The 60,948-nt window shown below is 33.4% G+C and overlaps 4 protein-coding genes across 6 annotated transcripts in view; 2 read left to right on the forward strand and 2 right to left on the reverse strand.

Annotated features, from left to right (window-relative positions):
- LOC143062138 (rabenosyn-5-like) overlaps positions 1 to 1,104 on the forward strand; it is a 215,860-nt gene extending 214,756 nt beyond the window's left edge. For both annotated transcript variants that reach the window (XM_076233949.1, XM_076233944.1), the window contains exon 9: positions 1 to 1,104. This exon is cut by the window's left edge and continues 2,046 nt beyond it. The gene's annotated coding sequence lies outside the window, so the exon portion shown is untranslated.
- Positions 1 to 6,479, reverse strand: part of LOC143062156 (large ribosomal subunit protein eL29-like) — a 35,572-nt gene extending 29,093 nt beyond the window's left edge. The window contains exon 1 of the mRNA XM_076233968.1: positions 6,470 to 6,479. The gene's annotated coding sequence lies outside the window, so the exon portion shown is untranslated. The remainder of the gene's footprint in view (positions 1 to 6,469) is intronic.
- An 8,059-nt stretch (positions 6,480 to 14,538) lies between these two features.
- LOC143062188 (uncharacterized) lies at positions 14,539 to 44,614 on the reverse strand. Of its 2 annotated transcripts, XM_076233981.1 has the most exons (6): positions 44,455 to 44,614; positions 35,636 to 36,177; positions 35,306 to 35,521; positions 27,160 to 27,312; positions 18,201 to 18,449; positions 14,539 to 14,966 (listed from the first exon to the last, which is right to left on the reverse strand). In XM_076233981.1, the coding sequence occupies exons 1-6, from the start codon at positions 44,555 to 44,557 to the stop codon at positions 14,682 to 14,684; spliced, it is 1,548 nt and encodes a 515-aa protein (XP_076090096.1). In that variant the 5' UTR covers positions 44,558 to 44,614; the 3' UTR covers positions 14,539 to 14,681. The 2 variants fall into 2 exon arrangements, with proteins under 2 accessions (XP_076090096.1, XP_076090091.1); XM_076233976.1 differs by having other exon boundaries at positions 35,306 to 36,177.
- A 130-nt stretch (positions 44,615 to 44,744) lies between these two features.
- LOC143062206 (small ribosomal subunit protein mS25-like) lies at positions 44,745 to 52,416 on the forward strand. The gene is made up of 4 exons (XM_076233989.1): positions 44,745 to 44,998; positions 48,067 to 48,173; positions 48,874 to 48,961; positions 52,215 to 52,416. Exons 1-4 carry the CDS (start codon positions 44,856 to 44,858, stop codon positions 52,381 to 52,383), a joined length of 507 nt encoding a protein of 168 aa, XP_076090104.1. The 5' UTR covers positions 44,745 to 44,855; the 3' UTR covers positions 52,384 to 52,416.
- The last annotated feature ends 8,532 nt before the right edge of the window (positions 52,417 to 60,948 follow it).

Here is a 60,948-nt window from a genome sequence, read left to right on the forward strand (position 1 = left end):
CCTCATTTTAGTTATCAAGTATAACAGACTTTATTATATGGCTAGAATTTTTCTTGCAGTAGATTTCAACTGATTGCTCTCAGATTTTTAGCATGTGAACCTATTTGACCACACAATATACATAATTTTAGACTCTTATATTGCCTATAGCCATCAAACGCCTGTGTCTCTTTTTTAAAACAGCTATTTATTGAAAAGGAAAAGAAAAAAATCAGAAAAACCAAAATAAACAAGACTGCCAAAGACAAACTGTTTCATTTTAAACCAAGAACTATGTTTTTTTTTTATATTGTGCTACATCACATTCACACTCTGCCTTAGTTTAAACAGAGAATAATAATTAGTTGAATCAGGCTACACTGCATTTTCACTCTGCCTTAGTTTAAACAGAGAATCATGATTAGTTGAATCAGGCTACACTGCATTTTCACTCTCCCTTAGTTTAAACAGAGAATCATGATTAGTTGAATCAGGCTACACTGCATTTTCACTCTGTCTTAGTTAAAACAGAGAATCATGATTAGTTGAATCCGGCTACCTTGTATTTTCACTCTGCCTTAGTTTAAACAAAGAATCATGATTAGTTGAATCAGGCTACACTGCATTTTCACTCTCCCTTAGTTTAAACAGAGAATCATGATTAGTTGAATCAGGCTACACTGCATTTTCACTCTGTCTTAGTTAAAACAGAGAATCATGATTAGTTGAATCCGGCTACCCTGTATTTTCACTCTGCCTTAGTTTAAACAAAGAATCATGATTAGTTGAATCAGGCTACACTGCATTGTCACTCTGCCTTAATTTAAACAGAGAATCATGATTAGTTGAATCAGGCTACACTGCATTTTCACTCTGCCTTAGTTTAAACAGAGAATCATGATTAGTTGAATCAGGCTACACTGCATTTTCACTTTGCTTCAGTTTTATCAGAGAATCATGATTGGCTGTTGGTAACATATTAAGAATGATTTATTGTAATAATATCTGTGAAAAGGAACCACCAGTTTTATGATTAAATGGCATTAACAATGATTTTTGTAAATGTAATTTTTAAAATTATGCTTACATAATATGTATTATTAAAATATCATATTATTCAAACCATGTGATTTGTTACTTGTTTCAATTATAAAAGTGGCCTTGGTGGCAGAGTGGTTCCGTTTCAATTATAAAAGGGGCTTTGGTGGCAGAGTGGACTTGTTTCAATTATAAAAGGGGCATTGGTGGCAGTGATCTTGTTTCAATCATAAAAGTGGCCTTGGTGGTAGAGTGGCATTGTTTCAATTAAAAAAGTGGGCTTGGTGACAGGGTGGTCTTGTTTCAATTATAAAAGAGGCCTTGGTGGCAGAATGGTCTTCTTTCAATATAAAAGTGGCCTTGCATGCAGAGTGGTCTTGTTTTGAATTATGAAAGAGGCCTTGGTGGCAGAGTGGTCATGTTTCAAGGACATACGCCGCCTTGGTGCAGAGTGGTCTTGTTTTGAATTATAATTGAGGGCATTGATGGCAGGAATAAGGTTACTCAGGATGACACACAATTGTCATGACAATGAACAGCTAAGGTCAAACTTGTATTCTAAGATAAAAACCCTCTGACATCAAAAGGTTTGGTTAAGTAGTTTCTTAAAAAGGATCTACTAGTCTTATGTTTCTCATCTAGTAAAGGGCAATAACTCTGATCAGTCATCAGTCATTAGACAGTTTTTATGTAAATTAACAATAGGTAGATCTCATCATTCCGAATATATTTGCCCTGTTAGATTGTTTATCTAAAGCAGTTTTCATGATAATCGTCCTTAACTAGCATTTTACCCATAGGTTCTATTTTAGCTATGGTGCCATACCAGTTGGCAAGTGGGGTCACCAGACACATTTTTTGAACATTTCAATATCTACTCTTCATTAATTGTCATTGAATTTGTGTTAAATCTTTTGTAAGTAATTCATTTTATCACACTTACCTGATTTTAGTCAAAAACTCATTTCTTTCTGTATATTCATTTATTTTTTTTAAAATTCATCATTGAAATGTTTATAAAAGTTGGCACAAATTATCTCCAAACATAATCAAGCCAAGTATATCTTTTTGAAAAATGACGCTTTTAGCGGCATGTTTCTATACTAGTGAACTGAACTTCCATTACATTTCTCTGCCTACCGCGCTTGGTTCGTATTTACTTTCCATTACATTTCTCCGTCTACCGCTCTTGATTTCGTATTTACTATTTTACATTTAAACTGGAATTTGCTTTTATGATTTCTGTGTAGTAATCAACCGGGAACCAGTTTGCATACCTCCGGTCCTTCTTATTACCAAAAAGATCGAAGTGTAACAACCAATGTTGTTAAGATACTCATAAATCTATTTTTATAACTTTATTGATTATGTGAAGTAAAACTTAAACATTGTTAAAACATTAAAAATCTATAATTAATCGGGGAAAACTTGATAGTCTTTTCTTTTTACAAACCACTGCCTTTATGAAAAGAAGTGGTGGCCGTCGTCGTAATGTAGGAGGTAAAAGAAGGAAAGTTGTGTATCCTTCTAGACATCCTCGTCTGCATATGTCAGTGTACAAGAGTAGAGCTGATTCGGGTAAAAACCGATTCAGTAGGTATACCAATTCTATACCTCGAGGACAGGCCATCTATAGGTTTAGTACTAATACCCATCCTGCTGTTGTTCTGAAAAGGGTTGCTTCAGACAACGCAGTATTGTTGAATCTCAACTGTGAATGGAAGGATTGTTATGATAGTACTAATTCGGGTGCCCTTGATAACCTATCAACCATCTATGATGAGTTTAGGATATCTAGGATAACCTGGGTGTTCAAGCTACAATCAGCCCAGACTGTAGTTGATGCTGCTTCAGATGATATTGTGCGTTTGTACAATGTGTATGATCCTGATTCAAAGGGTGCAGCCTTTGCTGATCAATATGAGATATTGAAGGTAGGAGGCTACAGGGTTAGGAGTATGGTACCCTTCCAGAGTTACTCAGTATCATTATACCCTAATTATCGGACAGATGTGTTGTCTGGGCCTGTAGGAAAACGTGTAACTGCAAGGTCAACATTGTCGGGTAGGTGGTTTGACTCTGATGTAATTGACCAGCTTCAATTTACCAGTAGGAATTGTCAACAAGTAGTGTTGGGCAATTTGCCAGTTTCTGTCAAGAAGGAAACTAACGTTGTTATGCAGAAATTTTTGGAATATGAGTTCAAAGGTCACAGAAATGGTAGTGTTTATGGTCCAGCCCCATAATCCGAAGGATGTCCAGTCACCAATATTAGACATTTGTATTGATTATGTTATGATCTTTGTATTGTTAATAAAATTTAGCATGCGAAAGCACACCTTACCTAGTAGTTGTTATTCTTGTAACAGTAAGCAACCAAAAAAATCAATATAACCACACATAGACATCAATATACACCCATTAGACTCAATCTAAAGTAACAGAGCCCAAAGGGCGGGACCGGGGTACCTTTGCACCTCGGTCTTTAGGGACCCCACGGAGTGGTGGTCCCGTCCTTCGAACGTAAGTGAGGTGGGTCAGGCATGGATGTGCGTGCATGTTTTAGGTTGTCCTATTAAATGGGCATAACTCTTAATATTATGAAAATTTGAATTTCCCGCCAAAATCTGAGCCTCGTTTTCGGTTTGTTCGATTTGTTCAAATTCTCCCAACTAATTCTAAAAATAGATTAGGGAAAAACCCAGATTCTAAAAATAGATTAGGGAAAACCCAGACTCTAAAAATAAAATTCTAAAAATAGACGGACGCGGACGTGATAGAGGACACCCAATGGATTATCCAATGGAAATCGATCACGTGACCGGCACTCGACCAATCAGAATCGAGGATTGTACCCCGCGGCGATGTTCTAGGATTGCCTAACGTCGCCGCTATAAGGCGGGGTACAGGGTACACAGCCTAGCGTCCCAGGCGAGACGCTCGGATTTGATGCATTAGTGTAACGTTTATAAGAAAATATAATGTGTCCGTATTGGTACACTTTCTATTGGTTATAAGACAGATCGAAGAACCGGACATCCGACTCAATCTTTGTTTACAAAGTTACAACAGTAGAGTCTGTAACAGACTGTATCTGTATGACATGTGCATTGAAATGTGCATAAATTGTCGATATCGATGCTGGCTTTAATACAACGGTTTTATTGGCGGGGTGGGATCGTTCGCCCCGATCGGCGCGATCACTGTCTTACGGAATTCTAGTCAAATCGGCACTTGGTTAAATCGGCACCTGATCAATTCGGCACCCGGTATAGTCAAATCGGCATCTTGTCAAATTGGCACCTGGTTAAATCGGCACTTGATATAGTCAATTCGGCACCCATGTTAGATTTATTTAATATATATTTTAACAGTATTTTAAGCAAAAACAGTAAAAACTAGATTTGCCATTGCAAGCAATAGCGGATGGCACCCTTCCCCTATTGCCAGGTGAGCGGCAGCCATTTTGAAAATTCCAAATTCAAAGACTGCATAATTATACAGATTTCCGTTAACATTGTTGTAAAGTTTCCTCAATTTTGTAGCATTTTGAAAATTTTGAAATTTTTGTAGTTTCCATGGCAACGGTGGCCATTTTGGAAATTCCGAAGTCCAATTTCATATCTTTACTTGACATTGGTCATTCATAATGAGTTTCATTAAGTTTGGCGCATTTTGAGATTTTTTGACATTTTTGCTGTTTCCATGGTAACGGTGTCCATTTCGAAAATTCCAACAACAGTTTCAACATCGACTTATGCCATGTTATGTATTCATAAAGTTTCTTTGAACTTTATGTTATATTCCTTCAGAAAAGGCTGGTTTGATGTTTTTTCCCATAGGTTCAATGTTAACCTTTTCTCTAGTTTCCATGGCAATGGTAGAGATTTTGCAGAAGCTAAGTACTGTTGGTACCTCAGGGCACCACTGCCAACATTTAAATAAAGTTTCATTAGGTTGGCTCTTATAACGAAAGATTTAGAATTTTGATTTTTTTTTACATTTTTTTAGTTTCCATGGCAACGTCAGCCATCTTGATGATGCCATACCCCGATTGCACAATTTCATATAGTGGTCCTCATTATGATATAGTTCCATCAATATTGTTCAAGCCAATTCTGAGAAATAGCATGGACAAAAAAGTGTGGAAGAATAAATATAAGAAAAAAAGAAACGAACAATAACAATATGTCACCCCAACACATTTTTAAAGGTTGAATTATTTATATTTATTATTGGATGCCTAATTGACTTTAGATAGGTGCCGATTTGACTAGATGTCGATTTAACCAGGTGCCGATTTGACTTGTACCATATTATTAAGGCCCTAAAGTGAGTTTGAATATTGTACGGTGTTTTACTTGGCGGAATGTCAAAACACTCACAGTAAGAGTTATTCTTTACTTGCTTTTCCACAATAATTGTTTCGTGGTATTCTTTGAATTTCTCGGTAGTTATGGTTCTCTTCGGACATGCTTTTAAGGGGAATTCGTCTGGTTCAATAGCGTGAATCAGCCCCTCAACTTCTTTGTACATAAATACTAACTTTGGCTTGAACGTTTTGTTCGTCCTTGTCTGGAGATCTTGTTGTAGTTCCAGTTTGGCAAGCATTATGGAGACTTATCCATCCTCTTTTTACTTGTAATCTCTGGTGATAAATATTGCCGCTTGACATGTTTATTTTTGTTACCGGGTAGTGGTCGCATACGATGGCTCCATATTAAATTATGAGATCAATTCCTAAAGGTCTAGTTCATTATCCAATCTGACAAAATTCAATAACTGGAATGCCACCCAAGTTGAATATATATGGTGACCCACTATAACAGCATAATTACTTGGGATTGTGTTTAATACCATGATGGTTCAATGGCATAAACTTAAATGGAGACAAAATTTAACATGAAAGATTGTGGATTAGTGTAAAATAAAATAAAAAACTAGCTTACTATAATATATGGTTAAAGAATGAATATCAAATTATATGGGTCATGTGCAGAGTTGTTATAAAATATCAAAAATATGGCAGAGAAGTATTTTCAAGTTTCATATAAAGGGACCTGACTGACATGAAATAAAAAATCAAAGGAGTATCCCTATTTGTCTAATCTTCAATGTGAAATAAAACAAGTACAATGTATAACAATATTGTGTAAATCTAAAGAAATAGAATTTGCTTCAAGTAACAGAAATAACTACATTTGTGTATGTCACTAGTAACTTATTTAATGAGTATGTGGGTAATTAGTCCTATAACATATGACCTCAGGAGCATTATTTACTATTTCTATTTACTGTTCTGATAATATTTTTTTTACTATCAATGTGTCACACTTTGCATTCAAAAATTTAAAAAAAAATGAAAATATCAGTATAAAAACGTTAAAAATTGAATAAGAATGCGAAGTCATACATGTATGTTTATAGGACTAGTGGGGTATAAGAGCTTATTACAACAGGCTCTTCATAATCATTTGGTTTGAAAGGATACTAGTAGTCTGTATTCTTGAATTAGAAAAATGTAATTGGAAGAAAAAAAAATACACATTAATTAGAATACTTTAGATCATCATGATCATTCAGGTAGTCTTTATTTAGTATGTACAAACTGAGACTACTATAACCAGTGTTATAGTAGTCTCAGGTACAAAAGAACAGCAAGTAGTCATTGGATATTGTAGATCATATAAATAGTCTTGACCTATTTATTAGTACAAAAGAACAGCTAGTAATCATTGGATATTGTATATCATTCCAGTATTCTTGACCTATTTATCTATACAAAAAAAAAACAGACAGTAGTCATTGGATACTGTAGATCATTCAGGTAGTCTTGACCTATTTATTTGTACAAAAAAAAAACATGCCAGTAGTCATTGGATACTGTTACAGTAGATCATTTAGGTAGTCTTGACTCTTGACCTATTCATTTGTATTAAAAACAAGAGGCTCTCAAGAGCCTGAATCGCTCACCTTAATTCTTTTGGTTAAATCTCTCATCAATGATTATTTTGGCTTTTCAATTTATTTAAATGTTTTTTGGATCGTCCTATTTTCTTCAAAAGCCAAAAAAAATAATCATTTTCTCCTATGTTCTATTTTAGCCATAGGAGCTATGTTTCTTGACATACAAGGAAATAAAATATAAAATTTATACTAGATACTCTGAAACTCATTTAGCCTAAGTTTGGCTGAAATTGATACAGCAGTTTCAAAGGAGAAGATTTTTTAAAGTAAGTCAACATGATGAACAAATTGTGAAAAAAAGTCTTTAAAGGGCAATAACTCCTTAAGGGTCCAATTGACAATTTTGGTCAAATTGACTTAATTGAAGATCTTACTTTGCTGAACATTATTGCTGTTTACAGTTTATTTCTATCTATAATTATATTCAAGATAATAAACAAAAACAGCAAAATTTCCTTAAAATTATCAATTCAGGGGCAGCAACCCAACAACAGGTTGTCTGATTCATCTGAAAATTTCAGGGCAGATAGATCTTGACCTGATAAACAATATTACCCACGTCAGATTTGCTCTAAATGCTTTGGTTTTTGAGTTATAAGCCAAAAACTGCATTTGACCCCTATGTTCTATTTTTAGCAATGGCGACCATGTTTGTTGATAGATCACAACTTCGGATACAATTTACAAACTAGATACCCTAAGGAACATTCAGTGAAAGTTTGGAAGTATTTGGCCCAGTAGTTTCAGAGGAGAAGATTTTTGTAAAAGATTACTAAGATTTACGAAAAATGGTTAAAAATTGACTATAAAGGGCAATAACTCCTAAAGGGGTCAACTGACCTTTTCCGTCATGTTGACTTATTTGTAAATCTTACTTTGCTGAACATTATTCCTGTTTATCTCTATCTATAATAATATTCAAGATAATAACCAAAAACAGCAAAATTTCCTTAAAATTACCAATTCAGGGGCAGCAACCCAACAACAGGTTGTCTGATTCATCTGAAAATTTCAGGGCAGATAGATCTTGACCTGATAAACAATATTACCCCATGTCAGATTTGCTCTTAATGCTTTGGTTTTTGAGTTATAAGCCAAAAACTGCATTTGACCCCTATGTTCTATTTTTAGCAATGGCGACCATGTTTGTTGATAGATCACAACTTCAAATACAATTTACAAACTAGATACCCTAAGGAACATTCAGTTAAAGTTTGGAAGTATTTGGCCCAGTAGTTTCAGAGGAGAAGATTTTTGTAAAAGATTACTAAGATTTACGAAAAATGGTTAAAAATTGACTATAAAGGGCAATAACTCCTAAAGGGGTCAACTGACCATTTCCGTCATGTTGACTTATTTGTAAATCTTACTTTGCTGAACATTATTCCTGTTTACAGTTTATCTCTATCTATAATAATATTCAAGATAATAACCAAAAACAGCAAAATTTCCTTAAAATTACCAATTCAGGGGCAGCAACCCAACAAAGGGTTGTCTGATTCATCTGAAAATTTCAGGGCAGATAGATCTTGACCTGATAAACAATATTACCCCTGTCAGATTTGCTCTTAATGCTTTGGTTTTTGAGTTATAAGCCAAAAACTGCATTTGACCCCTATGTTCTATTTTTAGCAATGGCGACCATGTTTGTTGATAGATCAAAACTTCGGATACAATTTATAAATTATATACCCTAAGGAACATTCAGTTAAAGTTTGAAAGTATTTGGCCCAGTAGTTTCAGAGGAGAAGATTCTTGAAATAGTTTACGACGACGACAGACGACGACGGACGACGACGGACGCCAAGTGATGGCATAAGCTCACTTGTCCCTTCGGGACAGGTGAGCTAAAAATAAACCAGTCAGTTGTCATCTTCACTTCACACACTCATATACGAATATCAATTATATGCTTGCGAGACATGTTGCAATGTTCAACTTATTACGGTATGTGAAAATCAAGACTTGCATAAAAAATATCCCAATATTAGAGGCAGTGGCGTCATTTTTCCTCAGAGCTTTCAGCTCTTTGATTTAAAAAGAGGGGTCCATGAGCTCAATTTGGAGTTAAATCAGTCTGATTGATAAAAAGCAGTCGAAAAATGCATCATTTTGTGATATGTTTGACGTCGTAAAATATATCATTATTTGTTAGCAATGTCATTACATCAACTGTATTGTGTGCCCTTAATCCCTATTGTTAGCCTTGGTTGGCAAGCCTTCAGATTAACAGGACACATTTTAACAAGAATGCACACGCTGAAATGTCACACCTTCTTTGCTAACCATTGATATGTTGATAGTCTTAAATATAGAGCTTTACTACAACTATCACATAAACTTAACATGATCCAAGAAAATGTGGGCAAGGTCATATAAACCAAAAGAGAAATACATGTACACTTTACAATCATTCAATATACTAAATATAGTTAACCTATTACTTATAGTTTCTAAGAAACAGACTTCACAATGAAAAACTAAACATTGACCAATGAACAATGAAAATTAGGTCAAGGTCATATCAGATGAACCATGTCAGACAGACATGTACAGCTTAAAATCCTTCCATACAATAAATCTCACTGCAGAATATAGTTTAAGAAAAACACAAAAACCTATAACTGAGCAAGGAATTGTGATAATGAGGTCTAGGTCAAATAAATCCTGTGAGACTGACATGTACATCATAAAATATTTGCATACATTAAATATAGTAGACCTATTGCATATAGATAGTATTAGAAAAAAAGACCAAAACACAAAAACTTAACTTTAACCACGTAACCATGAAAATGAGGTCAAGTTCAGATTACACCTGCCTGTTGGACATGTACACCTTACAATCCTTCCATACACCAAATATACTAGGCCTATTGCTTATAGTATCTGAGATATGGTCTTAACCACCAAAACTTAACCTTGTTCACTGATCCATGAAATGAGGTCTGGGTCAAGTGAAAACTGTCTTGACAGGCATGAGGACCTTGCAAGGTACGCACATACCAAATGTAGTTACTATGTAATAAAATTGAGAATGGAAATGGGGAATGTGTCAAAGAGACATCAACCCAACCAAATAAAAAACAACAGCAGAGGGTCACCAACAGGTCTTCAATGTAGCGAGAAATTCCCGCACCCGGAGGCGTCCCTCAGCTGGCCCCTAAACAAATATATACTAGTCCAGTGATAATGAACGCTATACTTATTTCCAAATTGTACACAAGAAACTAAAATTAAAATAATACAAGACTAACAAAGGCCAGAGGCTCCTGACTTGGGACAGGCGCAAAAATGCGGCGGGGTTAAACATGTTTGTGAGATCTCAACCCTCCCCCTATACCTCTAACCAATGTAGAAAAGTAAACGCATAACAATACGAACTTTCATATTCATTTATTTTTATTAGTACCAATTTTCTTGGATTAAGGAAAACTTGCATGTTCATGGATATTTATTTTCTGCATACAATCTGAAAGAGAATTTGTTATTCCTTGATCATTTAATTTCATGGTTCACCTGTAGCCACGAAAGCCACGAAAATTGGTATCCAACGAATAATAATGAATACCCATATCCTATTACTCATAATAAGAGAGAAATTAACAATAAAAAAATCTTAACCTTTTTTTTCAAGTAGTCACTGAACAATGAAAATGAGGTCAAGGACAATGGTCATATGACAGACGGAAACTTTGTAACATAAGGCATCAATATACGAAGTATGAAGCATGCAGGTCTTCCACCTTCTAAAATGTAAAGCTTATACGAAGCTAACTAACTCAGCTGCTGCCGGATCACTATCCCTATGTCAAGCTTTCTGTGACAAAAGTCGACGGCTCGACAAAAACTAGATCACTCAAGGATGATTTGGTTTAACTTGCAAATTTGGCCAAGAAGTTTCAGAGAAACTTTTGTTAAAGTTAACAGGTGATGGAAAAATCTGAAACTGGCCCTCTATTACATAAAAATTAACTATAAGTTCACATCCTTTTAATTAAAAAAAAAGAAAATAACAACAACAAACAATGTCTTTCAAATATTTCATGTATTAAAATGATCATGCATGGAATGAATGAAAATTATAATGGGTAATGTATTAAAATGATCATGCATGGAATGAATGAAAATTATTATTGGTAATGTATTAAAATTCAAGATAATCAAACATTCATAATGCTAGTATTTTCAAGTTACAATGTTTATAATTTTAAACATTGAAAAAAATGCACCAAATTTTAAAAAGAGGGTACATTTTGCCTGTTAGTCAGATCTGAAGTACCTGTTTTGGAACATCCGAAGTTTTGTGAACCAGTTCTTTCTTATATGCTATTAAAGGTATGTTGATTTTTCAGTACAAGACACCATAAAGTGTTGCTTTGACATGCAATGATTGTTACTTTATTTGAACTTAAAACAAAAGAGGTGTATCTGCTTGAAATTGAGGAATTTAACATAGAAAGCAATTGGGCCATGAATTAGTGGTGTACTTCATTTGGATTAAGTCTCTGAGAAACAGATTTAATCAAGAAAACTCAACTTTGATCACTGAACCACGAAACCCTTTTTGACAAATGTGAACCTTACAATAAACATATTAACTTCATAAAGTAGTCCTATTCAACATTATAATGGTGGGAAATTTTTAGTTAATTTAGTGGCAATTTGACCATGGAAATACAGTACAGAACAACAGATCTAGATATAAGCCAGATGTAAACCTCAAACCCTATGTGCCATCTGTCTACCAAATATTGAGTACCCAGAACTTCTACCTGCCTTAATAATGAAGCATTAGGGTTAGGGTAATTTGACCATGGCAGGCATGCAATAAGATAAAGAACAACAGATATAAGCCAGATGTAAACCTCAAACCCTATGGGTCATTTGTCTACCAAATATTGATTACCCAGAACTTCTACCTGCCTTAATAATGAAGTATTAGGGTTAGGGTAATTTGACCATGCAATAAGATAAAGAACAACAGATATAAGCCAGATGTAAACCTCAAACCCTATGGGTCATTTGTCTACCAAATATTGATTACCCAGAACTTCTACCTGCCTTAATAATGAAGTATTAGGGTTAGGGTAATTTGACCATGGCGGGCATGCAATAAGATAAAGAACAACAGATATAAGCCAGATGTAAACCTCAAACCCTATGGGTCATCTGTCTACCAAATATTGATTACCCAGAACTTCTACCTGCCTTAATAATGAAGTATTAGGGTTAGGGTAATTTGACCATGGCGGGCATGCAATAAGATAAAGAACAACAGATATAAGCCAGATGTAAACCTCAAACCCTATGGGTCATTTGTCTACCAAATATTGATTACCCAGAACTTCTACCTGCCTTAATAATGAAGTATTAGGGTTAGGGTAATTTGACCATGGCGGGCATGCAATAAGATAAAGAACAACAGATATAAGCCAGATGTAAACCTCAAACCCTATGTGTCATCTGTCTACCAAATATTGATTACCCAGAACTTCTACCTGCCTTAATAATGAAGAAATATACAAAGAATTAATAGAAACATAAGCACCTCTAAGCAAAGATTATGCAGGCAAGACAAAACTTACGCAGATATAAAGAATAATTTTGATAATTCTTTTAAGTTTCCATGTTATTTTTTTTTTTGGACTAGAATATATCTATCACATAAGAAAAGATTTAAGGAATTATCAAAAATATTAAATAACACAAGAAATCTGCTAATGATCAAAGTTGAAACTTAAAAATTTACAACATAAATTTGAACAATAATTACTAAAACAGTTTAATAGGGTTAGGGTTAGGGTTAGGGTTCTGGAATAGCCCCAATATAAATTTGAACAATAATTACTAAAATAGTTTAATAGGGTTAAGGTTAGTGTTAGGGTTCTGGAATAGCCCCAACATAAATTTGAACAATAATTACTAAAATAGTTTAATAGGAATCAACTTTGCAAAAGACCTTATAAAGCTGAGTAACTAAAGTTTACAACTGAAAGAAAAAACAAAACCTATATTTATTTCATATATGAAAAACATTCTAACACATCTATGTTGTCTCTTATGCAGTTCTTTGTAATATCATAACTTTCCCCTGTTAGCAACCTTGATATTTTATTACGGTAAAACAATAATAATAGAACTATGAAATTATCACCTTGTAAGGGACTTGCCCTTATACAACATTTTTATTTTTTGTTTTAAAAAAATAAGATAATCCTAGAATTAATTTCTTGTATGAATATAGTTACCAGTTATACTGATATAAATTTCAATCTTAAAGCTATAATTTATTTACTTTGTAAGTAATAAATGATAATTTTGATCATATACATTTTCAAAGAAATTTTAAAGTTATTCAATAACCCCCACCACCCATGGAAATTAAAAAATAAATTAGAACAAAACTCCCTTTGTATTTTGGTATTTCAAATACAACCACCCACAGTATTAAAAAAAAACTGTCTTCCCTAGTGGGACATACTATTTACTGGAACAGCCATCAGAAGAGCTTCTTGTTTTAATAATAAACATTTTCTATATAATATTTTTTGTATAACTTACAGGGTTTTGCAAATTCATTAATTCAAATAGTGTTTCAAGGTCTTAAACAAATAAAAAATTCTAAGGATTTCCAAATCTCTACAGTAACCGCAAAATAAGGTCCCATGATGATAAATATGTTTCTGTATGGCATGAAATTTCAGGTTAAAAATAGTATATTAAGTTATACATGGCTTCATAGCATATGACATCACCAAATAAATTCAAGGCAATGTTTGAACACTCTGAATTTATATATATATGAATGTGTGAATCTTTAAAAAAAAACATTCCATTTCTAAACCTAATTGTCACAAAGCTTGGAAAAACTTTCCATAATAACTTCATAAAGTTAGCAGTACACAGTAGCAAGTGCTCAGATATCCAACTGACCTAACCAGAAAAAAACAGGCCTTTGAACAAAAGGGTAATCTGAGATAAATTAAGTCTACATGAAATTTGGAAAGTGTTCTCATAAACTTTTAACTAAATCAGAGAATACATATAAATATTTGGGACAGAATTACAAAACAGTTCATGCTTATAATGTTTTTTATCAGTTAAAAAACTTATGTTCAAATTACTGATTAAACACTCTATTTCTTAGGTCATAGCTATGTGTATCAGATCTAATATTTCAAGACCATTTAATTCAATGATTATAATGATGAACAGTCTCCTTTAGATTTATCTTTGTTACATGTATGTGTGATAATTTCCAAGTGTGCATCTGTCCTATTTAGCTTTCACCTTCAGCCAAAAAAATTACGATATAACATCAGTTCTTTGTTCAAAACGTTTAATAAAATTAGAAATAATATTGTTACACATTTTCATAATCTCTGAATATTTTTTTTTATAAACAATTTTATGCTTAAAATAATTAATTGGTTGGCAGTTATATCTTCTCAAAGAATGCTTTAAAAATCATATTAAAAAAATTAAATCTATATTGTTCCTATTTCTTTCAAGAAGTGCCCTTCCAATTGAATGCATTATTACATGATTATATGATGGAACAGCCCTATAAGACTGCAACATTGAGATTTGTTAAAAATTATGCAATAAAAATTCACACACAAATTTTCATGGCACAAGACACACAACAATTCATTCTTATTACACTCACTGACGCAATTCATTCAGTACATTTCTTATTTAGTGATAACTTGATAAATTTTAGAAGCTTGATGGCTGATGTTTTCATTTCTATGTCGACTCAACAAATAAACTTTGGATTTGAGTTGTCCTGAACTAACACCATACAAAGCTGTGTACATTGTCTCTGGACTTGGTGCTTTGTCGTCTGCTGGAAGTGAAGCAGAAGTTAGTTTTTGTTCTTTGGCTTTTGTCAAAATGTTGGCCAGAAGAGTTGTCCATCTTAACATTAACTCTTCTTCTGTTCCTTGCTTAAGCAGTTCAATCAAACAAACTGGAGCCTGAAATAAGAAGAATTTATCTTTCACATTTGGTATGGGTTGTTGTGCCACAATTATTAATAGTAACATACTTGGCATTCCTTTCATGATATTCCGGCATATATTTACCACAAAACTGGGTAATACTTATTTTCACTTTTGCATACTTGCTTGTTATGCAGAATAATATTTCATAGTTAAAACATAACAAGAACACACCCGTGAAATCGCGGGCATTATAGCTTGTCAGACTTTGTGTCTGGAGAATTTCAGTAAAAGATTTCATATCTCGAAAATTTCAAAACAGGTATCTAAATTCATAGGAAACATTTTCAGCCCTCTCCCTTGTTTCCATAGTCCTTTATTTTTTTCTGTTAAATTCCATTATTTTCGCGTTTCTGTATATTATGAACATATGTATACTATAAATAAAGTGTATTTGCTATTAACTATGAATTTCTTCCCTTAGACGATCACTGCTATATTATTTGGAGAGTCTCTATTAACGCAATAATTATTGTCCTGTCCTCAAGTACTCTTATGAAATTCCTGTGCAAGTTTAAAATCGGAAGTCTTGTCTGACTTACATAATTGCGGACATTGTTTAGCTTTGTTGAAAGTACGTTAACTATTTTAGGCTGAATTTAAAAAAAAAATATACCTGGAGAATTTAAGGAAATGATATCAAAAGTTATATAGGTACATGGAGACAGGACAAGCCCTCTCTTTTTTTCAAAGTCCATTATTATTTTGTTTTCTGTTATTTTCCATTATTTTCGCGTTTCCGTATACTTTGAACATGTATCTATATTATAGATATTAAAGTGTATTTAATTTTCTATTAACTATTAATTCTATAAAGTGTCTTCTCAATGGTGATCACTGCTATATCATTTAGAGAGTCTCTATATATCATAGTAGTATATTAATCATAGTATACATGGGGATAATGCAGATAAACGTGAAAATAATTGTCTTGTCCCCGTCCGAGTACTTATGAAAATTGTGTGTAAGTAAAACCGAGGTATAATAGCAGTGGTTCTTACGATTTAAAAACGACGATATGGACAACGGTCTGATTGGTTTATTTATTTATCATATTTTTTTATCTATCATACAATTGGTTATGAATGTTAAAGCCGGTAGTCATGTCTGGCTTAAAGATCGGACTTTAAGTCGGTTTGATGACGGAAACTCACTGCTATATTTTATAGAGAGTCTCTATATATTATAATAGTATACTAATCATAGTATACATGCAGATTAACGCAAAAATAATTGTCCTTTCCCCGTCCGAGAACTGATGAAAATTATGTGTAACTTACAACTAAAGTATAATAGTAGTGGTTCTTACGATATATACACCACAATATGGACAACGCTCTGATTGGCTTGTTTATTTTTCATTATTGTTATCTATCATACGATTGGTTCTCAATATTAAAACCGGAAGACGTATGTGACATGAAAGTCGGTTTGATGACGGAAGCAATTTTCGGACGACTTAATTTTCGTTTTTCTCCCCAAATAACCCAAACTGAATAGTCATAAGAATAGATGATAAATGCGACTATGCATGGTACCTTTAGGAAACAGAGGCATGATGATTAATTTATTGTGGGAGGAAGAGAAGTGACACACAAAATGAGGTCTTCTAGTTTAATAGTATAGATAACCTTATTCAGAAGTTATTAATGCATTCTATTTAATCAATATTTATGCTTTTATAATGTTAGGATTATCCAAAATCATACTTGTCAACAAGAGTGTCACTTTAGTTTACTTTCATATAAAGGTACACATGTACTGTTTTAGTGTGTATTAAGTCTAACAAACGTTTTTAGAAAGTATAGTCAGTTTCAAATTATATGTTGGCAAACAGCTGATTTTTACAGTTTTCTGGATTTTATTATTCAGGTATTTTGGCACACACTGCAAGTTAATTCACATATAGTGTAATTTATCTATAACATTTAATAATTATTAATGATATTAGCTTTTAATAAAGCTACTTTTATTTAATTAAACAAATCATGTATCTAGTTTTTCCAAAGTTTGGACTATTTGTATAATATCTGCCAACCATTTATAATAACAGTTGGCACTTCATGGATCACTCAAATTGCTATACAGATTACCAGACGTAAAAGCTGTAATCCTAAAGCTAGCAAGTTATAATTTGTATTTGGCTTTTATTCAGCAACTGTGAGTACTCTTAAATGGGTGCTTTGTGTGTATTGTTTTCATGTTAGTTATTTATTTCCCAAAGAACCAAGTTTAGCTTAACACAATTGATTTTTACATCTTATTCTTCTGTTGTGCTGTTACACCACTGTCCTAGGTTATGGGAAAGGCTAATCCCTCACAAAGATTCTTAAACCACCTCATTCTTTATGTAACTGTCCCAAATAAGGAGCCTTTAATTCAGTGGTTTAGCTCACTATAAACCAAGGTTTATTCTACCATTTTCTACTAAAGAAAATGCTTTTACTATTTTTTACTTTGGTGCTAGTGCTGGATTAAAAGACAGATGTACCGTTACAGCTATATTTTTACTTTGGTACTAGTTCTGGATTACAAGACAGATTTATCTTTGCAGCTATTTTTTACTTGGGTACTAGTTCTTGATTACAAGATAGATTTATCTTTGCAGTAGCAGCTTTTTTTTTTACTTAGGTGCTAATTCTGGATTACAAGACAGATTTTTCTGTGCAGCTATTTTTACTTTGATACTAGTTATGGATTACAAGACAGATTTACCTTTGCCGCTCACATATCTGTGACAAGCATGACTAGTTGACTGATTTACCTTTGCAGCTAACACATGTGACTTGCAAAACAAGTTGACATATTTACCTTTGCAGCTAACATATGGGTGACCCATTAACGTTTGCAGCTAACATATGCGTGACTAGCATGACAAGTTGACAGATTTACCTTTGCAGCTATCATATATATGCGTGACTAGCATGACAAGTTGACAGATTTACCTTTGCAGCTATCATATATATGCGTGACTAGCATGACAAGTTGACAGATTTACCTTTGCAGCTATCATATATATGCGTGACTAGCATGACAAGTTGACAGATTTACCTTTGCAGCTATCATATATATGCGTGACTAGCATGACAAGTTGACAGATTTACCTTTGCAGCTATCATATATATGCGTGACTAGCATGACAAGTTGACAGATTTACCTTTGCAGCTATCATATATATGCGTGACTAGCATGACTAGTTGACAGATTTACCTTTGCAGCTAACATATGTGGGACTAGTTCTGGATTACAAGACAGATTTACTAAAACTTTTGCTGCTTGGAGTTTAATGCTGGCAGCTCCAGTGTCCACTAAATCATACAATCTTTGTACGACTCTTGTGTAATGACCATGATGTTGACTGGTGATAGAAAGGTTGGTTAAAGCTTTAAGAGATGATAGACACACACTCTCTCCCGTCTCATCCTCCAATGTTAAATCTACGAGGGTCGATACACAGTCCTAAAATCATCAAATACAGATTAGTCATAACTCATTAACATTGGAAGGTTATCATAACCTTCCACTGTTAAATCTACAAGGCAGGATACACAGTCCTAAAATCATCAGATACAGATTAGTCATAACCTTCCACTGTTAAATCTACAAGGCAGGATACACAGTCCTAAAATCATCAGATACAGATAAGTCTTAACCTTCCACTGTTAAATCTACAAGGCAGGATACACAGTCCTAAAATCATCAGATACAGATTAGTCATAACCTTCCACTGTTAAATCTACAAGGCAGGATACACAGTCCTAAAATCATCAGATACAGATTAGTCATAACCTTCCAATGTTAAATCTACAAGGCAGGATACACAGTCCTAAAATCATCAGATACAGATTAGTCATAACCTTCCACTGTTAAATCTACAAGGCAGGATACACAGTCCTAAAATCATCAGATACAGATTAGTCATAACCTTCCAATGTTAAATCTACAAGGCAGGATACACAGTCCTAAAATCATCAGATACAGATTAGTCATAACCTTCCACTGTTAAATCTACAAGGCAGGATACACAGTCCTAAAATCATCAGATACAGATTAGTCATAACCTTCCACTGTTAAATCTACAAGGCAGGATACACAGTCCTAAAATCATCAGATACAGATTAGTCATAACCTTCCACTGTTAAATCTACAAGGCAGGATACACAGTCCTAAAATCATCAGATACAGATTAGTCATAACCTTCCACTGTTAAATCTACAAGGCAGGATACACAGTCCTAAAATCATCAGATACAGATTAGTCATAACCTTCCACTGTTAAATCTACAAGGCAGGATACACAGTCCTAAAATCATCAGATACAGATTAGTCATAACCTTCCACTGTTAAATCTACAAGGCAGGATACACAGTCCTAAAATCATCAGATACAGATTAGTCATAACCTTCCACTGTTAAATCTACAAGGCAGGATACACAGTCCTAAAATCATCAAATACAGATTAGTCATAACCTTCCACTGTTAAATCTACAAGGCAGGATACACAGTCCTAAAATCATCAGATACAGATTAGTCATAACCTTCCACTGTTAAATCTACAAGGCAGGATACACAGTCCTAAAATCATCAGATACAGATTAGTCATAACCTTCCACTGTTAAATCTACAAGGCAGGATACACAGTCCTAAAATCATCAGATACAGATTAGTCATAACCTTCCACTGTTAAATCTACAAGGCAGGATACACAGTCCTAAAATCATCAGATACAGATTAGTCATAACCTTCCACTGTTAAATCTACGAGGGTCAATACACAGTCCTAAAATCATCAGATACAGATTAGTCATAACCTTCCACTGTTAAATCTACAAGGCAGGATACACAGTCCTAAAATCATCAGATACAGATTAGTCATAACCTTCCACTGTTAAATCTACGAGGGTCAATACACAGTCCTAAAATCATCAGATACAGATTAGTCATAACCTTCCACTGTTAAATCTACAAGGCAGGATACACAGTCCTAAAATCATCAGATACAGATTAGTCATAACCTTCCACTGTTAAATCTACAAGGCAGGATACACAGTCCTAAAATCATCAGATACAGATAAGTCATAACCTTCCACTGTTAAATCTACGAGGGTCAATACACAGTCCTAAAATCATCAGATACAGATTAGTCATAACCTTCCACTGTTAAATCTACAAGGCAGGATACACAGTCCTAAAATCATCAGATACAGATTAGTCATAACCTTCCAATGTTAAATCTACAAGGCAGGATACACAGTCCTAAAATCATCAGATACAGATTAGTCATAACCTTCCACTGTTAAATCTACAAGGCAGGATACACAGTCCTAAAATCATCAGATACAGATTAGTCATTACCTTCCACTGTTAAATCTACAAGGCAGGATACACAGTCCTAAAATCATCAGATACAGATTAGTCATAACCTTCCACTGTTAAATCTACAAGGCAGGATACACAGTCCTAAAATCATCAGATACAGATTAGTCATAACCTTCCAATGTTAAATCTACAAGGCAGGATACACAGTCCTAAAATCATCAGATACAGATTAGTCATAACCTTCCACTGTTAAATCTACAAGGCAGGATACACAGTCCTAAAATCATCAGATACAGATTAGTCATAACCTTCCACTGTTAAATCTACAAGGCAGGATACACAGTCCTAAAATCATCAGATACAGATTAGTCATAACCTTCCACTGTTAAATCTACAAGGCAGGATACACAGTCCTAAAATCATCAGATACAGATTAGTCATAACCTTCCACTGTTAAATCTACAAGGCAGGATACACAGTCCTAAAATCATCAGATACAGATAAGTCATAACCTTCCACTGTTAAATCTATGAGGGTCAATACACAGTCCTAAAATCATCAGATACAGATTAGTCATAACCTTCCACTGTTAAATCTATGAGGGTCAATACACAGTCCTAAAATCATCAGATACAGATTAGTCATAACCTTCCACTGTTAAATCTATGAGGGTCAATACACAGTCCTAAAATCATCAGATACAGATTAGTCATAACCTTCCACTGTTAAATCTATGAGGGTCAATACACAGTCCTAAAATCATCAGATACAGATTAGTCATAACCTTCCACTGTTAAATCTACAAGGCAGGATACACAGTCCTAAAATCATCAAATAAAGATTAGTCATAACCTTCCACTGTTAAATCTACAAGGCAGGATACACAGTCCTAAAATCATCAGATACAGATTAGTCATAACCTTCCACTGTTAAATCTACAAGGCAGGATACACAGTCCTAAAATCATCAGATACAGATTAGTCATAACCTTCCAATGTTAAATCTACAAGGCAGGATACACAGTCCTAAAATCATCAGATACAGATTAGTCATAACCTTCCACTGTTAAATCTACAAGGCAGGATACACAGTCCTAAAATCATCAGATACAGATTAGTCATAACCTTCCAATGTTAAATCTACAAGGCAGGATACACAGTCCTAAAATCATCAGATACAGATTAGTCATAACCTTCCACTGTTAAATCTACAAGGCAGGATACACAGTCCTAAAATCATCAGATACAGATTAGTCATAACCTTCCACTGTTAAATCTACAAGGCAGGATACACAGTCCTAAAATCATCAGATACAGATTAGTCATAACCTTCCACTGTTAAATCTACAAGGCAGGATACACAGTCCTAAAATCATCAGATACAGATTAGTCATAACCTTCCACTGTTAAATCTACAAGGCAGGATACACAGTCCTAAAATCATCAGATACAGATTAGTCATAACCTTCCACTGTTAAATCTACAAGGCAGGATACACAGTCCTAAAATCATCAGATACAGATTAGTCATAACCTTCCACTGTTAAATCTACAAGGCAGGATACACAGTCCTAAAATCATCAGATACAGATTAGTCATAACCTTCCACTGTTAAATCTACAAGGCAGGATACACAGTCCTAAAATCATCAGATACAGATTAGTCATAACCTTCCAATGTTAAATCTACAAGGCAGGATACACAGTCCTAAAATCATCAGATACAGATTAGTCATAACCTTCCACTGTTAAATCTACAAGGCAGGATACACAGTCCTAAAATCATCAGATACAGATTAGTCATAACCTTCCAATGTTAAATCTACAAGGCAGGATACACAGTCCTAAAATCATCAGATACAGATTAGTCATAACCTTCCACTGTTAAATCTACAAGGCAGGATACACAGTCCTAAAATCATCAGATACAGATTAGTCATAACCTTCCACTGTTAAATCTACAAGGCAGGATACACAGTCCTAAAATCATCAGATACAGATTAGTCATAACCTTCCACTGTTAAATCTACAAGGCAGGATACACAGTCCTAAAATCATCAGATACAGATTAGTCATAACCTTCCACTGTTAAATCTACAAGGCAGGATACACAGTCCTAAAATCATCAGATACAGATTAGTCATAACCTTCCACTGTTAAATCTACAAGGCAGGATACACAGTCCTAAAATCATCAGATACAGATTAGTCATAACCTTCCACTGTTAAATCTACAAGGCAGGATACACAGTCCTAAAATCATCAGATACAGATTAGTCATAACCTTCCACTGTTAAATCTACAAGGCAGGATACACAGTCCTAAAATCATCAGATACAGATTAGTCATAACCTTCCACTGTTAAATCTACAAGGCAGGATACACAGTCCTAAAATCATCAAATACAGATTAGTTATAACCTTCCACTGTTAAATCTACAAGGCAGGATACACAGTCCTAAAATCATCAGATACAGATTAGTCATAACCTTCCACTGTTAAATCTACAAGGCAGGATACACAGTCCTAAAATCATCAGATACAGATTAGTCATAACCTTCCAATGTTAAATCTACAAGGCAGGATACACAGTCCTAAAATCATCAGATACAGATTAGTCATAACCTTCCACTGTTAAATCTACAAGGCAGGATACACAGTCCTAAAATCATCAGATACAGATTAGTCATAACCTTCCACTGTTAAATCTACAAGGCAGGATACACAGTCCTAAAATCATCAGATACAGATTAGTCATAACCTTCCACTGTTAAATCTACAAGGCAGGATACACAGTCCTAAAATCATCAGATACAGATAAGTCATAACCTTCCACTGTTAAATCTATGAGGGTCAATACACAGTCCTAAAATCATCAAATACAGATTAGTCATAACCTTCCACTGTTAAATCTACAAGGCAGGATACACAGTCCTAAAATCATCAGATACAGATTAGTCATAACCTTCCACTGTTAAATCTACAAGGCAGGATACACAGTCCTAAAATCATCAGATACAGATTAGTCATAACCTTCCACTGTTAAATCTACAAGGCAGGATACACAGTCCTAAAATCATCAGATACAGATTAGTCATAACCTTCCAATGTTAAATCTACAAGGGTCAATACACAGTCCTAAAATCATCAGATACAGATTAGTCATAACCTTCCACTGTTAAATCTACAAGGCAGGATACACAGTCCTAAAATCATCAGATACAGATTAGTCATAACCTTCCACTGTTAAATCTACGAGGGTCAATACACAGTCCTAAAATCATCAGATACAGATTAGTCATAACCTTCCACTGTTAAATCTACAAGGCAGGATACACAGTCCTAAAATCATCAGATACAGATTAGTCATAACCTTCCACTGTTAAATCTACAAGGCAGGATACACAGTCCTAAAATCATCAAATACAGATTAGTTATAACCTTCCACTGTTAAATCTACAAGGCAGGATACACAGTCCTAAAATCATCAGATACAGATTAGTCATAACCTTCCACTGTTAAATCTACAAGGCAGGATACACAGTCCTAAAATCATCAGATACAGATTAGTCATAACCTTCCAATGTTAAATCTACAAGGCAGGATACACAGTCCTAAAATCATCAGATACAGATTAGTCATAACCTTCCACTGTTAAATCTACAAGGCAGGATACACAGTCCTAAAATCATCAGATACAGATTAGTCATAACCTTCCAATGTTAAATCTACAAGGCAGGATACACAGTCCTAAAATCATCAGATACAGATTAGTCATAACCTTCCACTGTTAAATCTACAAGGCAGGATACACAGTCCTAAAATCATCAGATACAGATTAGTCATAACCTTCCACTGTTAAATCTACAAGGCAGGATACACAGTCCTAAAATCATCAGATACAGATAAGTCATAACCTTCCACTGTTAAATCTACAAGGCAGGATACACAGTCCTAAAATCATCAGATACAGATTAGTCATAACCTTCCACTGTTAAATCTACAAGGCAGGATACACAGTCCTAAAATCATCAGATACAGATTAGTCATAACCTTCCACTGTTAAATCTACAAGGCAGGATACTAAAATCATCAGATACAGATTAGTCATAACCTTCCCTGTTAAATCTACGAGGGTCAATACACAGTCCTAAAAAATGCATATTAAAATGAAAGCCTCGCAATGATTTCTGAATTTACAGTTATTCATATGCCTGAAACGAACGTTTTATATATACAAATGTACTCCTATATATATATAAGTATCTAAAAATGTAACTTTAACACACTAATGAGTGTTATAAAATTAATTGTTATATTCTATATATTATTCACGCAATATTTCGCTAAACAAATTCCAGGCCATGTCCACTTGTATTTTTGTCCATCTGATGAGTTAAGCCTTTTTCAACTGATTTTTATAGTTCGTTCTTATGTTGTACTGTTATACCACTGTCCTAGGTTAGGGGAGGGTTGGGATCCCGCTAACATGTTTAACCCCGCCACATTATTTATGTATGTGCCTGTCCCAAGTCAGGAGCCTGTAATTCAGTGGTTTTCGTTTGTTTATGTGTTACATATTTGTTTTTCTTTCATTTTTTTACATAAATAAGGCCATTAGTTTTCTCGTTTGAATTGTTTTACATTGTCTTATCGGGGCCTTTTATAGCTCACTATGCGGTATGGGCTTTGCTCATTGTTGAAGGCCGTTCGGTGACCTATAGTTGTTAATGTCTGTGTTATTTTGGTCTTTTGTGGATAGTTGTCTCATTAGCAATCATACCATATCTTCTTTTTTATAGCTTCATTGGGTGTGTGCATCTATCTAGGTGAAATCGGATGCATGACAAAAAATATCTTTGTAGCTTGAGCTACACAAAATTAGTGTAAAAGTTTAACATATTAATTTATTGATGGTCTATATAAAACATATTTTAGTTGTTACTCCTATATATATATATATATCATGTACTGTAGTACGCTGCTAGATTAAAACTGACGTGGAAAGGTAACACATGCCCACCGAAAGCTCTTTTTTTGAGAGCCCAGGTGGTCGTGTGGTCTAGCGGGACGGCTGCAGTGCAGGCGATTTGGTGTCACGATATCACAGTAGCATGGGTTCGAATCCCGGCGAGGGAAGAACCAAAAATTTGCGAAAGCAAATTTACAGATCTAACATTGTTGGGTTGATGTTTAGACGAGTTGTATATACATTATGTACACAGCCATGTATCACCATCATTGATGGCGATCCGATGGACACATCTGTTGTAGGGTTGTCACTGACTCAGACGTACTTATGTATATATATATATATATATACTAATATATGAAAACTGTTGTTTCGTATTTGTGTTTGTAACTATGTATACTGTATTGTTTATTCTATTTGTAAAAGAATAATATTATAATGATATTATTTATATTATGCTCCTTGTGAGCCCATTTAAGGGAAATAAAACATATTTTCTTCTTCTTCATATCCTCTTGTAAAGATAATAACTACAACAATATCTAAAATCTGATAATTCCTTTAAACGAGGGGGAATGAATTGGTAAATTTTAATCATATCAACGTTAGAGCATTACAATTTGTATTGCAATCATAGTCCTGTTTTCTCTATTTGACTGATTTATTGGAGAAAAATCATATTTTCAAATTATGAGATAAAATAAATCTTTGGTATTATTGCCAATGAAACAATTCTTCACAAGAGAGCAAATGATCAAATATAAAACAATTAAAACAAGAAAAATAATGGCCTAATCTATGTACAAAATAATGAAGAAAACAAATTTCAGTCAGGGGTACTACTTGTACAAGTCATTTTCATTTACTTGAAGAAGTAAAAAGAAATATACACATAAAAGTAAATAAATAATGTTTGAACAATCTCCCCTTAATTTTCTCAAAAATTTACTTGTATAAGTAAATTTTTCATACAATCCCACAAAAGTCCTCAAGTTTTGAGATGTAAATTCATGCCTTTAATGATTTTTCCCAGGTTTGCTCATTTTTTTTTTTATTAGAGTTCAATGTTTCATCTCATTAATTCAATAAAGAAACTGATTGCGCGCGCAAGGCCTTCAAAAATTGCTCCTTGGGGGCTTGTAAATGAGCAGTGTTCTGAAGATAACAGACAAATGGGATTTTCATTGTCCATGAAATTATACTTAAATGATTAGTAAAGACATTGGCAAAGGGCAGATAATTTAAAGTTCTATTAGAGCAAAGAAATTATAACAATTCAATAAAAGAAGATAAGATGACTTTTTTACTTCTACAAGTAAAAAAATCTGAATGTCTAATCAGGCAATATTTTTTTTTACCAATGCATTGTACAAGTAAACAAAATTCACTTGTATAAGTATCCTACAAATTTACTTATATAAGACTAAAGTATATTAATATTACTTCATCAAGTAATTAAAAAGAACCTGTACAAGTAGTACCCCTGACTGAATGTAGCATGGCAACAAATGGCAACCAAATATTCACTTTTTGTTGAAATCAAATTCTAATTTTTGTCCCTTTGGACCTGAATGTGGATCAATATGAAAAAGGGGCCAAAAGGTATCCATGAAAAACTATTTTTTCCTTATTCCAAAAAATTTGGTAATTTGGTACCTATGAAAATACCTGAATCCCCAGTATGATTAGTATGCAGTACATGTATTTATACCTCTAATTTCTTATGATTTTCCTCTTCATGATAAGTTTGTAATGTACTGAAGTAACCAATTGAGGGTTGTCTGTCCTTACCTCTAATATCTTATGATTTTCTTCCTTAGATAATATTAAAGTTTGTAATGGCATTGGCTACTAAAGTCACCAATTTAGGGTTGGCTGACCTTACCTCTAATTTCTTATGATTTTCTTCGTTAGATGATAAGTTTGTAATGGCATTGGCTACTGAAGTCACCAATTTAGGGTTGGCTGACCTTGACATTTTTTGTTGATAGAGTAAATTACTCAGTCTGGACAAGCATCCATGTTCACGGAACAAATTCTGAAAAATATAAATTATTTATTCACAATAGTTGAAATGAATGTGGCTTGTGATATCACTATGTTAACCATTCAATTAACTATAATTATTTGTTACTTCCTTTAAGTAATTACAGAAAGATACGAGAGAAAATTAATTCAATTCAATGCTATTCAATGCTGTAATTGCTAAGAAAACTCTAAACTTTCTTCAAATCCAGGAGTTAATAAGAAAACTCTAACTTTCTTCAAATCCATGAGTTAATAAGAAAACTCTAAACTTTCTTCAAATCCAGGAGTTAATAAGAAAACTCTAACTTTCTTCAAATCCAGGAGTTAATAAGAAAACTCTTACTAAACTTTCTTCAAATCCAGGAGTTAATAAGAAAACTTTAAACTTTCTTCAAATACAGGAGTTAATAAGAAAACTCTAAACTTTCTTCAAATCCAGGAGTTAATAAGAAAACTTTAAACTTTCTTCAAATCCAGGAGTTAATAAGAAAACTCTAAACTTTCTTCAAATCCAGGAGTTAATAAGGAAACTATAAACTTTCTTCAAATACAGGAGTTAATAAGAAAACTCTAAACTTTCTTCAAATCCAGGAGTTAATAAGAAAACTCTAACTTTCTTCAAATCCAGGAGTTAATAAGAAAACTCTAAACTTTCTTCAAATCCAGGAGTTAATAAGAAAACTCTAAACTTTCTTCAAATCCAGGAGTTAATAAGAAAACTTTAAACTTTCTTCAAATACAGGAGTTAATAAGAAAACTCTAAACTTTCTTCAAATCCAGGAGTTAATAAGAAAACTTTAAACTTTCTTCAAATCCAGGAGTTAATAAGAAAACTCTAAACTTTCTTCAAATCCAGGAGTTAATAAGAAAACTTTAAACTTTCTTCAAATACAGGAGTTAATAAGAAAACTATAAACAAACTTTCTTCAAATCCAAGAGTTAATAAGGAAACTATAAACTTTCTTCTCATCAAGGAGTCAACGAACAGGTGTAAATTGCACAGTGAAATTGTTTTTTAAATAAATGAAAGCTGTCTCACTGTCCAAAACATGAGTTCTAATTGATGCAATTCTCATTCAGTCACATTATTTGCAATAATTAAAACTGAATTTACAGTAGACAGGATGATTCGAAAATAAAAAATTGTGTGAAAAGTTTCGTTTTGATTAGTTAAACAGGACTTGAGTAATGGTTTGAGTAAATGTATAAAACAAGAGTGTACATGCTGAAATGTCTTGCCTTCTTTACTAATCATTTATATTATGATGATAGTCCTAAATATAAAGCTTTATTACAACTGTCAAATAAACTTAATTAACCAAGAAAACTAAACATCGACCAATGAACCATGAAAATGAGGTCAAGGTCAGATGAACCATGCCAAGGCAGGCATGAATAGCTAACAATTCTTTCAATCCATACAAAAAATATAGTTGACCTATTGCTTATAGTTTAGGAAAAACAAACCAAAACACAAAAACTAAACACTGAGCAATGAACCGTGAAAATGAGGTCAAGGTTAAAATCTGTGTGACTGACAAATAGATCATAAAATATTTCCATACACCAAATATAGTAGACCTATTGCATACAGTATAAGAAAACAGACCAAAACACAACAAGAGGCTGTCACAACAACAGCAAACTGGATTTATTAACATTTATTTGTGTCCTGGCAATATCACAAGAACCATAACTCCTGAACGGTGAAAGTGAAAATCGTCAATATCAAATTTGACCTGCATTTTGTCATCAGTATCAACATATTAAAATTTGAAAGAGCTTAGGTTGAATGGTTCATGAGTAAATGCACAGACATGACTGGAAACGCAATTTTTAAATCTTTCAAGAACCATGCCTCCTGAACGGTAAAAGTCAAAATTGTCATTCTTGCACTTGACCTCCATTTTGTCATCAGTAACAACATATTAAAATTTGTGAAGCTTTGATTGAACAGTTCATGTGTAAATGCACAGACATGACTGGAAACGCCATTTTTCAATCTTTCAAGAACCATAACTCCTGAACAGTAAAAGTCAAAATCGTCATTCTTGAACTTGACCTCCATTTTTTCATCAGTAACAACATATTAAAATTTGGGAAGCTTTGGTTGAACAGTTCATGTGTAAATGCACGGACACGACTGGAAACGCCATTTTTCAATCTTTCAAGAACCATAACTCCTGAACGGTATAAGTCAAAATCATCATTCTTGAACTTGACCTTCATTTTGTTGTCAGTAACAACATATTAAAATTTTAAAAGCTTTGGATGAACAGTTCATAAGTGAATGCACGGACAACATTTGTTTGCCGCCCGCCTGACCGCCCGACTGCCTGCCGTACATCCCTAAATCAATAACCAACATTTTTGTCACAAAAATCCGGTTAAAAACTTAACTATAACCACTGAACCATGAAAATGAGGTCAAGGTCAGATGACACCTGCCAGTGAGTTGGACATGTACAACTTACAATCCTTCCATACACCGAATATACTAGACCTATTGCTTAAAGTATCTGAGATATGGACTTGACCACCAAAACTTAACCTTGTTCACTGATCCATGAAATGAGGTCGAGGTCCAGTGAAAACTGTTTGACAGGCATGCGGACCTTGCAAGGTACGCACATACCAAATATAGTTATCATATAACTTATAATTTAAGAGAGAATTTAACATTACAAAAATCTTAACTCTTTTTTCAAGTAGTCACTGAACCATGAAAAAAAGGTCAAGGACATTGGACATGTGACTGAGGGAACATAAGGCATCAATATACAAAGAATTTAGCATCCAAGTCTTCCACTTTCTTAAATATAAAGCTTTTAGGATGTAAGCTAACACTGCTGCCGCCGGATCACTATCCCTATGTCGAGCTTTCTGCAACAAAAGTTGCAGGCTCGACAAAAAATCAATGACAATGCACTCTTTGCTGACAAAAATCAAAATCTCTAACAAAAATTTGTACCATTATAGTTCTAATGAGATTCATTAAACATGTTATATAAATATAGTGCTTTCCCTAAACATATGATAAGGCTTGGTTTTATATATATATATATATATAAAAATAAAATATCACTTTAAATTTTATTTATCAAATTTGAAACTGTTTCAAATGTTTTAATATTTAGCAAATACCGTGCTAAATACATCCCTCATAGATTATCCCTGAGATTGGATACTGACAGTCAACTGACTTACCTTCTTGTAAAACATCAATAACCATTTGTCTATACTACTTTGTTGTATAGATTTTATAAGGTATCTTTACCAGTCATAAAATATTTATAAATCTAGAACCAAAGGATTCTAACAATAAAACTAAGTGAAGAAGGCACATACATCGTGTATCATAAGGTCATTGATTATAATCTTGGTCAGTTATCTTCATTGTTTTCAGTATCATGATCCAGGAAGAAAAATTATAATTTAAATTGAAGTTTAAACAAATCTTCATGCATGTTCATCCTTAGATAGGAAAGTTCATATCTAAGAAAAAAGTATGTAATTAAGAGAAGTATAAGTCAAACAAACATGTCAACAAATTTCATCACAATCTGATATTTACAAAAAAGAAAATAGTATATGAACTATACCAGAGACAGATTTATAAGGTTTTCCAGGGAGCCAATGTCCCCCTTTTTGTGGGTAGTTGGAAAATTTGGTTGATTATTTAAGGAATAACTTATTCATGACTGGAGCAGGCCCCCTCTTGTGCAGTCTGTGGCCCTCCCTCCCCCTCCCCCTTATGAGAATTTCTGGATCCGCAATGGTATACAGTTTACTAAGTAACAAAGGGCCATAACTGTAGTTTGAGTACTTCATCAACACAGAAAATAAATATCAACAATAGGACATACTTTGGTCTTTCATGTTTATCTTGTTTTAAGTCAAGTGATTTCATTAAATCTTTTTATTGTAACAGATATATATCTGGATAGCAATTTATTTTCTCCTAAAAGATCTGCAGGAGACATAATTATCTTGGAGAAGAAATGGTGGAAGCCTGTCAGTAAAATTAAATCTGAACACCTAAGTTTGGACCATAACAATTGGAAATAATTTGGTTTTCTTAATAATGGTAAATACCCCAACCCTAACCCTATCTACAATGTCAGAACTTAAAAGTTTATGATTAGTACCAATTATCAATTATTAACTACATAAATTATATTTACATCATAATAATTAGATATTATCAACAAAAAATTACAACATTCTCATTACTGTTTAGTGATCAAACAATCTTACCGTTTTACAATGTTTTAGTAAACAACTTATTGGTTGATATATAAATGCAGGTATTGTGTCAGTCCTACAGACTATCATAAATCAATAAAAAGACTGTTATAGATAGTATACTATTTACTAACCACTTGTCTTAAAAAAAAGTCATTCAGGCTAGGCCACAAAAATTATAAATTTACCTGTTTCAAGATTCAGGTATAGAATTGGATAAAGCAGACACCATTCCAAATAAGTTCCATATTTTTACTAATAATCTTAAATAATTGTATTGCAATGTTGGAAAAAAGGACAGAAAGATATTTCTTTTTAATCAGGAAGAATTTTGACACTTTTCATGCTTTTATTTGTTACAATTGGAAGGGCAAATCTAAAAAAAAATTAGATAAAATCATTTTTTTGTAGGCAGATTATTTCAAACAGTAATACATTCACTCTATCTCACTTACAGAGAATTTCAGTAGATGGTAATAAATGAATCAAACATATGAACCCATCCAAATTTCGGTAAGAAACAGATTCTTTAGCCAATTTCTACTTTTCAAGTCAGCTTATTTCACATATTAAAATTTACAGTTACTTCATTATGACATGGTGCAAAAACTAAATGACTGAATTTTAAACCTGAATATCATATAGAAATGTACCCATTGATAAATAAGGAATAAAATTGAGAATGGAAATGGGGAATGTGTCAAAGAGACAACAACCCGACCATAGAAAAAAACAACAGCAGAAGGTCACCAACAGGTCTTCAATGTAGCGAGAAATTCCCACACCCGGAGGCGTCCTTCAGCTGGCCCCTAAACAAATATATACTAGTTCAGTGATAATGAACGCCATACTAATTTACACGAGAAACTAAAATTAAAATAATACAAGACGAACAAAGGCCAGAGGCTCCTGACTTGGGACAGGCGCAAAAATGCGGCAGGGTTAAACATGTTTGTGAGATCTCAACTCTCCCCCTATACCTCTAGCCAATGTAGAAAAGTAACGCATAACAATACGCAAATTAAAATTCAGTCCAAGAGAAGTCCGAGTCTGATGTCAGAAGATGTAACCAAAGAAAATAAACAAAATGACAATAATACATAAATAACAACAGACTACTAGCAGTTAACTGACATGCCAGCTCCAGACTTCAATTAAACTGACTGAAAGATTATGATTTCATCATATGAACATCAGGCACAATCCTTCCCGTTAGGGGTTTAGTATCATACCATCATAACATATATGAGAAGAACATAACCCGTGTCATGCCAACAACTGGTTTTTGAATAAATGTGTTTAGTTCCGATGCAAAGACCCTATAAGTGAATCAATATTAACGCCAAAATATGCAATCTTTAATGACCTGACAACAGTATCGTAACTATATCCCTTCTTAATAAGTCTATTCAAAGGTTTTGTTAGTTTTTGAGGTGAATAATGACACCTTTGTGCTTTATAAAGAATATTTCTATAAAAAATTGGATGTGAAATACCTGAACGTAACTTGTTTTTTTACCATTTAATGCACTACTACCACGAAAAACCAATGCTGAAATGTTGCACCTTGCCTTGAAAATCTATGAAATAAAGGTCTGATTATGCTTATCATGAAAACTCAAATAATTTGTTGATCAATCAATCATGAAAATGAGGTCAAGGTCAGTAGAACTCTGTCAAACAAATGTATACATCTGACAATGACCTAATAGACCTGTTACTGATCAGGAAGACTTAATGTTGATCATGGTTACAAGAATCCTTTCAAACTAATTTTAAAATGTTGAAATGATTCTTAAAACCCAATGTAGAAGTGATAATACTGGTGGATGCTTAAGGGGGCTCGCGGGTCTAAATCATTTTTTTTATTTAATATAGGATTTACCTATATTTTTTCTATAAATTAATTTTATAGAAAAATGAAATAAAAAAATGGGGTCACCGTTCATTTACGCTCACAATCTGCCTGTGAAAGAAGCATACATTTTTGTTATTTAAATGTCCTTTTTTTCTGTTGAACTATAATAGGCGAAATAACGGTAATATCGAAATAAAAAAAGATCTAAATTACAGAAATCGCTTAAATTTTACAATTATTTAGTTTATATACAGGTTATTCGAAAACGACAATAAAAAATATAGGTCACCGATGAGTTAAAAAAGATATTTCAATTTTAATGCCAAAATATGGCATTTTTTGCACCAAAGGGAGATAATTTGGAGCTTTTTCAATGATATCTACATTTTAAAAGTCACCTGAGGCCAACACGAATTGATTTTTTGGAATGAGTTTTGTACCATATGATAAAGTAACAACTACTTAAGGTAATAAATAAAATTTGTAATAAAAAATAAAGGTTTAATTTTTTTCTGAAAATCTTATACCCGCAAGCCTCCTTAACTAACAACAACATCCCAAGTTAGATCCAGCATTTACATGTGTGTTCAAATCATTTACATTAGCCAGGTTTGTACTTACAAAATATTAAATGCTTTAATAAGCTCTAATCCAACACTTTAATAAGCTCTAATCCAACACTTTAATAAGCTCTTATCCAACACTTTCACTCTCTAAATATATCTTATACTACATGTACTAGTAGGTAAAACTATTGCACTTTCAGCTACGTTTATATTTTCTTCCAATTATCAATTAAAACTGTCCCTTTCAACAAAATCAATGACTATAATTGTATAACCTATTATGTAACATCTGTTTATAATCCTGCAAAGTAAATGAGCCTTGTTCTTCCACACAAAAATCTTCACAATTTAATGAAGTTAAAGTTATTCAGTTATATACAGTATTTATATTAGATTTATGATTAATATTATGTTGGGTTTTTTAAGTTTATTAATTCTAAAAGAAGATTTGCTATAAGTATAGCTCCATTTTATATAAAGATCAAGGAAGACCTTAACAAGTTGATAAAAAGCAGTAGACTACAAATATCTAGCTGCCCAACAGGAGCATGGTCTACTTGTTCCAAGAAATCATTATCAAAAGTATTGCCAGAAATTTAAAAAATATAATTAGGTAATTTTTTTAAGGTATACTTTCAGTTAATGAGCAGCATTCTATTCGTGACTTTTGACAATATAAGTTCAATAACTACAATTTGTAGTGAAAGTCATCAATAAAACCAGAGGATCCAGAAAGGACTTATAAAATAGAAAGTATGTAAAGCTTGGATACAGGATTAGTATTATAATCAGATTGATGTATACAGAACTTTAGAATATATGTCCTCAAATAGTCATATTCACCAGGCTTGTTTAATTTTGTACTAGCTGAGATGTGACTAAACCAGACACCAAATGTGGGATCACTACTTAGATAATTAAGGAAGTCCAATAAGCATGATAAGTTATTATTGCAGATGAAAATGTTGAAAAAACTAATCAAGCTCATAACAAGAGGCTGTCACAATGACAGCAAACCGGATTTATTAACATTTATTTGTCTCCTGGCAATATCACAAGAACCATAACTGATGACAGTGAAAGTGAAAATCGTCAATATCAAATTTGACCTGCATTTTATCATCAGTATCAACATATTAAAATTTGAAAGAGCTTAGGTTGAATGATTCATGAGTAAATGCAACAACATGAATGGAAACGCCATTTTTTTATCTTTCAAGAACCATAACTCCTGAACGGTAAAAGTCAAAATCGACATTATTAAACTTGACCTCTATTTTGTCATCAGTAACAACATATTAAAATTTGAATAAAATAGCGATAATAAAGCTTACCTGATTTCTGGTAAAGGTTGAACATCGATTGATTCCGTTGAGGACCGTCTCCTGTAACTTAGGATCAGGATGGGTTAATAAGCAGGACAGAATCTCAGCATTAGAACCAGACAGAATCCCAGGAGAGGTCTGAGATACAAGCAAAGCGTCTGTTATCTCTTCTTCACTGAATCTAGTATAACTCTGATCATCATCTGATTCTCTACCTTCTTTTACCTCACAGGATTTTCTAGTATAACTCTGATCATCATCTGATTCTCTACCTACTTTTACCTCACAGGATTTTCTAGTATAACTCTGATCATCATCTGATTCTCTACCTACTTTTACCTCACAGGATTTTCCATTTACACTCTTAGTTTGTCTTTCTTCTGGAGTGCTTCCATTTAGATTAGGTGTCTTTGATTCACTTTCTGATATTACTATCTTTGGTGTAGATGAAAGAGTCTGAGACCTTTTAGGTTCTACTATCTCCCCTGCAAATACCTCTTTATTTCCCTCCAAACCATTGTTTACTTCAAGTTTTACTACTTTCTTGGTGTTGTCATCTTTTCTAGTTTCTGATTCTTCTTTTAATGTATTATCGTTACTTTCTGCATTTTGATTTGTATTCTCGTCAGTATTTTCGACTCCCTCAGATAGAAATTTCTGAAGTTCTTTTCTAAAGAATTCCAAATTTTCTGAGTCGTCCTTAGCAATTGGTTTACTCTTTGGCATTTCGTGCGGTTTTTTAGGACTTTGCACATCTACATTGATAAAATCTTCATTAGGATGTTTACGTTTACCATGAATATGACTATCTTTGTGTGTGTGATCATCATGCTGTTCACTGCTAGGTATCAGTGTATCATTATTCTTCTCCTCAGATTTTCCTAAAAATATTAATTATATCAAAATTTATTCATATGGAATAATATCAAATATTGATATTCATTAATAATCCAATAGGAATTCTCCACAATTATTTAATTGTAATCTTTTGAAAGTTGAAGTTAACATTTTGGTTTGTTCCTATGCATTTTTCATGATTGGCAAATCTGGGTTTCTCATATTTAACATCTTTTAATGTACCTATTACACCTATGCTTGCTCAAATAAAACAACGAATTCATTACCAAATTTTACAAGAACAAAATTCATATATTACAGAATCATCAAAATTATCATTTTTTCAACATTTTTGTTTTTCAAATAAACGTGCACACTATGTAGACCAATTGAATATGTTAAATGATGGGGCACCTTTGGCAAAACTAAGGCTAAGTGCACACAGTATTGAAATTGAAAGAGGTAGATACATGCAAGTTAACAGAGAAGAAAGGTTGTGCAAATTATGTCATAATAAAAATATTGAAGACAAAAAACATTTTATCTTGCACTGCACAAAATATGAATCACAAAGAAATGTTCTTATATCAAAATTGTCCTATTTTTAAAATTATGACAAATAATCCAAAACGGAGGATGAATATACAGTATCAAACTATTACTTAATAGCAAGTGTAGAAAAACACCTTATACCCCGGCAACCTTACCTAATCTAATATTTGTCGATTTTGTTAACTAAATGAAATAATTCACGATGTTAATCAATAAAGCTTCTTTATTTTAAAATTGCATGTTGTTTTTTTTGTTTATTTTTTACTACATGCGTCGCCTACATAAAATTGAGAATGGAAATAGGGAATGTGTCAAAGAGACAACAAACCGACTATATCTAGCGGACAACAGCCAAAGGCTACCAAGTGGTCTTCAATGTGGCGAGAAACTTAATATAAGGAGGTGTAGCACCGGGTGGGGCTCATATAGGGAGGACTGGGCGTTAAACAGCTGTTGAGATTGAGGAACTCATGATTATTTTGTTGTTTTTTTATTGTAAATTTTTATAGAACGGAAATCTGGCAGCGGTAATTTTTAAGCTTCATGACCAGAAACATTCAGTAGGCATGCATGTATATTAACATATATTTGTCAGCTTTCCCCTCCTGTCAGAATAAAATGGTCCGATAATATAATCGTTTATAGCTAGAACCTGGGTTTTCCAGTAATGATGTAGCCTATTATAGCAGACTGTATCCTCATTGTTGAAGGCCTTAGGTTGCCTATACGTTGCTTACATCGACTTTATTTGAACTTCGCTTTGGTGGATAGTTGTCTCATTGGCAATCATATTACCACATCTCCTTATTGTATTTACCTGAATAATCCAGTTGTAATATTCCACTGACCACCGACTATTTCTTTTACCTCGCAAATAAGGGAGATCATTTACGTCGTGGACGGACTGAACTAGTCGGGATAGTTTTTATATAGTTTCTGTTCTCGAACGGAAGTCCACGACAGTAAACAAAATAAAACTGGGATCCAGTTAACATGCAATTTTTGTTTGCTTTCTCTTAGACACATAACTAATTGATTAAAATTACTTAAATATATATATTTCATATGGAGGTTGTCCTACTTACAGGAGGCATATACACCGAAGAAGAAACTGAGCGCCATATGTCGTCATAATGATTGTTAGCATAATACAAGATGACATTTAACACTTCGACATTTCACACATCGACAATTCAGGAATCAACATGTTACAAGTTACAAAACATCAATATACAAAAAAACAATTTACCAATAAAGAATTTTGAAATCTTCAAGTTACAAATTGACAATTAACAAATGAAGAATGTTGAATTTACAAAGATACAAGTTACAAATTGACAACTTACGAATGAAGCATTATGAAATTGCACAGTTACAAGTAACAAACTGACAATTAACCGATTAAGAATGTCGAAACTACAAAGGTACAAGTTACAAATTGACAATTTACGAATTAAGCATTATGAATTTCACAATAACAAGTTACAAATTAACAATTTACGAATAAACAATTTAGAAATTACACAGTTACAAGTTAGGAATTAAGAATTTTGACCCCGTTGGCTTTCCATAGGATTGTGCCTGATATTCATATGATGAAGACATGATCTTTCAATCAGTTTAAGGTTCATCATAACAAATGGACAAATATGGCCGTATTTTCACCTCTAAAACTACTCAGTGTACAGACTTACCTGTGAAGTTTGGAAAGTTTTAAGGCCTGGCATCCACTTGATATATAAAAGTTAAATGCCTTTTGTGCTTCAAAAAGATAAAATCGTTTTTTCATTTTGATGGGCATTTTTTTTTCCTTCCTGCAGAAGATCTAAAATTAAACAAACACCTGAATTACTTTGATACTGTCCACTCAGATAAACTCTTTAACTCACCTATAAATGTGTAGATATCTATTGTCCATGCCAATCAAGGGCAATCAATACAAGACAAACCAGTTCTTACCCGAGAGGGAGCATTTCAAAGTTATATCCCAACTTAGTTTATTTTTACACCTTCTACAGGAAGGGAAAAAAATGTCCAATAAAGTCCAAAACAGATTTCATCTCTCGGATATGCCAAATACATTTAACTTTTATATATATCTAGTGGATGCTAGGCATTAAAACTTTCTAAACTGCACAGGTAAGACTGCACACAGAGTAATTATTGACTTGGAAAGTGTTGATAAATTGTGATTCGTTTCTTTCATTCAAATTTGAGTCTATATTTTATAATAACCGACACATGGCTAATTATCTATAGATGTATTTATAAACCGGATGTTGTGTCTGTAATTAGATATTCCTTTGTCTACAATACACATCATGATAGCAAGTTGATGTTGTTATTCTGCCTGAAGCAATTCTTATATTAATGAGCCTTCCTGTCCGATTATACCCACAAATAACATGGTGGCAGCGGTGAGCAACGTCTGAAACGTTATAAAACTAACAATTATCAAAAACATTTGCGTAAATGGTCCTGAAAGCACCAAACACAAAATAAATCTCCACGTGGTTGAAAGACGCTGTTTCAGCAATGGCCGAGGCAACAAACACTTTTCGTCTACCCCCACAATTAAATGTCACAGAAGGGAATGTGTCAGAAAACTTTAAAAAATGGAAAAGGCAAGTTGAAATATACATGTATCTTGTGGCCAGCGGAGCTGTAAAAAAGGATGGTGCAGTCCAAGTAGCAATAATTTTGAATTGTGCCGGTCCCAACATTGTAGACATATTTGACCAAATTCAATGGACAGAGGGAGGTGATGAAAAGAAACCCGATAAACTTTTAGAAAAACTAGAGGCCTACTGCAACCTAAGAAAAAATGAAGTTCTAGAGTCCCATAGATTTTGGATGGTACCATACCAAGAACCTTTTGACAATTTCTTAACTGGATTGAGAACTAGAGCAAATTCGTGCAATTTCCAAGAGAAAGATCGTATGATGCGTGACAAAATTATTTTTAGTGTCACAGGCAAACTTCAAGAACTTTTATTGAGAGAGGACAAGATAAACCTAGACAAGGCAATCAAAATTTGTAGAGCTTATGAACAATCAAATAAACATGTTAAGGAGTTGAGAGAATCTACAAGTTCTACTCACACAGTCAATAAAGTCACACACCATGATAAGTTCAAAAAGAAAGCTTACCAACCTGAAAGTAAAAGACCCCAAACAAGGTACCCTCAATCACAGAGTAAAACTTCTTACAACACACAAACTAACAGCAAAGAATGTAATTTCTGTGGTTACAAACATGAAAAAAAAAAGGAAAAATGTCCGGCATGGGGAAAAACATGCGATGCGTGCAAAGGTAGAAACCATTTTAAAGCTAAATGCAAGAAAATACACTCAATCAGCTCAACACAAAGTGACCAAGAAGAAGATGACTGCTGGTTGAATCACTGGTCATACATCTGAAAATGTAATTTCATGCAATAGGTGCAGAGTCTAAAAACATTTCAGCTTTAATGAATGTAAATGATTGCGATGTTAGATTTCAATTAGATAGCGCAGCCGATGTAAATACGATTTGTAAACGATATATCCGTAAAGAACAAGTAAAACCAAGCACAATCACACTGCGTATGTGGAACAAAACACCTATGAAACCAATAGGAGAGGTACATTTGAAATTGATAAATCCGAAAAATAGTGACGAAACCATGGCAACTTTGGTCGTTGTGCCAAATGGACATATCAATTTACTAGGCCTGGAAACAATCCGTAGAATGGGATTAATAACTGTCAACATGGTCAATGATGACCGTTTTATTGCAAAAGTTGAAACACAGAAAATTGGCGACCTAGGAGAGATAACTCTGAAAGTTGATGAAAATGTACCTGCAAAAACATTACCAAGTAGAAAACTACCGCTCTCTTTACAAGACGATGTTAAGAAGGAAATTGACAAGTTAGTTGAGAGACAAGTTTTAATTCCAGTAACCGAACCGTCTAAATGGGTTAGTCAAATGGCCATCGTTAGAAAACCAAATGGAAAATTGAGAATTTGCATTGATCCGCAACCGCTTAATACTGCATTAATGAGAGAACATTATAAACTACCAACTCTAGATGACGTACTTCCGAAATTAGCAAATGCTAAGATCTTCAGCCGACTGGATGTCAAAGAGGCATATTGGCATGTAAAACTAGACAAAGAGTCTAGTGATTTAACAACAATGATAACACCATTTGGGCGATACTGTTGGGCGAGACTTCTGTTTGGTCTCAAAGTTTCAAGCGAAATATTTCAACGAAAGCTCACAGAAGCTCTTGGAGATATAGAAGGAGTATTCACAATAGCAGACGATATCATTGTTGCAGGTTGTGGTCGTACAAACGAGGAAGCATTAATAGACAATTATCGAAAGCTCAAAAAGTTGTTTCAACGTTGTAATGACTACAACATTCTTCTCAATGAGGAAAAGAAAGAAGATGGATTAACCGAGATCACGTTTCATGGTCACCGTATTACAAGAGAAGGAGTAAAAGTTGACGATGTTAAAGTAAAGGCGATACATGAAATGCCCTGTCCGACCGACGTGTCAGGAGTGAAAAGATTGTGTGGAATGGTACAGTACATGGCAAAATTTCTGCCAGATCATGCAAATGATCTAGCACCGATCCGTGAACTCACTAGAAAAGATGTACCGTGGATATGGTCCGATGAATGCAATATGGCATTTAAAAGAGTAAAGAAAAGACTTACCGAAGTACCCATATTGGCTTATTTTGATGTCAACAAAGAAGTTGTACTGCAAGTCGACAGTAGTAAGAGTGGTCTGGGAGCTGTACTGCTGCAAGAAGGGAAACCTGTTGAATTTGCGTCATTAGCACTTAAACCGTCAGAGTGTAATTGGGCTCAGATTGAAAAAGAAGCATTATCAATGTTATATGGTCTCGAGCGTTTTGACCAATACACATATGGACGTAAAGTTATAGTTCAGAATGACCATAAGCCACTTGCTGCGATATTAAGTAAACCGCTAAGTCGTGCACCAAAAAGATTACAAGATATTATGATGAAGTTATTCAGATATGACATTGAATTCCGTTTTGTTAAAGGAGTCAACCTTGTATTAGCGGACACTCTAAGCAGAGCATATTTGGAAAATGACAATGCTACAGAGACAGCAAGACCAGGAATTATGCAAATAAATACTTTTGAAGATATACCGGATGCCCGACTGCAAGAAATAAGAACAGCGACAGAAGAAGATACCGAATTACAAAAGATTGTAAAAATCTTAAATGAAGGATGGCCACAGCACAGAGATACTGTGCCATACTGTGCATTACCGTATTTTGAATGGCGAGACGAACTAAGTATTCAAGAAAATATAATTGTAAAAGGAGAAGCCATCCTGATACCAAAAGCATTAAGAAAGGAAATGAAAAACCGTTTACACAGCGCTCATTTAGGATATGATTCAATGATGAGGCGAGCCAGAGGAACAATATTTTGGCCAGGAATGGCAAAAGAGATAAAACAAATGACAGAGTTATGTGAAATTTGCCAAAAGTCAAAACCGAAAAATCAACGAGAACCGTTAATACAACATAGTGATGGTCAATCACCATTGGCGAAAGTAGGAATGGACTTGTTAGAAATAAAAGGCAGACCATACCTAGTGGTCATTGATTACTTTTCTAATTTTACCGAAGTAGACTACTTATCGAAAACAACCTCAAGTGATCACAATACTTAAGAAACAATTTGCGAGATTTGGAATCCCAAAAACAATTGTATCCGATAATGGACCTCAGTTTAGTTCCGATGAATTTCGACAATTTGCAACAAAATGGGGAATAAATCATACGGTGTCGTCTCCAAATCATCCTCAAGGAAACGGAAAAGCCGAATCCGCCGTTAAAGTGATTAAGAATATGATCAAGAAAACTCTTCAAGATGGTCGTGATCAATACGAGGCTCTTCTTGAATTGCGAAACACACCTACTCAGAAAACTGGTCTCAGTCCGACCGAAATAATGTTCGGAAGAAAAACCAGTTCGATGATTCCATCAATTAACACAGAGCAAAAAGTACCGAATGCGAAAACCACAGAATCACGATCAACAAGGAAACAATCTGTCAAGAAATGTTATGACAAACGTGCTAAGAACTTACCACCGTTAGGATCTGGTGACTCAGTGTATTTCAAACACAAACAAGGACAGCACTGGAAATTGGGAAAAGTAAAAGAAAGATTAAGCGAAAGAGCATACATAGTTAAAAGTCAGGAAGGAGTTCCGTACAGACGTAATCCATCTCACATGCGACCGACAAGTGTAAATGTACAAATCCGTGATGTATCACCACAACGGGAACTATTGAACTTTGATAACATTTCAGAAACAAAAACTTCTGTACCGACAGAAGCACCAAATACTGCAGAACTGCAAATGAACTCAGACAATTTAATTAGCGAGTGCCAACCACTTGAAAAGGAACAAAAGCGTGTCAATCCGATAACTAGACCAACACGTACTACCAGAGAACCAGCCTATTTGAAAGACTATGTGCTTTAAAGATATGACAATTTAATTTGTTTCAAGTAGTTAATTTTCTAGTCAATAATTTAGTTTCTAGTCGTTTTCATAATTAGTTTTAGTTATAAAAAAAAAAAACTGCTATCACAAACTCTAGATACTGATTTTGTTCAAAACATGTGGAAAAGACTTTATAATTGAGATTATTATTTTTGGTTAAATTGTTTTGATAATAGTTGCGAATTTTAAAAGTAAATATCTTTCTTAAGAAAAGGGGATGTTGATAAATTGTGATTCGTTTCTTTCATTCAAATTTGAGTCTATATTTTATAATAACCGACACATGGCTAATTATCTATAGATGTATTTATAAACCGGATGTTGTGTCTGTAATTAGATATTCCTTTGTCTACAATACACATTATGATAGCAAGTTGATGTTGTTATTCTGCCTGAAGCAATTCTTATATTAATGAGCCTTCCTGTCCGATTATACCCACAAATAACAGAAAGACGGCCATATTTGTCCATTTGTTATGATGAACCTTAATCATGTTAATTGAGGTCTGGAGCTGGAATGTCAGTTAACTGCTAGTAGTCTATTGTTATTTATGTATTATTGTCATTTTGTTTATTTTCTTTTGTTACATCATCGGACTCAGACTTCTCTTGAACTGAATTCTAAATTGTGTATTGCTATGCTTTACTTTTCTACATTGGCTAGAGGTATATAAGGGGGAGGGTTGAGATCTCGTAAACATGTTTAAACCCGCTGCAATTTTGTGCCTGTCCCAAGTCAGGAGCCTCTGGCCTTTGTTAGTCTTGTATGATTTTTAGTTTTAGTTTCTTGTGTATAATTCTGAGTTTAGTATGACGTCCATCATCACTGTACTAGTATACATATTTTTTAAAGGGCCAGCTGAAGGACGCCTACGGGTGTGGGAGTTTCTCACTACATTGAAGACCCATTGGTGGCCTTCGGCTGTTGTCTGCTCTATGGTCGGGTTGTTGTTGCTTTGACACATTCCTCATTTCCTTTCTCAATTTTATGGTTACAAGTCTCCACAAAGCAATGAGCGGTACAAGTGACATAAACTTCAAAGTGTTGAAGGTCGTCACTACAAAGTAGATGTAGAAGTAGCAGATTAACCTCATAGAAGAAGAAGTGAAATTTGAAATGGCATCATAGAATTTTCAAGGACATAAACAAGGAAATTTGATTCAGAATCAGGGAATAGTTTTCAGTTAAAATTAAAATTAAACAATAATTCGGAGACCTGTCTTTTTTCTTGTCTTTTTCATTAGATAGCGCAAAGTCAAAATTGCGCTGATAGCAAAAACTGTCCCTGCCAATAACACACGTGCGCTTGTTGAAACCATTTTCTTGTCGTCTGTATGTCGTAATGTTCACCATTTGCAGTGCACGGGAAGAATTAATTTTCTGCTTTGAATGAATAAAATATTTTTTTCAAAATTCGATAATATAAAATTTCGTACTTCTTATCATCTATAATTATTTGTTTTTCTATTTTTAGATGTTATATTAGATGTTGTAATATGTATACTTTGTGGCAATTACCGTAATCCATTAACTTCCTGTTTCAAGGAGACACAATTTTTTCAGGATAATAGAAAAAAATGTTATAAACGCTCGTTACAGAATTTAAAAAGACCAGTCATGCCTTTTATGAAAGGAAGGGCACCTGTTAGGCGAACAATGAAATATCTTCAAGATGGTGCCCTGCATTTGAAAAGTGAAATTCAAGTTATGACATTAAATTACAACATCGGACCCGGTCAGCAGGTTCACAGAGGAGCATTGTAATTTTTTTTTTTTGTCTCAGTTGCATGAATGTTTTGAAAAATGATTGTGCTTTTATTTTCTGTCAATATTTGATTTCATTTTTCATTTATGAGACAGGTAATCAATATTGTATGTTGTAACCAATGTAAAAGAGGGACGAAAGATACAAGAGGGACAGTCAAACTCATAAATCGAAAATAAACTGACAACGCCAAGGCTAAAAATGAAAAAGACAAAAAGACAAACAATAGTACACATGACACAATATGTAAAACTAAAGAATTATATGGGGATGAAGTACCATTTATCGGTCTCATCCAAGTTCTCCTAAACAGGAGGGAATTACGAAAGAAGAAAGTAACCAATTATGGTAGAAAAATCAATAAAAAAAAAAATCGGAAACTTTTTTTTTCAGATCTACTTCCGTTTCCGGTCTTGTTTACATGAGACTTTGAATGAAATGTATATTTATCAACATAATATGAGGCAGGCATTACCTGTAAATGGGGACGAAGTCTGTATGAATTATTTTTTTGTAACTTAATTATTTGTCAAAAAAAAAAGAAACGGAAATACCGTAACGTTTCCGAGTTTGGTTCTGTTGTTAGGGATTTTAGTTGTGACGTTATTTAAATTATGACGTCATATGCAATGTAAACAAAGAAACGCTATCATTAGGTAACGTTTTTTCATATCAAGGAATTATTAAAAATGAAATTGGTATTGCGCGTTTCTTTCTATTTTATACTAGACTGATAAATATATATTTTACTCAAAGTTTCATACAAACGAGACCGGAAAAAGGAAGTATATTGTACATTTCTGCGCAGGTCCGGGATTTCAAAACATGACATAAAAAAAAATTGAACGATTTTGAGTTCATTAGTACAATGAAAAATTCGGGAAATTTTCCCGAATTTTTTTTTTATTGAATTTTCTACTGTTATTGGGGACTTCGTCCCCATATCAACAAATATAGGAAGGAATTCAACACTCAATCATTTTTGATAATTGTTTGATATTAAAAAAAACGTTACCTGGATAACAGCGATTCTTTGTTTACATTGAAGATGACGTCCTACATTTGTAACTTAAAAAACGTCACAACTAAATCCCTAACAACAGAACCAATATCGGAAACGTTACGGTATTTCCGTTTCTTTTATCAACATGTTTGAATTAAAAAAAAAAAAAACAGACTTCGTCCCCATTTACAGGTAATGTCTGCCTCATATAATGAGGCAGGCATTACCTGTGAAAGAGGATGAATTCTGTATGAATTGTTTTTATTTTTAAATCAAACATATTTTAACTTCTGTTAAAAAAAAACCAGAAATACAGTAATGTTTCTGATTTTTTTATTTTGACAAAACACTCAGCATGGAACAACAAGCTAGTGCAACGACAAAAGCATGTTTTCAACAGATACGAAATATTGGTCGCATTAGATCCCTGATTACAGATGAGGCATGTAAGACTCTCGTGTGCTCACTCGTTACATCACGACTAGATTATGGTAATGCGCTGTTATACGGAACAAATAGCTGTGTAATAACAAAACTACAGCGTGTGCAAAATACAGCAGCACGGCTAATAACGCGCAAGAGAAAATACGATTCAATAACACCTGTTCTCATTTCATTGCACTGGTTACCGGTTCATTTTCGTTGTCAGTACAAACTCCTGCTGTACATTTTTAAAGCAATTCATGGCAAGGCACCATCATACCTACAGGAATTAGTTGAACATTACAAACCTGGTAGAGCCTTGCGATCGGAGAAAAGCATGCTGTTACGACTACCAAACGATGTCAGGACAAAACGCTATGGTGAACGACGGTTCGATATTGCCGCACCAACTCTTTGGAACAGCTTACCTTCATCCTTACGAAATGAACAATCTCTTGACGTTTTTAAAAAGGATCTTAAGACATATTTTTTCCGAAGTGCTTTCATTGATTTTTTGTAAATTTTGAAATTTATGAACAATTTGTTTTACCAGTTGATTGTATTGTGAATTTTTACTTAATAATTTTTAATACTTGAGTCACTGTGGTTTAATGATAATCATTATTTTAAATTTATACAGAGGAAATTTTAAATTTTTCTTAACTCATTTTTATTTTTTGAAACTTTTTACTTTTCTTTCATTTTGATTAATTTTAAATTTTTGATATTTTTTGTGTGAGTTGTACATTCTTTTATATTATTCTATTTAACCGACAATCAATGTTTTCATTTTACACGCCACTGCTCAGAAATTGTATTTATGTGATTGTATATTTTGCTTTTACCTTATGTATCTTATTTTTTTGTTTATTCATGTTAAGCGCTTAGGGTAATTTTTCAAATTATATAATGCGCTATATAAATATTGTATAATAATAATAATAATAATTTTGGTTCTGTTGTAAGGAATTTTAGTTTTGACGTTTTTTAATAAAAAACTTAAAAGTCTGAATAAAAAAAAGTTATAAATTTTGAGTTCATTAATTAGTAGAATGATTTTTTGTGTGAACTTTTAAAAAAAAAAAAGTTAATCGAGCTACCCCATCATGTTTAACTCTTAGGGATATCCTCATTCATCATGATAATTGGAAGTTCATTACCCTAAGAAACAACTTGCAAGCTTGAAGCAAATATGCTTAGCTTTATACAAAGCTTAGTTTTAACAGAGACATATATACACATATATGTCTCTGGTTTTAAGGCAGAAAATCTATACATGAATATTAGATATACTAAATAAATGTACATACTAAATAGTGTGTTAAAATTACATTGTTAGGCAATCAATGAATATTAGATATATATATAAATTTGAATACAGATCTAGTGTTGTTTAAGTTACTTTAACAGGAACATGTACAGTTTTTAAACAAAGCAAAGTTGTAGCTTATGTCTATCTAATTTAAACATGTTTAGATGTATAGTATCAAATTTATTGAGAACAGTAACCCAACAATCAATATGTTTTTATTAATTTCAATATGCGATGGCCATTTATATATATTTATCCTAAAATATATTCCTTAAAGTTTTATGGCAGTTGCTCTCAAATAATATGAACTTTCTTTATTTTTCAGAGATTTTGTGTTTTGGCATCTACCTCAACTGTTGTATAAAAATCCACATACTCAATTTGTTACCTTTAAGAACTTAACACCAACTCCTGTTTTCCAGTTTTTCTTCAGTAAGTACATGGATATAAATCCCATTTCTTTTAAACTTTGATAGAAAATATATTTACTTGTTAGAGTATATCAAGATAAAGCTTTATCTAAGATAGACATTAATTTAACTTGCTTGAAAGTGCCCCTATATCTAAAAATTACCATATAGGGTGTATTTTTCTTGGTAGAGAAATTTTGAGATTTAGGGGCAACACATTTAAAGTATATGAATAATTTTAGTGGTTCTTAATTCCCAATTTAATATTTTGGTGGATACTGAAATGGTTGCAGTTGAAACAAAATTCATTTAAACAAGTGTTTATCAGTATATATCTCAAACTCTGTCTGATCAACAAAGACAAAAAATCATTTGAGCTGACAGAATTTTTAGTTTTTAAGTTGTAAATATAGTAGGAAAGATCATATTTCTTTTCTGGTCTGACATACTCATAAACAGTTTAGCACAGACTGGTCTATAGTTATGGTTGTATGATTTCTGAACTTTTATTGATTTGGGGCGTAAATGATAAAATGTTGATTTGGGGGGGGGGGGGGGTTATGTAAATCATGAATATAACAAACTGTCTGTCAATCATTGGTTTTAATATTTTTTGTTTTACAGGTAATAGAAAGAAATTAGTTATTGATGGGGAAACATGTAAATCATGAATATAACAAACTGTCTGTCAATCATTGGTTTTAATATTTTTTGTTTTACAGGTAATGGAAAGAAATTAGTTATTGATGTTGATTCTCATTCAAAAGATGAAATTCATTCATTTATCAGAAGTACATTGTGTAAAACAGAGTAAGTATATATTGGTGAGAGGTCATGACCCCTTTTAAAGTTCAATATACAGGGAGATTTTCCTTTTGAACTACATCATAAACTGAGGCTATATAAATTTTGGGCATCTGTGTTGTAAGTGCTATAATACCATTGATATCTGGGATTGAAGTTCAACTTTTTACAATATAAGTATGAATTTGGTCTTTGTCTGGTTAGACTAAGTGATACAGTCTATATCAACTATTGTGTTTCTCCCAAATGTAAACATGTATGTGTTTAGACATTTTTTTATAAGTTTTATTTGTATAAGTTTGTTCTTGATACAGTTCATTACAAAAGTGAAAGATGTCCCAAAACTTTCCTAGAAATGGAGCAAAACATGAGAGAATTATCTGAATTAAGGTGTAATTGTTCCATCATATTTATTTATTAATCAAATTGATTTAGGGGAAATATAAATAGCAAAACACTTACTTTCTCATAATTAAAAAATTTGGCACCAGCAAACATGTTTAACCCTGCCACATTTTGTATGTGTCTGTTCATTGGAAATCATACCACATTTTGTATGTGTCTGTTCATTGGAAATCATACCACATTTTGTATGTGTCTGTTCATTGGAAATCATACCACATTTTGTTTGTGTCTGTTCATTGGAAATCATACCACATTTTGTTTGTGTCTGTTCATTGGAAATCATACCACATTTTGTATGTGTCTGTTCATTGGAAATCATACCACATTTTGTTTGTGTCTGTTCATTGGAAATCATACCACATTTTGTATGTGTCTGTTCATTGGAAATCATACCACATTTTGTTTGTGTCTGTTCATTGGAAATCATACCACATTTTGTATGTGTCTGTTCATTGGAAATCATACCACATTTTGTATGTGTCTGTTCATTGGAAATCATACCACATTTTGTTTGTGTCTGTTCATTGGAAATCATACCACATTTTGTTTGTGTCTGTTCATTGGAAATCATACCACATTTTGTTTGTGTCTGTTCATTGGAAATCATTCCACATTTTGTTTGTGTCTGTTCATTGGAAATCATTCCACATTTTGTTTGTGTCTGTTCATTGGAAATCATACCACATTTTGTATGTGTCTGTTCATTGGAAATCATACCACATTTTGTATGTGTCTGTTCATTGGAAATCATACCACATTTTGTTTGTGTCTGTTCATTGGAAATCATACCACATTTTGTATGTGTCTGTTCATTGGAAATCATACCACATTTTGTTTGTGTCTGTTCATTGGAAATCATACCACATTTTGTTTGTGTCTGTTCATTGGAAATCATTCCACATTTTGTTTGTGTCTGTTCATTGGAAATCATACCACATTTTGTATGTGTCTGTTCATTGGAAATCATACCACATTTTGTATGTGTCTGTTCATTGGAAATCATACCACATTTTGTTTGTGTCTGTTCATTGGAAATCATACCACATTTTGTATGTGTCTGTTCATTGGAAATCATACCACATTTTGTTTGTGTCTGTTCATTGGAAATCATACCACATTTTGTATGTGTCTGTTCATTGGAAATCATACCACATTTTGTTTGTGTCTGTTCATTGGAAATCATACCACATTTTGTTTGTGTCTGTTCATTGGAAATCATTCCACATTTTGTTTGTGTCTGTTCATTGGAAATCATACCACATTTTGTATGTGTCTGTTCATTGGAAATCATACCACATTTTGTTTGTGTCTGTTCATTGGAAATCATACCACATTTTGTATGTGTCTGTTCATTGGAAATCATACCACATTTTGTTTGTGTCTGTTCATTGGAAATCATACCACATTTTGTATGTGTCTGTTCATTGGAAATCATACCACATTTTGTATGTGTCTGTTCATTGGAAATCATACCACATTTTGTATGTGTCTGTTCATTGGAAATCATACCACATTTTGTATGTGTCTGTTCATTGGAAATCATACCACATTTTGTTTGTGTCTGTTCATTGGAAATCATACCACATTTTGTATGTGTCTGTTCATTGGAAATCATACCACATTTTGTATGTGTCTGTTCATTGGAAATCATACCACATTCTGTTTGTGTCTGTTCATTGGAAATCATACCACATTTTGTATGTGTCTGTTCATTGGAAATCATACCACATTTTGTTAGATATCAGACTGATTTCTGGGTATATTTATTGTAAAATGTGAACTATGCCATTTCTTCATATGGGAAAGTCTATGCAAATGTCCAAAATTTTACATTGGAATAGAATACAATATTACAGTATAACTTGCATCACAAAATAACTCCTTAGTAGGATTAATAATGCTAACCTTGAGTGTGCATTGATGTACACAAGCTTGAATTGTGCCATCTTTGCTAGCCAAGGGTTACAATCCACTCCCGTTCTCTCCACCCTTGGCAGATTGAGATAAAATTTTGGAGACACAAGGTAAGGATTTTTATTGGTTGCAATAGAAACTCTTTGCATCCAATCAAAAAGCGCCTATAGCATGATCACGTGTAAATGTAGAAAGTGTTTGTAAACAATTGCCACGTGTTTATTGTGCAACAAGTCTTTTACATCACTAAACATACGACTATATTTAGTGACAACTTGAATGTTTTTAATCAACTAATAGAAGTTCCTGTGTATGTTTCATGCACAAATGCATGAATGTTGACGTATATTTTCGTTTCCAGCTTTACCAAGTGTGTAGAATCTAGACGCTACCATGTTTTTACCTCCAAATTGAAGAGTTCAAGTGCTACGACTGGTCAAGAATAATGTATTCGGAATGGGTGTGACTTTAATCTTCCAATAGATAGCGCAACATCGATATCACGAATGTTGGCTTAATCTGCCAAGGGTGGAGAGAGTTGGAGGGGATCGTAACCCTTGGCTACCAAAGATGGAATTGTGCAATCTTTATATAATCTGATTATCATAAAAGTTTGATGCACTTGTAAAGTCAATTTCCTGATTCAACACAATACACCATGCTCATTAAAGTTTTGTATAAGCTGGTTATTTGTATAAGCTGGTTATGAATTGTAAAGTCAAATTATATTCTTTCTTTATTATTAGATTATTCACAAAAAAAATTCAACTACAATCTTATTGATACATTGTATAAAAGTTTGGTTATAAAAACATGTACTGACAAAGGAATTCCATGTGAACATAACTGTTATAATTCACCTAGTTTTAAGTTACACTAAACTAAGTCAAGACATTAAAATTCTTGACAAATGTTGTCTAGCAGTAATTTTCTTTTTCAGAATGGAAGTAGAAGAAGAAGAAACAAAAGATGAGAAGAATCCAGCATTATTTGGACTTTCTGATAGTAAAAAGTGTATATGTCAGATACCAGGACAGGTTCCCTGTTCAGGGGCTGTCATCTTACCTCCTCAAATTAGAGGCAGACATAGATATACCAAGGAATCATAAACATCACACATTATTAAATATCATTTTTACTCTTCTTCTTTTGTGTTAAATATATACAGGTGGGTGTAATGATGTAAAGATTTGAAAATAGAACAAATTTGATGTTGCAGAACAGAACTTACCACTGAATTTGTACTTACCTTGAGCAACTTGAAAACTTGTCACTTGTTAAAACTTCAATAGTTTTTAATCACATATGATTGATACAACAACAAAAAACAATTGGTTAAGTTGGGTTTGACATAAACTTGAACATTTCCATCATTTAGTAAGGTGCTGTAAAATATATTCATACAATTTATGTTTGAAGGAGTTTTTTATAGCTAAAACAAAATATATGCAGCAGTAAGAAAAAGAAAAAAAAAGGACAGACTATGTTTGTAGTTTATACACATTGATTGTGTTTGTTTTCGGATTTGGTTCCAATTCTTTCAAAGGTCACCGGCTTTGAAACAGAAAACAGATAGATTTGCTCCTTAATCAGTTACTAAATCTATACACACATAACACACATAATTCCCAATTGTTCTCATGTATGTGTACATTTTGCACAAATCGACTGTACATAATTTGGCTACATCTTTATAATATAGTTTTTTCCAAAAATAATAGTCATTTTTTTTTAATTACTGGCTAGTTTTGTTTTTTGGAAAGATTAGAACTTGTTCTAAATCTTTACTAAGGCACTGCCCTGCCTAACAACATGACAGGTTAGCTACTGTTACTAAATGTATTCACACTGAAATATAGTTCCCTATGGTTCTCATGTATGTGCACATAAAACACATATAAACTGAAAAAATGGGTATATTATTCCAATGGGCCAAGTGAGCTTTTCTCATCACTTGGAGTCTTTGTCGTCCCTTGTCTTTTTACAAAAATCTTCTCTGAAACTCCTAGTCCAAATTTAACCAAACTTATCCACAATCATCATTAGGGTACTTGGTTTTATAAATGTGTCTGATGACCCTGCCTGCAAATCAAGATGGCCAACATGGCCAAAAATAGTACATAGGGGTAAAATTCTGATTTTGGCTCATATTTCTGAAACCAAAGCATTTAGAGCAAATCTGGAATGGAATAAAATGTTCATCAGGTCAAGATCTAACTGCCCTGTTATTTTCAGATGAATCGGATAACTCGTTGATGGGTTGCTACCCTTAAATTGGTAATTTTAAGAAAATTTTGCAGTTTTTAGTTATTATCTTCAATAGTAGTATAGACAGAGATAAACTGTAAACAGCAATAATATACAGCAAAGTAAGATCTACAATTGATTCAACACGACCAAATTAGTCAATTGACCCCTAAAGGAGATGGTGCCCTTTAAAGTCAATTTTTAACAATTTTCATAAATTTCTGTAAATTTTTACAAAATATATTTACCTCTGAAGCTACTGGGCCAAGTTCATTATAGAAAGAGAATTGTAAGCAGCAAGAATGTTCAGTAAAGTAAGATCTACAAACACATCACCATCACCAAAGCACAATTTTGTAATGAGTTCATGTGTCCTTTTTTAGAGCCTCTAGTTTATTTTACTGTTTTGTACTAACATGAGCAACACAATGGTTGCCATCCTTCTGGAGCACATGAGATTGACCCAGTTTTTGTTTGGTGCATGTTGCTCAGTCGTTAGTTTTTGTCTCACCTGCTATAATAGACGCGGAAAGAGAGACATTGGGACCTCTTTTCTGTCATTGGTGATGCGGTGGGTTCGACAATTATTAAGTTTTCTGGTAATTTATTTTAATAGGAACTTCTTTTGATAGATCATTGATATTTAATATTAATTTCCATTACTCTCAGTACATATCAGTTTGATGACTATTTGGAGGCCCGCACCCTTAGTCATGGTCCAGCAACTTAAAGTTAAATAGAAATAGTCCATGTTAATTTTCTGTTGGAGTTGGTTTGGTAGGAACTACTTGCATGACTTGTGAAATCATACTTTGTAAAGGATCACTCTGCTTCAAACAAAAAATTCTCTGAAACAGACATTATCAAGATGCTTGATTTATTGATTGACAACATATTTGTTACGTTCGGATTGTTGGCATTCCAATGGGTACAAATTGTGCCCCTCTTCTTGCCGACTTGTTTCTTTATTATTATGAGGCTGACTTCATACAGGAACTTCTGGGGAAGAAAGACAAGAAGTTAGCAATATCCTTTAACTCTACTTTCCACTATATAGATGATGTAATTTCCCTAAATAATTCAAAATTTGGTGACTATGTTGAACTCATCTATCCCATCGAACTAGAGATAAAGGACACTACAGATACAGTTAAGTCGGCCTCATATCTTGACTTACATCTTGAAAGTGACAATGAGGGTCAGTTGAAAACAAAACTTTACGACAAATGAGATGATTTTAGCTTTCCAATTGTGAACTTTCCATTTCTAAATAGAAACATTCCAGCAGCACCTGCATACGGGCTATATATCTCCAAATTGATACGATTTTCCTGTGCTTGCATTTCATATCATGATTTTCTTGTTAGAGGGTTGCTGCTCACAAGGAAGATTTTAAACCAAGAGTTCCAAATGGTGAAGTTGTAATCATCCCTTTGTAAATTTTACGGACGCCATCACGAGTTGGTTGACCGATATGGAACAATCGTTTCACAAATGATATCGGATATGTTCCTTACGTCGTAACTTCAACCCCATTCCCTTTCATGGATGTGACCTACCATTTTTACTATTTACCGGATTTGTTATCATACAAGCAACACGACGGGAGCCACATGTGGAGCAGGATGTGGTTACCATTCCGGAGCACCTGAGATCACCCCTAGTTTTTTGTTGGATTCGTGTTGCTTATTCTTTAGTTTTCTATGTTGTGTCATGTGTACTATTGTTTGTCTGTTTTGTCTTTTTTTCATTTTTAGCCATGGCGTTGTCAGATTTTTTTCGATTTATGAGTTTGACTGTCCCTTTGGTATCTTTCGTCCCCCTTTTGTGACAGATCACTTATTTGCATCACTGTCAAAACACGAAAATGACGAGGCCATGGTCCAGTGACTTTGAATTAGTTAGCAATGTGAAGTTTTCTGATTAAGTTAGTTTGATAGCAACTTTTGTGATAGATCAATTATATATTGTATGAAGTTGCATTACTATCAGTACGTATCAGTTAGATTACTTTTTCAATGCCTTTCCTCTAGAACATGGCCCAGTGACCTTAAATAGATAAGCCTTGTTAAATGTTAAGTTTTCAACTGGAGGTAGAATGATATGATCTACTTACAATAGATCATTGTTGTTTTGTTTGAAATTACATCACTATCAATACATATCTGTTCGACGACTATGTTGAGGCCCTCCTCCTTCGGTCATGGTCTAGTGACTTTGAATTGATAAGACATTTTCAATGTTGAGTTTTTTTTTTACTTGTGTCAATTGATAAGAACTACTTGTGACAGATCAATGATATTTTTGTATAACTATGCATTACTATCATAACATCTCAGTTTGACGACCATTTCTAGAACCTGCCTACAAGATCATAGTCAAGCGACTCTGAATTAATAAGAAAATGTTTTGTTCACACATCGTTGTCAATATAATGGAATTGTCATACAAGTGAGCGATTTGGCTAGCTTTAAAACCAGGTTTAATCCACAATTTTTGACATAAGAAAATACATGTACCAAGTCGAGAATATGACAGTTATTATTATCCATTCGTTTAATGTATTTGACCTTTTGAATTAGCCGTTCGATTATGGACTTTCTTGGAGTTTATTGTTTTTGTAATTTTACTATTGAGTGAACATTTTATTCTATACTTTTTACCTTTTTGTCTTTTATTGTTGGTTTTGTTTTTCTGTGGTGTTGTAAATTTATTTTTGACGTATGCGTCTAAATGTCCCTTTGTTGTTTTTTGGCCTTCCTTGCCCATGCCTTTTCGTCATATGGTCCAACACCATACACGCATATTCTGTTATTGAGCATAGAGAGGTCAACAATAAGAGGTGAGTTGCCTTCTACTAGTGTCTATATGTAGTACTATTAATTCATAAGTTGTCTCAATATCTACTTCAAATAAAGGCAACAGTAGTATACCGCTGTTCAAAACTCGTAAATCTATGGACAAAAAACAAAATTGAAGTAACAAACTAAAACTGAGGGAAACGCATTAAATATAAGAGGAGAACAACGACACAACATTAAAATGTAACATACACAGAAACGGACTCAGCATTAGACAAAATCCGATGAGAATAACAAATATAACATCAAAACCAAATACATGAATTTGGGATAGAAAAGTACCGTGACACGTCTTATAGTAATGTGAATTCACACTCAAATATAAGAGAAAACAAACTACACAACGGAAACACAACGTTAAAATGTTACACACACAGAAACGAACTATAATATAACAATGGCCATTTTCCTGACTTGATGCAGGACATTTTTAAAGATAAAAATGCTTCTTAATAGAGAAACCATCTGCTTATCTTAATAAAACTCTCTATTGGCTCTTATACTCTGCATATTCATTTTAAGAAAATTGAAATTACTGTTATGTGAATCATCGACTTGCTTTGTATCGTATCTGAAAGCTAGTAAAGGCGATTCGTTAAATATTATTTGACCAATATTTGTTGTCTTCTTTTTTGAGTTATGGTAGTTATATTCATAGGAGACATCACGCTGATATATGCCAACGCTTTGATTTTATGTTGTTGTTCTGCGGTTTACATGTTGTATCGACTAATATATAAAAAAGAATGTGCATTTTTCGGTGATGAATGTTCTTGCGTGTGTTTGTGCTGTGTTTCTGTCACGTAGTCTTGTCATTTGAGCGATATATTTTTAACTTTGTCATAAAGTGGGAGGTTTGTCTAACCATTAAACCAGGTTCAACCCACATTTGTTTTCTTTTAAAATGTCCTGTACCTAGTCAGAAAAAAGGCATTTGTTATCAAATAGTGCGTTTCTATACATGTTGGCGTTTGCTTTTGTTGCACTTAGCGGCATGTTCAGTGTTTATGTAAATCTTTTTTTCCCCACTTATGGTTGATGTGTAACCTTCGGTTTTAGTTCAATTTGTAACCCGGATTTGTTTTCTCTCAATCAGGTTATGATTTTTGAACACCGATATAAACAAGTTTATTTTCTTTGGTTATATCTTCTGAAATCAGACTCTGACTTCTCTTGAACTGAATTTTAATGTGCGTATTGTTATGTGTTTACTTTTCTGCATTGACTAGAGGTATAGGGGGAGGGTTGAGATCTCACAAACATGTTTAACCCGCCGCATTTTTGCGCCTGTCCCAAGTCAGGAGCCTCTGGCCTTTGTTAGTCTTGTATTATTTTAACTTTTAGTTTCTTGTGTACAATTTGGAGTTTAGTATGGCGTTCATTATTACTGAACTAGTATATATTTGTTTAGGGGCCAGCTAAAGGACGCCTCCGGGTGCGGGAATTTCTCGTTGCATTGAAGGCCTATTGGTGACCTTCTGCTGTTGTCTGCTCTATGGTCGGGTTTTTGTCTCTTTGGCACATTCCCCATTTCCATTCTCAATTTTAAAGTCATCATATACCAGGACCAAACTTTGCATTTGCGCAAGACGCACGTCTCGTCCACAAAACACTCACCTGTGACACCCGAATCCAAAAAAATTTAAAAAGACAAACAAAGTACGAAGTCGAAGAGCATTGAGGACCAAAATTCCCAAAAGTTTTGCCAACTGCAGCCAAGGCAATCTATCCCTGAGGCAGAAAAACCTTATAGTAACTAAAAAAATACTACAGTTGCATTTATTGTATGCAGGAGAGTTCTTAGATAGTTATTGTTTCAATGTGGTGTTTGAAAAAAGTCAAGTGACATGTTTTCTGTTAACATGCCAAGTTGTGTTATGATTGAATTAGATTTCCACTTTTAAAGAAATCTCCCACGCTGTTCTTTCCTGTATCAATATATTGGCATACAAAACAAACCAATCAACTATAAAGTTGTTTTTTTTTACCATGAACAGTTTATCATGATTGTAATTATTTAAACACACCCATACATACATCTATTAGTCAGATACTAGTATTGATAAAAAGCAAATGCTCTCCAAAATACGATAATACATAAACAACACTTAAATGTACAAAAACTTGAACTCTGGGGACAATCGAAAGGAACATGAAGTCAAAGATTCAATATTAAAGGCACAAATGTATACGAATGCATATCTTACAAAGCAGAAATTTTACAGTCAGAACAGCAGATTTATGTTTGTTTAAGGTTTTCTGCAGGATAGCATCTGATTTCCTGTTCGATGCCATATTTGAAATTGCATGTTCCTGCCATGCCTATTACCGCACAATTTTCTTCTCTTTTTACGCCTTTTACATTTTTGTTTGCGAGCAGGATTTCTTTTATATCTCCCATGACAGAAGTTACAAAATTACTGTTGTCTTTTCTGTTGTAAATGGCTACAGTTACCCTTCCTTGAAGTCTCACAGATGTTTTAAATGTATAACAACATTGTTTTTCTTTAACCTGGAGCTCTGCATTTAACATTGAATTCGGTGGAACAGTCAAATTCCCCTCTGTCGCCCATGTCAACGTTTTACTGTCCGAGTTTTCTTTGGTACTCTCTACGGACCATCCCTTTTCAAATCCAACGGACGCCTTTGCAACTGTACCAGGAGCCGACAAGGTTAACCCAACATTTAAACCTTTGGTATATCCTTTCGTTAGAGAGCTCGTGCATGTCGCTGTTGTCTGTCGTTCAGTTTTCAAGGAATGAGTCTGGGAAGTGACACTGTCGTTGCGAAAGACAGATTTAAAAATTACTTGTGATTGTGTTCCTCCTCCTTCTTGAAGTTCATAACACGGAATCTCGGGTATTATTTTAACACGATCCCAATTGATATCCAAGTAAGCGTCTTGTAACTGCATAGACGCCTTTGATTTTGTCTTGTTGTAAGAATCCCATGCCCAAGTCTGTACAATTTCTTCTAGATCTACTATTTCATCCGACATTTTAGCAGTAACTGAAATAAACTAAAATGATAATCTCCGGTAGATTGTTGTGGATTTAAAGCGAACTGGCAAATAAAATTGAATATTTACTGTAAAAATATTACCATGGAATTAATAGAAGTACTATAACGTCCATTATTGAACTAAAGAACAGTTAAAATGAGAATAATTTGCTGTGGACGCTGGATCAAGAGATAAAATATAGTAAACAAATTCTTAACATATATACCGAATAAACGTTATTTTCAAAACTAAAAAAAATGCCTTTAATATTTTAGGAACTATGACCCCCAATCCAAAGTATACTATATATACCGTGTAACACAGTGCTACTACGTAGTCTACAATGAGAAGGAAATGACAAAAAAACAGTTCTATTCACATCTTAGAACTACAATTATGTTAAATTATTATTATTTTAAACTGTTATGCTTTTAATCTAGGGGTTTTTGAAACCAATAAGTAAGAAAAAAAGGAGACATTGGGAATGGTGTATAAGTTTGTTACTTCATATTATAATTGATCATAGTAGCCAATATTATAGGTAGATATTACCAAATTTTGTTTTCTAAACTGTCTTACCTTTTTCTTTCAAAAAGTCCTCTGAGTTCTTGTGAATAGTAGAGAATACAGATCCAGACAGAAGGCGGCTTTTTATAGGCCAGCTATATGACATCAGGGGTACAAAATAAGATCTGGTAAATTTAATGAAAATTTTTATTACGTATCATATATTTATAAAAAGGTATTTTAAAACTAAGTTTTAATTTTATGAAATTCTTTTTCTATTAGTTTAGAAAATATCACAATTCAAATATGCCAATTTGCATATACGTTGGGTAAATCTGACATGAAAATTTCCATTGCATATGCATTCTTTTACGTTGTATTGTGAATCCAAATTTAGTTCGAAATTTAAATTATATTTTAATGATTTAAATTTTCCTATATGTATTTTTAAACGATTTTTATAAATTTTTTGAATATAAAATTTAAATAGACCAAAGAAAGGACATATTCCTAAAATAGCAAATAGTCTATCAAACATACATTATACATGTATAAAAAGAAGGTCACCAACCAATTAGTTTTTTTCTAACTATATTGATGATACTAAGTCACCTGTATTGACAGATTGCATATACAGTAATATAAAGTTTAACAATTTGTTTTTATTCTTCATAAGCATGTTTAATTACATTTTATATATTTATTTGTTGTGATGTTGGTTAAAGAGCATGGGATTCGATCTTATTCAAAATGATAACCAAGTTAACAATTCAATTTTCAATTTCAAAATCTTTGAAAACCGTTTAATATCGTTACTTCCAATCATTAAATTTTAACTAAATATATATTGCTTTAAAAATTAAAGTTATTAAAAGAGGGACGAAAGATACCAAAGGGACAGTCAAACTCATAAATCTAAAACAAACTGACAACTCCATGGCTAAAAATGAAAAAGACAAACAGAAAAACAATAGTACACACGACACAACATAGAAAACTAAAGAATAAACAACACGAACCCCACCAAAAACTAGGGGTGATCTCAGGTGCTCCGGAAG

This window comes from Mytilus galloprovincialis, chromosome 1 (assembly GCF_965363235.1).
Source record: "Mytilus galloprovincialis chromosome 1, xbMytGall1.hap1.1, whole genome shotgun sequence".
NCBI lineage: Eukaryota > Metazoa > Mollusca > Bivalvia > Mytilida > Mytilidae > Mytilus > Mytilus galloprovincialis.

Coding starts and splice junctions, on each gene's coding strand:
- LOC143062188 (XM_076233976.1), bottom strand. CDS start 44,557: ATGGTTTCAACAAGCGCACGTGTGTTATTGGCAGGGACAGTTTTTGCT. Junction 36,178..44,454: donor AAAGACAAGAAAAAAGACAG/GTCTCCGAATTA, acceptor TAATATTTTTAG/GAAAATCTGAGGAGAAGAAT. Junction 14,967..18,200: donor CACATATGTTAGCTGCAAAG/GTAAATCTGTCA, acceptor TTCTTATTTCAG/GCTCCAGTTTGTTTGATTGA.
- LOC143062206 (XM_076233989.1), top strand. CDS start 44,856: ATGCCTTTTATGAAAGGAAGGGCACCTGTTAGGCGAACAATGAAATAT. Junction 44,999..48,066: donor CAGGTTCACAGAGGAGCATT/GTAATTTTTTTT, acceptor TTTATTTTTCAG/AGATTTTGTGTTTTGGCATC. Junction 48,962..52,214: donor AGTACATTGTGTAAAACAGA/GTAAGTATATAT, acceptor TTTCTTTTTCAG/AATGGAAGTAGAAGAAGAAG.